This window comes from Lagenorhynchus albirostris, chromosome 3 (genome assembly GCF_949774975.1).
Source record: "Lagenorhynchus albirostris chromosome 3, mLagAlb1.1, whole genome shotgun sequence".
NCBI lineage: Eukaryota > Metazoa > Chordata > Mammalia > Artiodactyla > Delphinidae > Lagenorhynchus > Lagenorhynchus albirostris.
Window position 1 is genome coordinate 44756651 of NC_083097.1, and position 72089 is coordinate 44828739.

Consider the following 72089-nt stretch of genomic DNA (forward strand, 5'->3'; position numbering starts at 1 on the left):
CCAAATGCACACTAGGTGAATTGACAGAACTGGTTCATAAATCCCCAGCCAGACTGCATTTTTTTCGGTCCTGTTGTATTGATTCCATAGGTCTAGCCCAATGTCCAGCCATAGCCTTTCTGGGCTGATCAGCCTCATAGCCTGTTAACTGTTGAACAGGGGCCAATCCCCCTGCAATAGGCCCAGTCAGATATTGTCAAAGCATAAAACAAAGGACATGCCACTGGCATTGGCTCTGGGGCTGGAATTAGATCAGGAAAGGCACTTCCTCTGTGATCTGAGGTAGAATAAAACTTGAGTTTGAGTGTCCAGTTGTGTCCAGAGGTGAGGGTTAACATCAGAGAATGTATCCAAGAGATACGTACGTGTGTGGGGCCAAAATTCTGTAATAAATTCAGGGTCCTCAAGTCAGGTGAATGCAAGACCAGTGTAGGTGTGAGGGTCAAGGTAGAAATGAAGCCAAGGCTCCCAGAACACTGAACATGAATCGACATGTGTTGTCTAGAACTTGTTTTTATTTGGCCACAGAATAAGCTGGCCAGAGGCATAATAAGCCAGAGGCATAAGGTTTGTGTAAATAAATAACAGCTATTACAGTTCTGAGATCCTCTGATCTGCTCCAATTAGTACCTTATCCTTGGTGCTGGGGGACCAACTCCATTATGGTAATAGTCTCCTGCAATGAATTTTCTTTCCTTACTGGAAATATGATTTATTCTGAAAATGTTAAGACTTTGGTGATAGGTGATAAGAATGTCTTATCAGGACTTCAAAGGATCCAGACGGCCATTGTTTAATGGTACGATAAATGTAATGTCAGGTTAAAGAAGAAGACTGCTTTGAAAAGTAGTTAGATGGTCATGAATTGTTTGTGAATGAGGCTGAGTAGGTAGAGAGGTTCTTTCCTTGTCCGTTAGTATAGAAGCAGTTTTTCCCTTTGTGAGCCTTGAACACAGCAAGGAACATCAAGGAATTTCTAGGTTGGTAAAGACTAAGAATTATCTTCCTGACTTACTTCACACTAAAAAACACATCAAAACATAATATATGGCTGTTTCCATAGGGCCATGCCACTGGAATGGTAGGGAATAACAGTGCTATCCAGTCATTTATTGGTGGTGGTAAATACATTTCTACGTATTTCTGATATTACAGATATTCTGTGCTAATTCTAAAAGCCATAAGATAACTCAGTAGTGTGGAAAGACTGGAAGGAAATTGCACTTCTCCTTCTGAAAAGGGCATAGGGAGGCATAAGCACCATCTTTGCTTCACCAATGGATTTGCAAATAAGACATTTTCCCAAAAGTAGATAATCAAAGAGGAAAATATAAGAATTTAATTCCCCAGCTCTTCCAGTGAAGTGCCGTAGCAAAGTCATTGTATAAATGGCAGCCAAATGTTGTGATCAAGAATTCAGGTATATTAGGTGCTTAAAAATAAATAAACTGAGTCCCTTGCTGGTGAAGAAATTGAAGCTCCAAAATGTCAAGTGGTTTGCCCAAAGCTACTGATGGCCTGAAGTGGTCCCCAATACCGTAACACTTAATGGGTTGCCAGGCTGATTGTTTCATAGAACAGAGGTCCTTCTAACCAAGAGGGTTGTGTAGGACAAAGCATCTTCCTCATTCACCACAGGAAAGCTGTTTCCTTCTGAGGCCTATTGCTTATTCTTGATTATTCAGGTGATCAGTTATCTCATGGCTCCTCCCATTCACTGCTGGTTTCTTTCCCTGTTCATAGTCAGTTCTTGGGAGGAGAGAAAAATAAAGGGGGTAAAACACATAGTCATTCTTCTACCTATTAGTGGTTTGGTAGGGAGCTTGTGGGGAGAGAACATTGGTGGAAAGATTAAAATAATTTGTGGGGCTTCCCTGGTGGCACAGTGGTTGAGAGTCCGCCTGCCGATGCAGGGGATACGGGTTTGTGCCCCGGTCCGGGAAGATCCCACATGCCGCGGAGCAGCTGGGCCCGTGAGCCATGGCCACTGAGCCTGCGCATCCGGAGCCTCTGCTCCGCAACGGGAGAGGCCACAACAGTGAGAGGCCCGCATACTGCAAAAAGAAAAAAAAAATAATAATAATAATTTGTGGTGATTACCTGTGGATTTTATTTGTTCTAAAATATTAATGACAGAACAGAAAAATTGAGAGTTCAACTAAAAATACATTGGTACTCATGTTGCAAAACCTCCAGTGTTTCATGACTAAAAATTTAAATGTTGAATCTTATTCAATCACATAAATCACTAAGCTTTAGTCTGAGTTTAGTTCATGATTTATACTCCTGTTGGAAACAGTGTTTTAGACGTTAAGTTTTGCATTTGTAAACGCGTATAGGAGTGTGAGTGAGTGAAAGAAGGTAAGTTCCCAGGCTTTTCTAAGCTGAGAATGTCAACCTATGTGTGAACAAATGCCTTCCTAGCCGATACTGGGTGGAAACCACTTGAAATTTTGGAGGAAGGCCAACATTTCATCATCTTGGCTGATCTTGCTGTATAATGCTCTTGAGTGCCATAGCAGGGCAATAAAATGCCAAAGGCTTGTCCAAAATGCCGATGATAATACACCTATTTTCATCTAGCACAGCCACTGCAGTTCACGAAGTTACTTTCCCAACTGAAAAATGCTGGTGAACCAGCGTGGTGAGGCCCAGATAAGTACCTGCTTCCAGTTACTGGCAAACAGCAAAGACAATGAAACTTCAGTATTGAGTCACTTGTCAGCTGCGCAGGCTGACTTCAACTCCTACCACTGAGTTTTCAAGCTGCTTAGGATTTTGCCATATTGAGCTTAACATATTAACTCTATGTTAATCGAGTTGTGCTGTTAAATTCTAGAAGAACCAAATGCTTTTAATAGAGGCTGAAGGCCTATATTCTGGAGCATGTGCAATACTTATCATTCTAGTTTCTGAACTGAAGTTGGGCTGTCAGTGCCAGGAGGGGAGATGATTACACGCATTGATGCATTGTGAGCAGACAAAATGCAATTCCTCCTTGTTGGTTAAGAACCTTTGCAAATACCAAGTCAGTCTCCCACACACATGATTCTTCTTCATCACTTCAGTGGGAGTTTTATGTGGGAATTAAGAAGAGAAAAATGTCACTCAGGGTGTGTGTCTGATCATGATTTAATATCTAAGCCAAGAAGTCCTCAGAGAGTGAAAGCTCCTACCCACGTAACAGTAAATCATGAACACATGCAGCAACGGGTCTTAGAAGAAGCCTCTGCAGTGTTTGGATGGAATGAGCTATAAGCTTTGTCATTTTATATTTGATAAACCTAAATGGACATTTACAAGAGAGCTTCATATTAGGGTATTTAATTGAGTACAAATGATACAATGGTCAATCCTTTGTTCTCCCTTTGTAGGAGGACCATAAAAGTCCCAGCTGATATTGGCTGAGAGAGAAAAAAAAAAAGCCTAAAATAATTTAAATGCCTTCATGGCCTAAAATAGCAGAGTGGGAGGAAATGAGGGAGACAAGAGGGGCAGAATGTGTGTGAGAACTGAATGCTTCCTTGACTAACCAATTAATTATACCTTTCTGTATGATTAAGATGCATTCATTGAAAATTAGAGTCCATATAATTTTGATTACTGTTAAAACAAATACAAACACTAAATAAGCACAGCCATGTTTTATTAAAATAAATAATGGAGCTTACAGGATCCATTCATGGTATTTAAATGCAGTACCACCTTCATGGGGCTGTTTCCCATGGGGTAATTACATGACTCAGTCCACCAGATACCCAGCTGAGCCGAAGAAGCAGATTTACAGGGAGTGAGGAGAGGTTGGTCTGTGATTCCTTCTGCTTGGCTTTTGAGTTGCTGAGTTAGTGTAGACCTGGGTGTGATCTCCAGCCTGCACCACTAAGCAGTCTCCTCAACAGGAAGGGGACGTTTGTAACTAAAGAGGCACTCATGCTGTGACTCTGGCCCTATTCATGTTTGAAAACTAAAGAAATGAGAGAAACACTAAGAATGAAGCTTTATGTAACTTGTATCCAAGAGACCTGGAGAGGCCATATTGACTCTACAAGGGCTGGCGCCAAGGATGCCCCTCTGTAGGGCATGCTGTGGTCCCACCAGGATGGAATCCACCATTGTTCTTTAATGGAAACACATTCCAGTGCAATTCCAGTCTACCTCCTGAAAGGAGGAGCCCCTGGCTCCTTACACTACGATATGGTAGGTTTCATCACCTGCAAGGAGAGATCTCTTGACTTATAACTTTTAAATATCTTAGCTGTAGCTCCCAGAAGCAGTCCATGCAACATTTTGCAGGTAGAACAGATCACGTTTAAGACTTTACATGAGGGCCTTTAAAATTATATTGGGGTAACTTTTTCAGGCAGATAAATAAAACAGAACATCATGTTTCACATAGGATTTTACCAACACAGCAGCATGCTTGTGCTGATTTTATCTAGCATGGCACTTTTTGGTTTCTTACCATCATAACTGTGGACTGAGTTCTGGCTTTTTTTTTTTTTTTTTTTTTTTTGCTGTACGCGGGCCTCTCACCGTTGTGGCCTCTCCCGTTGCGGAGCACAGGCTCCAGACACGCAAGCTCAGCGGCCATGGCTCATGGCCCCAGCCGCTCCGCGGCATGTGGGATCTTCCCGGACCGGGTCACGAACCCGTGTCCCCCTGCATCGGCAGGCGGACTCCCAAACACTGCGCCACCAGGGAAGCCCGAGTTCTGGCTTTTATATATGCTGCTCTCAACCACAGGATTCTCTAACTTTAAACGGGATAAGTGTGCATGCACATGAGTGTGTGTGATGTGTATGTTTTTAAAGACTTTTGTTTTCTTCAGAACAGTTTTAGGTTCACAGCAAAATTGAGAGGAAGGTACGGAGATTTTCCATGTACTCCATTCCTCCACACGTGCACCGCCTCCCTTATCATCAATATCCCTCACCAGAGCAGTGCATACAAATACAGCAACGTAACTGATGAACCTATGTTGACACATCCTAAGCACCTGAAGTCTGTAGTTTACCTTAGGGTTCAGTATTGGTGGTGTACATTTTAGGGGCTTAAACAGAATGTATATTGACATGTATTCTTCATTATAATAGCATAGAGAGTATTTTTGCTGCCCTAAAGATCCTCTGTGCTCTGCCTAGTCATCCCTCCCTTCGCCCGCAAGCCCTGGAAACCACTGACCTTTTCACTGTCTCCATAGTTATACCTTTTCCAGGATGTCATATGGTTGGAATCATACAGTAGATATCCTTTTAAAATTGGATTCTTCTGTTTAGTAATATGCATTTCAGTTCCCTCTTTTTCACGGCTTTATAGCTTATTTCTTTTTAGCACTGAATAATATTCCTTTGTCTAGAATGAAATGTACCACAGTTAATTTATCCATTTACCTATTGAAGGACATATTAATTGCTTCCAAGTTTTGGCAATTATGAATAAAACTGCTATAAACGTGTGTGTAGGTTTTTGTGTAGATATAAGTTTTCAACTCCTTTGGTAAATACCAAGGAGCCATAATTGCTGGCTTGTCTGGTGAGATATATTTAGTTTTACAAGAAACTGCAAAACTGTCTTCCAAAGTGGCTGTACCATTTTTTATTCCCATGAGCAGTGAATGAGCATTCCTGTTGCTCCACATCCTCACTATCATTTGGTGTTGTCAGTGTTCCGGATTTTGGCTGTCCTAATAAGTGTTAGTGGTATCTCATTGTTTTAATTTGCATTTCCCTGATGACGTATGATGCAGAGGATCTTTTCATATGCTTATTTGTCATCTGTATATTTTCTCTGGTGAGATGTCTGTTGAGGTATTTGGGGCATTTTCAGTTGGGTTCTCTGTTTTCTTATTGTTGAGTTTTAAAAGTTCTTTGTATATTTTGGATAACAGTTTTCAGATGTGTCTATTGCAAATATTTTCTCCCAGTGTGTGGCTTATTTTCTCACTGTTTTTGCAGAGTAGTTTTTAATTTTAATGAATCCAGCTTATTATTTCTTTCATGAATCTTGACTATGATGTAATATCTAAAAAAATCACCACCATACCCAATGTCATCTAGTTTTTCTCCTACAAGTTGTGTTTTTAAATTGGGTCTCTCCACAAGTATAATATTTTTCCTCTGCAGATATAAGCATTGCCATTCTCTCTTCCCTCACCCCAAGATGGAATTATGAGTGGGAAGGAAATCTAACTGGCAGGGACATTGTTACACAAAAACCCAAAGCAATGCCAATTGGCAGAGGGAAGGAAGATTCTTAGTGTTTGACAATTAAGTCTTATCCTTTTGGCCAAGAAAATTTATCCACGGAAACATTGTTTTAAAAGCCGACAGTGCTATACCTTTCCTAGGTTCCTGAATATTGCTGGGAAAATCCAAGTCACATGAAGATACTTTTTACTTATCTCCAGGGAAATCAAGCTATTGGATTATTAACTCTGGGTTATATCATAACTATACTGTTTGATGATGTGTCTGGGCATTAGAGGAAGGATTGTTGCAGACTAGCATGGGTGCTGGTTTATTTTGAAGCTAAGTTTATTTGAAAAGAACTCTTTACAAGCTTCTGTGTGTTGTATTGTTTGGCCCAGAGAGTTGATGCAGGTCTTGAAGCTGGAGGTTGTGAGATAAATAATGCAGGGTAGAAACTTGCCCCACTAATTAATCAGAATCTTGTGAATCCAAGTGGAGTGAGTCACAGACAGCCAACCAGGTAAAATAGGACTGTAAGACTGTTCTAGATCAAAGACAACAACAATTTTGGATCTAGTTGCTAAACAAAGAAAGGAAAAGAAACGAAAAAAGAAGATTCAAAAGTTTGTAACTGATTCCTGGTGAAAGACATTGCCACTCAACACAATTTTATTCACAGGTTTATTCAATAATAAATGCCAATTAAATCATAATTAAATAGAAGGAATTATAAGAGTTATTATTTGCATCAACTTGCAAGTGTGTAAACACATCCTTAATGTGACAATTTCTTAGACCTTATCAAATCCCTCATCAATTAATTTTTTTCTCAAACAAGCGTGATCCTATTAGAGAAGTTTTTCATATACTGTTTTTCTGGTCGGTTTTCAATAAGTTGGCACTTTATGCTTCCCCTCTTTTTTCATCCATTGTCTTTATAGTTTATTTTCTGAGTCTCTACAGGAAACAATTTATAGTATGCCTTTATTAAAAGAAAGAGCAGGGTGGAATGCCTTAAACTTAAAAATATCACATCAGTGAGAAATACTTGCCCAATATGCAGAAATATCATCAAAGTGTTATTAATAAGCAAAGTGATGGATAAGCAAAGTGATGGATCCTAATTACATAAAAGACTTCTGCTAACAACCCCAGTCAAGTTAACATAAAATAAAAACTGATAATGGCATTTTTGACAGTTGAGTGGTCTCAGATATTCTAAGACGCTCAAGTCTAATATCAATGGTATTTCTCCCACATTCTATATCTTGTAAGTTTGGGTGAAAATTGTATTTAGGATGTTTATGAAGCCAAAAATTAGACATATGTGGAAAGAGAGTTTTAAGGTCTGAATTATCTGAGGTGAGTACATAGTGATGCTTCCTGAGACTTAGGCTGGAATCAAACATTTTGAAAATTTCCTGATATGAAATAAATGACGTACTAAACATGTTCTAAAGTTCAGTCACCCTCTGCAGGAGACTAATTTTTCCCCAGTGTCCTGAAGTGCACCTTAAAAAATAAAACTCCTTTGAAATATGCACCATCCCTGATGGAAATAGAAATTGCAGTAATTAAACAGTGGAATAAGAAGTATGCTTTACAAGGTACTGTTAAACTAGGAGAGACCTACTCAACCTCGCTAAGAACCTCTAAGCATTAATGGAGCTTTTATTTAGATATTGTAGAGGATTCTTTTGTAAGATGCCTTTATCCTCAGACTATACCCATTTATTTGAGGAGTGGTAATATCAGACAATTATTAGATACAAAACATCTGATTTCTAGTCTCAGCCCCCATCTCTAGCAAACTCTGACCTGGTCCAGGAAAAGGACAGCCTAAATCCTCCTACTAGCAATGGACTCGGTGACTTTGGGCAAGCCACTTAGTCACTAAGTCTCCATCTATTCATCTTTAAGTTGGACTCCTCTTTGCTGTCTTCCTTATGTGTATTAAGGAGATAATATCGGTAAATTGCTTTGAGTTTCTAAGAAGAAAAACACAACTTCAGATACAAGCACCATTATGTTGTTTTGAAATCAAGCTATATCTTTGTTTCCTTCAAACATCCCTTCTACTATTGTGTTTACTTCAGCTGTCAGGTGTGTCTACTATAACTGGTCAAGCCAATACTTACCTGTTATGCCTTTCTCTATTCCTGTTACTTATCCTATTTTGCATATTATTCCCAATTCAATTTCTTTGGGAATAATCTATGAACGAGCAAGTCATATCGGCCATAAGAGCATGGTTTTCAGAAACAGGCTTGCGCTATAATATTTGTTAAGTGATGGTAAAACAACATCCAATAGCTTCTTGTATTTTTTTTTTTTTTTTGCGATACGCGGGCCTCTCACCACTGCGGCCTCTCCCGTTGCGGAGCACAGGCTCCGGACGCGCAGGCTCAATGGCCATGGCTCACGGGACCAGCCGCTCCGCGGCATGTGGGATCCTCCCGGACCAGGGCACAAACCCGTGTCCCCTGCATCGGCAGGCAGACTCTCAACCACTGCGCCACCAGGGAAGCCCAGCTTCTTGTATTTTGAAATGGTTATGTACAATAAAAATAACAATTAATGTTGTAAATTTCAAGTACACCTTTCATCTGATCATCTCAAAGTATTTTAGAAACACTAATTAAACTCCACAACACCCCTGTACCATACATATTATTATTTCCATTTTGCAAGTGAAGAAACTGAGGTTCAACAAGGTTATGTGACTAGTGCAGGACACAAAATGAGTCAGTGTCAGGAAGGGGATTTAGTGTTTCCAACGCCCAGTCAATGAGCTAATTATTGCTCTGATTTCAAAGATGGAAGGTATGACTGACTCCCAGGATTCAGGAGTGGCATTTCAGTGCTTAGGTTATCTGGTGCCTTCGTTCTCCCATTGATTTCTGTTCTTAACTTTTGGAAGGTTTTCTGGCTTCTCAAACTCATGCATCAGTGAACAAAATAGAGCTTGGCATAGGCTATAAAGCTCAAATTAGTTAATGTTATAATATCTTTAGCCTAGCAAAAATATCTGGTGGGAACGAATGTTGAAAGTTAGTACTAACCTGATGGGGTGAATTACCTGTTGATTTTCTTTTCCTGCTGTGCTCCATGCAACGCTGTAGCAGAAAGGTTTAGTACACTAAGTAGCATTTTATCACTAGAGAAAGAATAATCTGTAGTGTTGATTTAATTTGCTTTAAATCATAAGAATTAGAAATTGACTACCTAGCATTAATAACCTATATCCTATGAACTGACTCAGAGAGTTGGGGTAGACTGCAGTCCTTAACCTTAGCTAGGTCACACCTGTTTCTCAGTTTGGGTGGGTCAGTCTCACCTCAGAACTGCCTCTCTGGGTTACTTTGGGGTTGTTTTGAAGATTCTAACTCAAATGACTTTTTCTTCAAAGTGTAGCAACATTTTTCTTCTCACGAATAAGTTTCTAAAACTTTTCTGGTCTAATTTATGGAATCATTTAATAAAATCCTTATTAGGAGTGAACAGTTTCAGCCCAGACACTTGAATTTATCCCTGTGGTCAGATCGGCACCATAAGTACAGAAAATCCTGGTGATTTCTGTAGGCAAGTGAGGCAAAATAGCTCAGTACTTCAGAGTCCTAGTTTGGATTTAATCCCGGCTAGGTTTCTCACTAGTTGTAGGACATTGGGCAGATTACTAAATCTCTTTGAGCTTGTTTTATCATTTGTAAAATGGAAATACTATTTCTATATCCTGGGTTTATTGTGCAGATAAATTGGGATAGTGTAGGAAAATCCTGAACATGATACCTGGCATATGATAGGCAATCAGTAAATGGTGTTAATATTAATACTAGTCTTTTAATTACTCCCTGAATTTACAAGGAAATGATCCTAACAAAGACTGATGTTATATATGGAGATTTGGAAAGAATAAAAAGACAGAATACGTCCAAAATAAAATAGGTGCTAAGCTGAACCCTCTGGCATTTATGTCTGGAGAAACAAGGTGAAAAGGTGTTGAGTGTGTGACCAGATGGCTCTTAGGGACTGAAGCAGGAACGGATGGCACATTAATTACAGGAGAAGGCAGGGTATATAAATTGGCACAGAATATTATCGTGCTCTTTCTCTCACAAAAATGTTATTGTTACTTTGGGGTATTACAATGGAAAATTGTTCTCAGTAAGTCCAGCTTTTCCTTTGATATTTCCTAGGGAATTGCACTTGGCTCAAGCATTTAACGTTATTTTCAAAGAAGTTTTGAAAATGTTTGTGAAAGTAATAAGACCAAAGTTAAAGCTAATGTAAAGTAAAGAATCATTCCAGGTGGGGCTGGGAGTGAAATACAAATAGCTTTTCGCTTAATAAAAAAAAAAGACTGATTCATTAAATACATATTTGCCATTTAGATATAGAAGTACTTGGGAAGGAGAGGGCAAGATGCTTTCCTTTTGGTCTAAGGACAGCAGATAGGAGACATGAAGCCATTTTCTCTTTTCCTAACCTTGCAGGAAGATCCATACAGTCTGAATTAAGTCCACGAGACAGAAAATCTCATTGAAATTTATAATCCAGGATTCCAGAATAATGCATGAAAATGAAATTTGTGATAGTTACAAGCACTAGAATACTAATTTATCAATCAATACATAGTCTGCAGCTCACATCAAAATCTTTATTTATTTTCAGATGATTATCCCACCTGATTTATCATTCTGTCCCTTAACTATTTACATGCTTACTGCACTTCAGTACCTGCCTTTAGGTGGGTCATTGGAGAATTTTAATTCTTCTCTCACTAATTCTATAGATTATTTATTTCAGGGTTACCTCTTCATTGGTTTTCCTATTTCTAGTTTCTTCCTTATTCAATCTATTCATCACAATTGCTGCCCCAAATGATCAAAGATGAAAATCCCAGAATATGATGATATCATTGCTCAAATTAAAAGCCTTCGGAATCTCCTTAGATCTGCAAAGGAAAAAAAAGTTTGAACTTATTACCATGGCATTCATATCCCTTCAAAATAAGCACCCAACCTAGTTTTCAGATTTGATCACAGATTATCCCCCCACCTAAAAACACTTCCTACTTCGTGCCATTCAAGCAGTCAGCATTAGTGTTGATGTGGCAAAACCAAACCAGTTTGAGAGGTGATGAAGGAGAAAAGTCTGTGTGGCACACCAGGTCCTAGCACATAACAAGAAAGAGACTGAGGACAAAATTCAAACCCAGAGCCCACATGGCTTGATGAAGAGACTAGGCCGAAAGATGAGGAAGAATACATGGCAGGTTAAGAATTTGCATGGACTTATGATTATTGTTATTATTGTTACTGCCACAATTCTAATTGATTTTTTATTCTATTAGCTGGTCTCAGTAGAATACAAGCCTGAAAGCAACTTTACACTTTCGTACCCACTCCTTAATGTAGACTTCGTAAAGCCCTTGTACCCCATGCCTGGATGAGATATCTTTCCCAGTCACTCTTAAATAATAAAAAGACTCCAGTTAGTTTCAAGAATTAAAGAGTTCAGTCCAGTTTTAAAGGAGGTCTTGGCCATGGAGTTATCAGAAAGGGCAGTTAGCAAGTAGAGAGAAGGTAAGCAAGGCTAGTCTAGTCGTCACCTGTGTTTCTACCCTGTGGATGAGGGACTCATGACTGTTGAATTTTTCTTTGGGGGATACATTTGTGGAATCCTTGGAGTTCCTTTGCTCATGATCTCAGGCTGCAGTAAATTTTATGAGTAATGATTATCAGTTGCTGGTCACTTTCAATTGTCTACCGCATCCCTTGGGCTTCTCAAGGGCCACCTCACTACAGGGAACACAATGTCTTTTTGGAGAGGGTCTGTTTTGGATTGAGTCAGAATGTTTTCTTTTTCCCGCCATGGGATTCACATCTAGAAACAGGGAAGTAAACCCCTTTGCCAAGTCATATATGAAGAAACACTGCCATCCCACACAGCTCTCCTTTTCTTTGTTATGAAAGAGCAAAGTCTTTCTTCCCTCTTTTTCACTGTCTAGTCTTTCACCTTTAAATGTTTTCTAAACCCCAAACACCAGTCCCTGTGTCCCCCAGAATCCTGGAGATGAATGTCAAGCTCTCCCTTTAGTCACTTTTCAACCTGTTAAGCTAAGTCTGAAGTGAGGCTGCAGCTCTTCCCTACCTTCATCCAAGGAGAAGTAAAATACTCAGCATCTTTTTCCAAAGAAATTTTCTCTTTTGATTTTTTTCAACCTCAATCTTTTATATAGCTGGAGGAAGTGATCACCTGATCCTGGTAGCACTGGCTTGGGGCCAGTTCTCTTCTAATCTTTTTGAGATAGTTTAGCACCCTACTTTAGACTTTGCAGATAATGTGGTATCTGCTGTTTTGTTCTTGGCCTTTGCATCTCTGCCAAAATTCCAGGGCAACAGAAAGAGTTACATTCAGCATTCAACATCCCATGACTCTCTGGTGGTGGCTGTGGCAGTTTTTGGTATTTTTTCTTATTGAAGTATAGTTGATTCACAATGTTTCAAGTGTACAGCAAAGTGCTTCAGTTATATATGTATATATATATGTATATTCTTTTTCAGTTTCTTTTCCATTATATGTTATTAAAAGATATTGAATATAGTTCCCTGTGCTATACAGTAGGTCCTTGTTATTGATATTTATCTATTTTATATATAGTAGTGTGTATCTGTTAATCCCAAACTCCTAATTTTTCTCTCCTTCCACACACACCCCCTTTCCCCTTTGGTAACCATAAGTTTGTTCTCTATGTTTGTGAATCTGTTTCTGTTTTGTATATAGATTCATTTGTATTATACTTTAGATTGCACATATAAGTGATGTCAGTGATACTTGTCTTTCTCTGTCTGAATTGCTTCACTCAGTATGATAGTCTCTAGGTCCATTCATGTTGTTGCGAGTGGCATTATTTCATTCTCTTTTATGGTCATTTGGCTGTGGCACTTCTTTTGAAGGCCCATGTTCCGCCTCCCGCTGATGGGCCCAGACCTCCACGGCTGGCCCATGCTAAATATGGTCAGGCCTTTGTTAGTTGCTTAGATAGTTCTTTCTGCCTGGGATGCCCTTCCCCACCTTGCAAAGGTCTCCATCCTCTAAGATTCTGCTCAAATACCGTCTCTTTCGTACAACATTTCTGAGCTCCCTTGGTCAGAAGCAATACTAATCCAAGCTGTGTTTACCTACTATTTAGGGACCACATAATGAAAATTCTAGGCTTTAGAGTAAGACAGACCTGGGTTTAAATTTGAGCTCAGCATCTTACTAGCTCTGTGTGACCTCAAACAAGTCCCTTCATCTCTGTGAGTTCATCTGAACACACAAAGGGAAAGTAACCTCTTATTATTTGTGGTTGTATAAATAATCATTTATATAAAGCACAGTGTACAACATCTCAGTATGGTCAGTACTCAATATGATAGGTAAGTACGTAATGTAACAGTTAGACTGTTAATACTATGAATAGTAAGTACTGCTCCTATGACCACTTCTAGTACTGGTACTTCTGCTATCACGTCAGAAGTAAAATAATCTGAACACAGCAAAATGGAAGACTGTTGCTACACATCTAGTTTGACTTTTCATTCACTGCCATCTGCCAGCCACTAGACCAGGTTCTCTATATATGCTGCACAATTTAATTCTCCCAACCTCCCTATGAGGTAAGTGTTATAATTTCTTTTTGATGGTTGAGGAAACTGAGGTTCAAAGAGAAGAAGTAACTTGCCCAAGTTCCCACAGCTAATAAGGGACAGAGTCGAAATGGAAAACCTAGGTCTGCCTCACATCAAAGCTTGCCTCACATCAAAGCTTGTGTGCACCGTGGAGTCCTAAGGCTCTTCTTGTGTATTTGCTCAATGCCCAGGTTATACAAAGCAGCATCACCTACTTCAGTGCTGTCTGGGCCTGTTAATTCCAGCACAGCTCTACCTCTAATGTGATTTCAATTCTGCAAAAATTTCCTGGCATAAAATAACACCTAGAGGGGTGGGATAGGGAGGGTGGGAGGGAGGCTCAAGAGGGAGGGGATGCGGGGATATATGTATGCATAAGGCTGATTCACTTTGTTGTACAACAGAAACTAACACAGTATTGTAAAGCAGTTATACTCCAATAAAGACCTATAAAAAAATAACACTCAAAATTCCCATGAGTGTATGGTGGGGGAATCTTTGTAAGCCTTCCTGGTTTTAGGCTGTGAGTTCCTTAAAAGAACACCTTCCTCCATCTCCCCTCTTCCCAGCAGCCTTTACAGTGGCTACCTGGGTCTCCCTATCAGATGGACTCTTCCCTGCAGTACCTGCAACTTTAAATGAACAGCCTGAGCTCATCCAGGCTGTGCTGTTAAATCGTGTCATGCTTGCTTAATATGGATGGCACATCCTCCCAGGAAACTGGAAGTGCCAAGTGTTATTAATTTCCCCTCAGTGTTCCAGTTTTGTCACTGGCATAGCTTTCCTTTCCAACTGTGAAAGGTACTGCATTTTCAAGTGCAAAGACTGAGCGAGAACGTGTGAGGGTGGAGGCATCAAACGCCCCATCTCCCCGCTTCTTGACCTGTACGGTCTTGCTACCTGATTACCTCCAGAGCCATCCCAGACTCCTTGGTGCTCTATGTGATCTGGCAGATGGGAGACCCTGCTGTTAATCTGAGCCCCCTATTTCTCCACGAACATGCGAGTTGCATTTTTATGTTGTTTCTTTTTTCCTTAACGAGGATGTTGCTTGCTGACAGCTTGAAGTGGCCCTCAAATTCCCAAAGATTGCAGTTCAGTTTAATTTGAGGTAGATCAAAATATTTGGCAAGGACACTTTCCCTCTTCATATGTAGATCAATTTAGGGACTCAGAGAAATGACAAATGGTTCACCTGAGTTCTCAACAAAATGTTTGTTAAGATTTATTGGTAGATTTGAAATAAATGCAGGGGCTGGCTTTTTGGTGGGTAACCCTGAGATGTACCAACTTAAAAGCTACAAGTGCTTTATGGTTCCTGCTAAACATTTTTGGTATAGAATACTCCCATTACTAAGGAGCCTATTAATATTTTATTTTTCTCCTCAACTTGGGGTAGGGGTAGATATGGGGAATAATTAAAAACCTTGAAGAAACTCAACATAGAAGTATCTGTAATTGAAGAGAAGATAGTATTATAAAGAATAATTGGATACATATATATGTGTGTGTGTGTCAGTTGTATTATATATTTTATACATTTATATCATATATATCAATTGCTCTCTATGTGATATATACTACTGATTTTCTGCATAGTATCAAGCTGTTTTCCCTTCTCTCTGTCTCTATAGTAACAGTTCCAGTTATATATATAAAACTGGATATATATATGTAATTGGAGATTATATATAATGTATATATATGAAATTGTATATGTATGTTTTTGATACCCTGTGTAGAAGACTCCATTCCTTTTGCCTATGAAGTTTCTTATCCATTCTTTAAGAAAGACATGGGTGGAAGAGCACGTCTTCTGTACACCTTCTCCATGCTCCCAAACAATCTTGCCCACTTCCTGTTTTCTGTTCCCCTGGCACTTTGCACAAGCAAAAGGCTTCTTCCGCTTGTTACACAGTAATACTCTACTCACTGTTCTGTGTCCTCACCTGACCCATGTCTCCTTAAGGGCAGGGACCGTGTTTACACTTGGACTTCCCAACATGTGGTAGGTGCTCAATAACTATTATATTAACATGTCCCTTCGTAGAGTAATTTGAATTTTAACAGCGATACCATGATAAACATTAAGTTGCAATTATGTATAATATCATTACAGTTTGGTGTATCTCAGTTCCAAAAATGTTTGGCTTCAAAGAGGAATACAATTTCAACATAAAATGTGTTTGGTCAGTCCATTCATTTACTACTGATATTGAAGAGTGAATATAATCATAAATCTATGAAACATCTTTGGCTATTCTGTGTCTCCTTTTTTATCTTGGAAATTTGGAAAAGTAAAAATAATCATACACATTCCTCAGAATTGTGGTGGTGAGGATAATTTTATGAAATTCTTTGACTTCGCATCCTGCACTGAGTTTCTTCCATCTCAGGTCAGGCTCATGCCTGCCATGGAGTTAAAGGTCTAGTGGGTGGGTCCCACATGTGCTAATGCAATGTCATTAACTGTGGGGAAGGCAGAGGCTGTATTGCTTAGTTCAAGGAGATTAAGCAATAGCTCTTTATTCTAGAGAAATAGACTTTGCATGGTGTAACTCCACATATCCTTCCAAGAATTCTGCAAACTTTCTTCCTGAGGATTGGAACATGGAGGCCTACATCACTCAGTCTTCCCTTCAGTTAGTTCGGTCTGTTGTCAGTGCTGTTTAGTTTGCCTTTTCAGATTCCAAATCTTTGGCTTCCCTGCCAAACGTACATACATATACACATACATACACATACACAGATTACATACATACAAACACACATATGCACATACATAAACAAACATGTATACACTCAAATACACTTACCACCACTTATACATACAGATATACACACACAAGCACGGGCACCCATATGTAGATACGTAATTACTCAAACACATGATATATGCAAATGCATACACACAGATGTGAATATGCATGAACACACACACACACACTTATGTAAGCACATGTACACGTGCACACATGCCTACATACCCATACGAATCACCTTAGATGCTTTGCCTCATTACTTAAATTTTTTTCCTACTCTTCTCTTAACATCCCTAAGAAATTCTGGGATATGGGGAAGGAACAGAGTGCTGTTATTTATTCTCTCCCTTATGATTCTAAGAAAGGTTTGCTGGCATTTCCACACCCACTTGGGGTGAGTTACCTGCAATCTCCAGGCTAGTGGCTGTCAGGAAAGGCCTTCCTCTCCAGCACTGTGTGGTCAGTCCTAACGTGTCTCCTCATGGCTTTGCTAGACTGGCATTAATATCGGCTAAGACCCAGGCTCATTCATTTGCAGCTCTTAAAATGAAGCCACTGGGGACCAGGGGTCTCAGTGAACACTAGGCAACCCTGAGGCCCAAACCCATTACCTGTCACTGGCAGGATGTGGACTTTTATTTGTCCCTAGTCTCCCTGCCCAAATAGGTGGAATGGGCTTAGACTGCAATTTTAGTGACATATATATCACTTAATATAAATACCACATTTCTTCACAGCAAAGGCTGTTAACTGTTAGAATTGTTTCCCAAGAGAGTTTGCTGAATCTGTATAAAAGTATTTGAAAGTGGGGGCATTTTTTGTTTATCTGGGAGATTGTTTATCTAAGTGGGTGAATTATTCAGACAGCCTTTTAATGTCCTAAACACGAACATTATCTGAAGCTTCCTGGGAAGTCCTTCTTTAGCACTTGGCAAAATATTTTATGATTTCAAACACCAAACCAATGGACATAAAAATGTAGACTTAAGGTGGTTTTCATCTCGTGCTCTTCAATTAGACATTTTATGTCAGCGGCAGAACTGCTTAGCCCCTGTTGCACCTCAATGTTATTTCAAGAGAGAAGTGTACAGTGGCTTAACAACATTTGAAACCTCAAGTCTAGTGACAGTTGTAGTACTGATGTCTTTGGCAAGTCCCTCTCTCTCTCTTTATGCTCTTTATTTTTGTTTCTCAACAGGCAGACCTAATGTCTTAAAGGTATTCTTTGAAAATTTCATTAAGCCCTGTTGGTGTGGCGCTCCAAAGATTGTTCTGCTTTGTGGGAATGAAGTTACAGAATGCCTTTGAAACCACTAGCTGGAACTCTATCACTGAAAAGTGATTCACTGTTTATTGTTCACTGCTTAGTATTGTGGTCACTCAGTATTGTTTTAAAAATATAATTTGGGAATTCCCGAGAATTTCTGGGGATTTGAATCTCTCATTGCTGAATCTTGAAGCCTAGTATGTGTCAGGAACTTGCGAACACCAGATCTTGTCATATGCTTTTTCCTCTGCCTGAAACACTCTTCCCCATCGCTGTTTCTGGCTAATTCTGATTCATCCTTTCTGTCTTAGTATAAATGTCACTTCATCTGGGGAGGCTTTCCAGATCCTTAGACTATACCGCTCCCCTCACTGGTCTTCTAAATTGTGTATCTTAACTCACTTCACCCTTTTGGTAATTGTTTGAATAATTGTTTCATTGCTTTCCCCTGCTCCAGTCTCTGTGCAATGAGCTCTGTGAAGGGAGACCCTAGGAGTGGCCAGCAGTCTTGTCCATCCATCACTATATCCTCAGTGTCTGGAGAGAGACTGACCTGTACCTGGCCCTTAAGTGGTGAATGAATGAATGAGTGAATGAATGAATTTACTGAGCATGCACTGTTTGCCAGGCACCAAGCAAGGTGCTAGGGGAAGAATTGATAAATGAGACTTGAGGAGCTTGCCTTCTAGTGTAGAAGAACACAGAGGAACTGAGCATTAAGGTGTGCCGGTTGTCACGTGCAGGTATGTACCGAGGCCTGAGGGGGCCAGGCTTGCGCCTCCCCCTAGACGTTAGGACACATTTCGGGAAGCGGGGTGAATAACTTTCTAAAGTTCAAACTTTGAAAGGCTTTGTAGTATTGAGGTAAACTTAGGCATTTAAAAATATATGCATTAAGCAAATGTTTATCGTGCACTTGTTGCAAAGGAAATAATTCCTAGGCGCTAGGAAAATCACTTTTATGTTCCTTACCATTTAAGGAATGACTTAAATGTGAAAAACATGCATTTGTTTTCTTCAAAAATTAGTGTCTAGGCTAGGCCTAAGTATGATTTAGTAGAATTAAGAAAAAGTGTTCTAATAAATAACTGTGTCTCTCCGTTTAAACTATAGCAATTTTCCTTGAAAAACCTTTGGCTTTTTCTTTTTGTTTTTCCAAATAAACGAAAGCTGCTATAAAGAAATCCATTGATAGGAAAATGGCTGATAATTAATATCAAAGTTGTGTCACTCTGGGATCCTGTTATCCACCAGAAGCCCTCGAAAGAGTTGAGCTGGTAACATAGATGGTGAAATGTATGCTTTCAAAGGTAAAAGTGACGTTATGTTTTTGAGACTTGTCTGAAAGAAGAGGCCTCCCTGAGAACATGAGCACATGCTTAGAGTTTTCTTATTCTCGGCAGGCAGTCTGGTCTGTGGTCTTACTCCATCCTTGCCAAGAGAGGCATCCTTCTAACTGCACCAGCCCACTGCTTATCTTCCCTCCTCCAAGAGGGACCGGAAATGTCACGAACGTATCCTACCCTCCTTACCCTGGGGCTTGCAGTGGCCGTTCCTGAGAAGCAGGTGTGGACTGGAAAGAAGCTGTGGGGCTCTCTCTGGCCACATGTGGCATCTGTGAGAAAGAATCCAGCCAGACAGAATAACTGAGCTCTCTGAGAGAGCCTGAGTCTGCTTTGAAGAGAGGAATTGCACAAAGGAAGTTTCTGCAAAGAACACACTTCTCATGCGCTCTCTCATTTGTCCTGGAAGTGTCAGCCTCTGTCTTAAAACCTCCAGGCTCAGAACCTGGGAAGATTGCTGCCTGACTACTGCAACCTGTAGGACAACAATAATATAATTCAGCCTCTATGCCTGCTTCTCTGGACTTTGAGAAGGAAAGATGACAAGTCCCTCTGCATTCCATCTACCTGCTCAGCCAGCATCTCTTAGTACTTGCTATGGGCTGGGCACCGTGTGAGGTACACACCTAATAAAATCGAAACAAGTGCCTGCCCTGATAAGCTTATGCCCCAGTAAGGGAGAGAGACGGTATCAATGTAACTAGTAAACTTCTCACGTTAGGTAGTGATGAGAGCTAAGGAGAAAGCGATAAAGCAGGTGAGAGATTATGACATGTTCCGGTCAGGGAGAGTGAAGCAGCGTGATGTGGGAGCGCATGCAATTTTAGATAGGCTTCCCCAGGAAGGGGCCTCTTGGAAGAGAGGGGTTAGCCAAGTGCATATTTGGATGAAGATGTGATGTATGAGGAAGCTCTAAGAACAGTGGGGAAGCTGGTGTGGCTAAAGCAGATCAAATGTGGAGAAGAGTAGAGGAGACGAGGCAGAGGGGAGCCAGTTCCTGTGAGGCCCTGTAGGTCCTGGCCAGGCCAGGTCTTCTGGTCTGAGAGCTGTAAAGCCTTTGCTTCGTTCCCAGCACATGGGCTCTGACCCAGAGTTATCTGTGGAAGCATCTTCCTGAGAAGGGCAAGTCTGCCTTCAAACAGCACCAGGATATATTTGTAATTCTTTTCACGTTTTAACAGGTTTTTATTCGTTTTGGAATTGCTGATTACTGGGATTTGGTGGAACCATCAATAGGTAGTCTCCTAAATATGGAGGCGGTTTCCCACAGGTTTCCGGGGTATAGCCAGGGAGATCTTGTACTGAAGCAAAAATTTAGGACAGTTGCCTTCTCTTACACATTCCACTCCATGCTTCTCTTTGCTTGGAACTAGGCCTTCTATTCCCTCACTGTTCCATACAACTTTATGCCACACTTCCATCCCCAGCTGTTCCCTGTTAAGAATACAGTTGTCAGATTTAGACTGTCCCCTCCCGCTCCTGAAATGAAGCCTGATGATTGTGTTTGTTATTTGGATTCCAGGGGCTGGATGAAAGCTGCCCTTGCTTCTTCAAAATCCCTTCACCTTTCCTCTTCTGTGAAGTGGGTATAATAATCACCTCCCTCTGAGGGCCTCTGGGATGAACAGATGAGATATGACCGTTAAAAGGGTGAGGGCATTTCCTGGAGCTTTCTTTTTAGTTTCTTTCTCTTTCCATGAAATAGTTTGACTCTAACCCATTTTCCTTTTTTTTCTAGCCTTAGGTTCCACCAGTGTAAAAACAACGTCAATCTAGTATATAGAAAGCTGGTCAGATTTCTTTGGGGCCTATGTATTGTAATGAATGGTATCCTTTTTGAAAACAAATCATTGTGTTACATTCATCTGTTAATTATGAATGTAATTTGCAAATATTTGATAAGTGTTACACTGTACCAGGAATCCCAGACAAAGGGCTGCCATTCCCACACATAACAGAGTATATATTCCAGCAGGAAATATAGACATTCAATAAGCAATGGCAAGATTTCTTAGCAGCAGAAGTAAAGAGCTCCACAGTATTGTAGAGGTGGCTAAGGGGACAGCTTAAAAGAATCTGAACCTTCTGAGGCTTAGAAACGATCCTTAGAGGTATTTGTTGTTGTTGTTACTATAAAAATCTTCCCATTTCACTAATGTTTCCCTTTACCTATTTCAGCATATTGTTTGATTTCCTATTTTAAGCTTTAAAATATGCTGACTTTGTATGCATCATTATGATACACCTCAACCTTGCCAATGGAGGTGATAAAAACCCACGTCCATACTTTCAGAGGCCCACAGCCGTCCACTGTTAGAGGCAGCTGCCTGGAGCAGGTTTTGGATTTGCTGAGCACAGTCGAAACTGGCAAGATCAAACCACCCATTTTCCAAATTACCCCAGCTTTCCTCACTGTGACTTTACCAGAAACCTGTGTGGCGAAAGTTTCCAGCTTACATTTTGTACTACAGTAAATCACATTCTATTCCCAGGGCTGCAAAACAGAAAGTTTCCTAAATTGTTCAATAGCACAGAATGTCTTTCCAAACAGCCTGCCTAGGTTTAAAAGCTACCACTGACTATTTATTAGGAGCACCGTTCTCACTGAAATTAAATTCTTCATACAAACATATAAAAAAATGAAGCCCAGTAATGGTTTTCTCTATCCTTGATTATCTCTTCTCTGTGCAAAGAATCATGTATAGCTCTCCCGTATGTGAAAAAAGGAGAAAGGAAAAGATCTGAAAATGCTGTGGTGCCTGAGAAGGGGACTCTAACACTTGGACATCTTGTGTGTGAGGAACGATTCCCATCCTTATGCTGCTGTCATGGAGCTTGGATATTTACAGACCTCCTGCTCTTGACAAGTTTGTGCTAATTTACATAGTCTCACACCACTCCCAATTTATGGCAGAATACATCTCACATTTGTAACATACTCAGGGCTCTTCGGAATTCTAACCTTGCTAGCTAGAAACACAGTTTCTAGGCAGGCAAGAAGGAGAAAGAAGCAAGGATTGGCTACATCTCTTGTTCCCTTTTCAAAGTCTGATCCCAATCAACTCTCGAAATTCTCAAGAATCCTTGAAGTTGGGGACCTGTGGCTGATGGAACTCGAGCCAACCCATGGATTGTTGCCTTTGGAAAGTGGCTGCTGTGATCAGTTCTCCTTGGCCGTGTGCTGGGTCGGAGCCCTCCCAGCCTGCCCTGCCTGATGGAAGCTGTGCTTGCTCCAGGTTTCCACTAGAGACCTCTAGCTGCTCACAGGACGGCTGGGGAGCGTTCTCAGGAACGGGCGTTCCTCCAGAAGCAGCAGAGGTTAAGAGTTTGTCAGTGGCCCCTGGGAGGAGGGGAAGTTCACCATCAAAGGAAAATCTGTATTATCTCTTTCTTTCCTTCTCATTTTTTTCTTAAACAAATTGAGGCTTATTCAAACAGCTGTGTTGTGACAAAAAAAAACTGAAGAAGAAAGAATTTCTGTGCTTTAAAGCAATGCCATAGAAATGCCAAAAGAGGGATTTTTTTTCTAGGTTGAAAAGCCCCTTCTCCAGTTGGAAGCCAGGTTCAATGCTCAGCCTTTGAGAGCCTCTCCTGTCAGTGTGAGAGAGAAAGAGCTCTGTTCACAGGTAGTGAGCTACTGGATGTTATTATGAAGCTGAACTAAATGCCTTCCATATCCCCGCATGCCCCAACCTTTTACTGCAACCCCTGGGTAGGCTTCTCCTGGGTTCTTGCCACCTTCAATGGGAGTCTGTAGCTATAATCCCATGTAACAGCAACAGATGGGACACATCTGTAAGGAGAGACTAGCAGATGAAGTTTCACCATTTTTCCAAAAAGGCAAAACACATTAATCTCCATTTGCCTTTGAATGGTATGTAATAGAAACAGAGGACCAAAGGGGGAAGTAATCTCCCTTCATTTAACCTGTGCCCCTGTGAAAAATTGCTGTAGCTTATATTTCAGAATCTGAGTGTAACTAATTTTGCTCTCTACCCATGGTCTTTACCATACAGCAGCATTAGAAAGAGAATCAAAACAGGATTAGGTCAATGGGTCTAGAAAGCCTTGCAAGAGTTGATCAAAACTTCTTCAGAGACTCTCTAACATCTGTTTTTCTCTGAGATAATTGTGGATTCTCTGCATCTATTTTTAGGAAAAAATCTTGCCATTCTCTTAGGTAGACTGTTATTTGTTCACTCATTCATTCATTCATTTATCAAGTGCCTACAATGTGCTAGTCACTGTGATTTACAAGGAGAACATAAATAAAGATGCACAAGAACTTGAATGGGAGTTCCTAACACTGGCTCCACAGATTCCTAAGAATGAATGACTCTTTTAAGATGCCTGTTAATCCTCCTAGGGGTTGTGTGTGTGTGTGTGTGTGTACACTTTAACTGGTGAGAAAAAGCCAAGATTTAAAACAATCCGTAAAGAGGTTGATGTAAAAAAAAAAAAAAAGTTAATAACGATTGCAGAGGCTGACAGTTATGTAAGCAGATAATTAGAAGACTACATGAAAATTGCCATATAATAGAGCTGCTTGCAGTATCATATGAGCTCACGGGTGGAGTTATCACAAGTGTCCCTGACGCAGAGGTCAGGGAAGGCTGTAGAGAGAAGGTAGCATTTGTGTTACCTATGGAGGATGGGTAAGAATTTGCCAGGTGGCTGGAAGGGAGAAGAGATGGAAGCCAGTGTGCCCTGAGGGGCAGCTCACCTCCGGAGTCTGAGGCTACCCTACAAGCTGGAGCATGATTGGCATTTTTTTTCACTGTAGCTTGACAAATGGAGCCTGCTTTGCCATTAGTCAACTATTACAGGAATAGGAATTTCACAGGCATGCCCTGGCTGACCACGGATGGCTGAGAGCACATGTCAGTACGGAAACGCCCCAAGGCTGGTGTGGCATGATCCAAGAGATCTCCAGTGCTTGGTGCCGGGCCAGGCTGCAGGGCTGCCTGACCTTAACACAAGGTTGCTGCTCTGCAGCTCTGACCCGCACTGTGAGTGGAGTACCCACTGTGGGGGACAGAGCCCCGCACGGAGGCGGGAGAGCTAGCCCCAGTTCTGCACCTGGCCAGCTGCCTGCTCGCTCACTACCGCCAGCCACTCCATCCTCTTCCACACAGAAGAGTCACCATCTATTGAGAACTTCTAAATTCCAGCTTCTGTGCGAGGTGAATTGCCTTGTTTCACTTAACTCTCCCAACATCCTACAAAGTAAGAGTTAGCTTCCTCCTTTTCTAAAGAGGGAAGCTGTGGTCAGAAAATGTAATTAACTCCTTTGAGGTCTTGCAGCTAAAAAGGTGGTGATACCAGCATCAGAACCATAGTCTTTCTGACTCCAAAGCCCATAACCATTTTGGTTCATCTCATTCGTTCTGGATAAGTCTCCATCTTGATAATTCAACTGTGTTTTAAATGTCATCATCTTGAGGCTATGGACTTATTAGTGAAATAACAGCTGCAAATGTCCTTTGACACTTAGTTCTGCAGAGCCAGAGTAATGTATTAGGTATATAGTGCTTATCTGGGGAGTCACAAAGCTGCATTTTTCTGCAGTTGTGCTAAATTTTGACAGTAATGACAGAATTTGATATGAAATTTACAGGATATATTTGAGGCTAAGATTAAATTGTCCTCTCTTTGATCTGGATAGTATCACTGATATCTGATTATATCTTTAAAAGTAAATGAGTTTCACACTGTACAAGCAAATCCAGATTTTAATGTGAGAATTATTACTTTATCAGGATCTATCTATAAAGTATACCATTTGACATAATACAATAAATTGTAAGTCACAGGTCTTTTTAAGAGAAGGAGGTTGGTTGGCCTAACTGATAAATATTTTAAAATTTATCTAGCACATTGTTGAATGCAATATTTAATATTTTTTCTATATTTAAAGTAGCTTATTCAATATATTTTAATTATGCCTACAGCAAGTGTTATAATCTGAGAAATGAACAGTCAACAAATGCAGTCCTTTGATAACATCTTTGGCAACTTGAGTTATTTCAAATAAAAAAGGCAGTTCTGTATCACTGTTTCCCCCAAATCTTTAAACTGAGCAATTGTTTGTGGGAATTCCACAAATATTAAAGAATTCTGGTTATTGTGTTTTTCCATATTAAAAATTAGACTATAACCATATTAAAAGAGACTTCCTTCTGCTGTATTTCCTAATCTTAAATTTGAACAGTTTGTACATCCATTATAGCACGTTACGGAAATACCTTTCTAGCAAGAATGCCAGTTATAGAATCCAAGTCTAATTTGTGGATGTTGTGATGTAGTAGGTAGCAATGAAGAGCCCTGTTATAGAGTAAGACTGACAGTCATTCAATTAACTTTATAATGGGAAACTCCAAAATCCCAGGTCATACTGTTAGGCACTATGCTTTAAGACAAGGCAGTTGACAAGGTATTTTTCTTTCTTGAGATTTGCAAGTCTCTCTAACTTTCAGAAACAAAACAAGTAGGTGGATATAACTCTTACTCCAGCCTTTTAGTTGAAAAGTAAAAAGGCAATTAGTTACTCAGCCACGCGTCTGGCTCTTCAATAGGATATATATATATATACTTATCTCCTATTGGTTCTGTTTTTCAGAGGACCTTGACTAATCTAGACCCTATTTCATTTTATAAAGGGAAGGCAAGGTGGACTTGGCCATAGATCCCAAGAACAGTATAACTGATGTACCTTTGTTTACATTTGAATTTTTTTCTCAGAAGGGTGTAAGCTGTCCTACACTTTAGGACAGTGTGCAGACATGACCGCAAACAAACCAGATGTTGACCCGTGGAGTGAAGTCTTAGAGATTTTACCGACCCAACAGAGTATATAGAATAGTGCTCAGGGAGCTGTTATTATGTCATCAGCAAGGGATTAAATCCTCCCTAGGTATGCAGTGACAAAGCAAAGAAGAATTGAACCACACCTTAGAGGAGGAATTTGGGCTCGGAAACATTCTCAAGATTTTAGCCAGTTCTCTGTTTGTAATCAGAGCCATTAGAAACACATTTGGAAAAAGTCCTTAACCCTGATGATTCCTTCTTCTTGGCGGAACATATCAGCAAGATTGGGTAAAGTTAGGAAAGAAAGCAAGGGGCTTGGTTAAAATCAGGGAGGATCAAATTATATTTATTAATATGATATCAAATACTGGTTTGGCTTTTTGTGTATGATGAGGTTAACTTTATTTAAATTATGCATGCATTTATTTATATGAAAAATGTATGTAAAGGTACTAAATCTATTAGAGAATGAAACCAAATAATGTCCCTTAATGCTTATTTATATAACCAGTGGAGAACTTTTCTCTGGTATCCTTGAATTTACACTATGCCCACACTGCTATCTTGGAAGCTGTAATGAAATCTGGCATATAGATTCTAGCTGTGTTTATGCAGAATAACTTGAATAGAATTTAATGTCTAAAAAGAGAGTGGGTGTGGAATACTTAAAACACAGAATCAAAGGCCTATTTCCAATAACTTTCAACTCTATTAGGATAATAAGATAGGTTATTTAAATCCATCTTTTATTTCATAGAATATTCTGCCATTGATCTAAAATCAAAATACTCTTTCCATTGGTATGACATCAAAATAAAGTCAAAGATGGAGTATGTTTTAATGATTAATGGAAAAAATTTAAATAGCTGCTAATTAGAATAAATGATACAATAACTTTCTTTTAAGGATGAGAGAAAACTTTTGGAGGTGATGGATATATTTATGGCATACATTGTGGTAATGGTTTCACAGGTGTATGCTTATTTCTAAACTCATGAAATTATATACATTTAATATGTGCAGCTTTTTGTATATCAAGCATACCTCAATAAGGTGGTTTTAAAAAAAGAACTTTCTTTTATAACTTAAAATTAACTTTTTTTTCTGATTATAAAATTAGTAAAGGTTCATTTCAAAGAATTTGGAAAATACAGCAAGTTACATAAATATTTTGTCTTAGAATATTGCTTGTGCTTGTATATTGCATCAAAACTGAAAGGATATCGTATAAATAATTGTTTCCTAATTAAGTAATTTTTAATAAAATTATACTTATGATAAATAACACTCAATTCTATTAAAAGATTAAAAGTAAAATTCATCTCTCACTCCACCCTCTATATTCTTGAGGTAGTTGCTGTTGAGTATTTCTTTATGTTTGTTCCAAATTGACCAAGAAATATAACAACTGTATCATCCCACAGAAAACATTTTCATCATATGCTTGCAGTCATGCTGTCTCATGGAGAATCTTAAAAATCAAAGAGATAAGTGCGCTATATAACATATAATCATGTGCAATGAAGTTCCCCCTTTTTGTAAGACTATCCAAATATGTAATTTTACCTTAAGGTATTAAATCAGTGGTAACAATCTAACACATTTCCAAGTCCATGCACCAAGTCTGTTTCTATTAACACATCCCTGGCAACTCTCCACCTACCAAGTTGAATTAGTCACCTCAAAAGCCACCCTCTTCCATATAGCATTGCTCCCTTAGCTTCTTGACCACTCCTACCACTGAAGAGGTAAGGCACCTTTGTACAGAGGCCATGGTCACTTTGCCTTGGGCTCCCACAGGCTCCAGCCTCTTCTGTTCTCTGTATCTGTGCAGTGAGATGCAACGTCTGACTCTACTCATCTTGCCAGGCTTTAAAAATCTCTTCCATGAATATGTTGATCATCACTAATATTAAATTCCTTAATATTCCATGTTCCAAGTGGTAGAAACTTTCTTCTCCTTAAATTCTTCTGTTCAATTCCTTGCCATAGTCTTAAATACTTAACATCAGAAGAGAGATAACTGCTCATTCTATCCTAATATCTTTGCTTTGGTTGGAATAACTGTCAGGCACTTCCAAAGAACAACATTCCCTATATATGCTGCAATTTTATGGCTGGGAATTCCTCTATGTATTCAGCTTCCTAATAAGAACACTCAGATTCTTCTTACCATTAAATCTTAGTGCAAGTTCATTCAAAGAAAGTTTTGGCTAATTAAAAAAATTATGTCCTTTAATTTAACTCTATACTACCTATACGTCTGTGATGTGGTTGATCATGAACACTTTCCATTGGTACGTATTTTCAACTAGCAACATGCCTATTTTGAGAAGCTGTGTTCCACTCTCTTGAAGTGCCCTGGATTGTGCCGGAAAGATTCTTAGTAAATGCTTGTGATAATACATTGAAATCTTAAGTGGAATGCTACTATGTATAGGAACTTCTGTATTACCAACTTCCTTTGGTGGATGGGAATGGTACTTTATATCGCCTGCCCACTATCATGGATAATTCTTCTGGAAATGCCTAAAATTCCTGACTTTATTCCATCATCTCCATTATATCCCCACGTTCCACCTCTTACCTCTTTTTGTGGTATATATCATATGGGCTACAGATTCTTTATGTAATTTCGTAGCTTTTTGAATCTCAATTACTCCAATCAAGCCTCTCAGCTGATGAAAATGTGTAAGCAGGAGACCTAATGCTCTCTGGTCCAGGATGGTATGCAAGAATAACCTAGTTCTGCAGCTTAAATTTTCCAAAACATACAGAAAATAAAGAATAACTCCAGGAGTAGTGAGAGACGCACAACTTTTATCATGATCCAAAGTGACTTTAATAACTGTGTCCCAGACTACAGGAGCCTTCTACTTATTATTATTTCTGTGAGTATACTTTTAAAAATAATAACTTCAATTAATACATTAAAAATAATAAAATTAAATCACTCAAAGTCAATCCAAGGCTGATAAACTTCATATGAATTTCAATATATCAATCGTGTTTTATGGTTCTGGGAGAAGATAACATAAAAATTCACACTGGGCCACATTATTTTTTTTAAGGTTTCCAAAAGATAAAGCTTGAACTAGATCTGGATTGAGTTCGTGATAAGTAAAAATGGAAACAACCCATGGATTTCCCCTGATGTATTTAGTCAGTTAAAAATAGGTGGCCATTCATTTTGAAAATATTACCCTAATGGGAGCTCTGTGCCCTTCCAAATTCGATGGCATCTTGTCCCCTCTCGACTTCATCCAAGTCTAATTTTTCTCTGCACTCTTTCTTCTTCTCTACCTATCACAAGGATCCAGCCCCAGAGGAAAATATCCTCAAATCTAATCTATCCCACTGAGAACTTGCCTTAGAAGCTGCAATAAAAAAACAAAGCCATAATGTAGAGAATGTATATGAAATTATCTCTATTCACCAACTTGTTTGTTTCAGGTTTACATGTGAGAGCAAAGCATACTTTACCAGCTCACAACCTTGAACTAGTGAAATTTGTTTTCATGATGGGACCTCTTGTCCCTGTTTCCCCCTTGTTAACCTCCTGCTTCTTAATGCTTCCTGCTCTCCTCTCAAGTTGGCAAATTCAATTGAAAACTGCTCTGATGGAAGAATCTGCCATGTACAGCATCACCTCTGCATAAGAGAATGGCAACAGTTTAAAAGTATCAGCTATTCCACAAGCATTTGTGCTTAACCCAGTGCCCCTTCAGAGTTTGCAAATTGTCTTCTATGCATGGATTTTGAGAAATTCTCACAGCCCTTTGACGTAGGTATTCACAACCTCATTATGCAGATGAGTTCACCATAGCATAAACAATTCAGTGCACTGTCCCCAGTCACAGAGCCAATAGGTGGCAGAACCTGGGTTTGAGTATATTTCTTTAATTAATTTTTATTGGAGTGTAGTTGATTTACAATGTTGTGTTAGTTTCTGCTGTACAGCAAAGTGAATCAATTATACATATAGATATATCCACTCTTTTTTAGATTCTGTTCCCATATAGGTCATTACAGAGTATTGAGTAGAGTTCCCTGTGTTATACAGTAGGTTCTTGGGTTTGAGTATATTTCTTAAGGTGCCTTTAACAGTGCTTAAAGCCTTTGTCTAAGTAGAACAGTTCTGATGTGAGAGAATTTCAGGCAGATCAGATTTGGTGAAAAGGGAAAGGCAAACCTTTCTGGAATCTGTCAGACTTGGATACGTTGTATTTAATTTGATTGTTATAAATTGTTATAAATGTATCTTTACAAATATCCAAATATAATTATCTGATACTAAGGTAATGAACAAAGGATTCAGATACTCCATTTGATGGATAAATCAAATTTTATCCACCCCACTCTGTGAGGTGTCTGCCTGAAAGGACTCTTTTTTATTTTTTTTGCGGTACGGTGGCCTCTCACTGTTGTGGCCTCTCCCGTTGCGGAGCACAGGCTCCAGATGCGCAGGCTCAGCGGCCATGGCTCATGGGCCCAGCCGCTCCGCAGCATGTGGGATCTTCCCGGATCGGGGCACGAACCCGCGTCCCCTACATCAGCAGGCGGACTCTCAACCACTGCGCCACCAGGGAAGCTCGAAAAGACTCTTTTAAGTCTGAGCTTTTACCTAGCAAGTCATATTGAAGCCTACTGTGTTTCTTAATGTACAAAAAGTCTCTCTCCTAGCTGTGTTTTTTTCCCCTCTCCCTTTTTCAGCGTTGCTTTTTGTCTCCATATCTACCTTTATTTTATTTGCGTAAACTCCTCATGCTTAGCTTAAGAAAATGATGAACAACTCTTTAGCTTGTTTATTTCACTCTGCTGCTGCCCAGCAGTTGCTACAGAAAAAATTCAGGGAAAATGTACTTTTCAGCAGATGTAGTATGGGCTGAATGTTTGTGCCTCCGAAGTTCCTTCATGTTGAAGCCCTAAACCCTCATGTGATGGTATTTGGAGGTGGGGCCTTTGGGAAGTAATTAGGTTTAAATGTATCATGAGGGCTCTGGCTTCAAGACGGAATTAGTGTTCGCTTAAGAAGAATAGCGACCAGAGCTCACTCACTTTCTGCCATGTGAAGACACAGTGAGAAAGTGGTGCTCTGTAAGTCACCAAGTTCTTGACCCTCACCAAAAACCACATTTGCCAGCACCTTGATCTTGGACCTCCATGAGAAATAAATGTCTGTTGTTTAACCCACTCAATGTACAGTGTGCTGTGATAGCAGCCCAAGGCAGCTAACACAGTGTGGTTTGTAGTTTGGTCTGTGAGGTTGTGCCACAACCCTAGTACCTTTCAGAAACTCCTGTTTTAAGTGACACTTTCTGTCCGTACATCCTTATAGTCTTAACTCACCTTGGCTAAGTTTGCAGCAGCACTTTGAACATTGTAGTACAAATTCATGTACTAAGATGCTATTTATTAAATTATTATTCCAATAATAATTAATAACATTATTAAGGAAGTATGAAGTAATTCCTATGTTTCCTGATGCATGGTAACTCTACCAAATACTCTCTCTATATATCATTTCATTTAAATGCCTTTGATAATCCTAAGGGGTCAGTACTATTAATATCTTGATTTTATAGATGATAAGTCAGATTTGGAAAGAAGTTTCTTACCTATTTCATGTATGATATTCAGCGGATGCAGGATCTGAACCCCGATAGTCAGACTCCACTGTGCAGTTTGTTATAGTTCACTTATGGATAACCATTGGCATGGAACACAGCAACTTACACATAGAAAATGACTTATCCTCAAGAATTAATTTATTACCATAAAAGATCCTAGCATCCAGCCTGAACTGTGCAATATTTCTTTAAGTCTGTGTCACTTTAAAATGCTGCATTGTAATTACATTTTCTACTAAGTTGTCCCCAGCATAATTAGACAGCTGAAGATTTCATTTTGATCCCGTAAGTAAGCTGAGATGAAGCCTAGCAATGCCCTCAGTGACAAGTGTAGGACATTTGCAGTGGAAAATCCAGAACCATCACGCGGCCCTTGAGCGGAGTTTGGCTTGCTCACCTGTGGCTGGCTCTCACGCTAGGAAGGGAAGTCCTGCTTGCTCAGGCATTTGGCAGAAAGCCCAATGAAACTGCTTTTGTTCTGGTGAGAGCAACTGATCTGGGAGGAATGTTTGAATACGGAAGAGATAAATAGGGCATTTTCCAAGGTCCAGGGAGCTGTAGGAGCCCATAAGGACAGCATTTTTGGAATAAGTATGCAGGACCTATGCGGTTGGATGCCTGGGTGGGGATGACTGAAGTTTAATTTATAGGCTCTTTCAGGTTCTAAATGGAATCACTGAATAGTATTTTTTCAAGATTAGAATAAGATTACAAAAATATATTGACCTGAACACTGTTTACCTTTTGTATTATGTCTAATGCTGCAAGGTTAAAATAAAAGAGTAAGAAAAGAAATAATAGCTTCTATGTAATGAACACCTCTAATAGACCAGGCACAGATTTAGGCTTTTCGTATTCTGTCTAATGAACTCCTTACAGAAACCCACAGATTTCTATGCTCATTTTATATATCCAAGAAGAAGTGCTGGCTCAGAGAGGATAACTTCTGAGGATCACATAGCTGTAAATTGTAGATTTGAGATTTGGACCTGTATTTGTTTACTCCAAAATCAATCCAAGGACAGAAACATTTGGTGGTAACTAATGTATTGTATTCCCTTTCCCACATAGAATTCAACCCCTGTAGGCATAATGGTTTTCTCAATAGACCAATTAACTTTTTTTCATTGGTGTCACCTTTCTGATTTGTTTTAGTCCTAGGAGTAATCTAGGGGTCATTTTTATCACCTATTGTAATCATAGTGCTTCAACTCACCACCACTTTTGCCATAAGTCTGGGAGATCATACACCTCCCTTATTCAAACTAGAACTGGTTACACTGTTCTCATTTGTAAGGCAGATTTTATGTTCATTATCAATCAAAATGTCTGTTAGATTGCACGTATGCACATGAACAGTTTTAGAAATGTGTTTATATTCCATTGTGTTCTTTTGGGCTAGGTTCGTATATGGTGGTTGAGTGATAATTACATATTGTTCAGGACATCTCAGAGATTGAACTGAATGTCAAATTTCTCTTCATTGCATGAACTCTTTAAATCATATTTGATCAAAATGTTCCTATTTCAGGTTTTGGTACCTGGTTTCATTTACATACAGTTTGACACTGTTTCAAACTCACATGAAGCTATATACATTGAAGCGAAACCGCTGGTATTTGTGAAAATTGCTTTGTTGGATTAACCTATTCAAAACCCCTCAGCCCTGAGAGATAGAATTTCAGTCTAAGTAGGTTAGCTCCACTGGATTTATGAGTCCCAAATCCTAGTCTTTGGCAAAATTCCCTTGGATAGGAACTCAATATTGAGCCTTGCCCATAAGCCAGACAAATGAGCCTTGTGTTTGGAATATAGTATATATCTAAAGTAATGCTTCTTAAACATTTTCATCTTTTGGGTTGTGGTCCAGGTTTTGTGGTTACTACTAAAAACACTGCCATTAAACCTTCTTGAGCAGCAAACACAAGAATGTGTCCTTCCATCTTTTTATGGACAAAAAGCAATTTTACCCGGTATTTAAAGAAACAGCAATGTTCCAATCAAATAAAGGGGAACATAGAGTAATATCTACTGTTTACTTGATGAATCCTGGGATCTAATCTTATGTTTGCCTTCATATCCACCAAGTTAAGGATACTAGGAGTGATGCAAAATGCAAAAGAATATTTAAGAGAAAACTGATATGCTCTAGTTTGTAGTAATCCATTTTTACCACTTTTTCTTGATAATCAGTATCTGAAGAAGGAGAAATAACTGCTTATTTGAGATGGAAGGTCTTGGCCAGACCTGCCCATAACAGAGTCCTTTGGTAAACGTAAATAAAGCATTCTTGAGCCCTGAGGTATAAGTAAGGGGAGATTGGCTGGTGCTGGCATGGCAAACATTTCAAGCCTTGGAGCCTGGGTATGCAGCCTGGGTAGCATGCTAAGTAGTAGATCTAATACCTTTTAAGTTATGTCTGGATGTTGAAATGCCCAGGATATAAAGGAGAGCAGTGCTGTACTCATCTGACCTTGAGGACAGCCTCCCTCTAAGATGTCAAGACCACTAGCATCGGACATGCTCCCATGAGAAAACAAAGGAAGCAATGGGGCTCATACCTACTCACATCTTTGCATTCTTTATTAGCTACTTTTGGAGTAAACAAGAGTAAAACAACATTGAATTGAGTTCAAGTCATCATTCTTATCCGTCACCAAAATCATGAGCAGATTTTGAAATGTGACCACCCTTACTTGTAATGTATAGATTGTTGTATGAGCTAACTAATGGCTTGAAGCCCAACTGATTTAACTTTTAAGAAAAAGATAAATTTACAAATATGATGCTACAAAAAGAAATAAACAGGTATTCCTTAGGAAAGAAACACAATGTTTGCTTCCTGACTCTGAAATCCAGATTTTCTAAGCTATACACTACTTCAATTTTTCCAACTTTAGGATGCATATAATGTGGACAAGTAGTAGGAAAAAGATTTTAAAGCATGATTTTTAAAAATATAAAACACATTACACAGGGCTTCCCTGGTGGCGCAGTGGTTGAGAGTCCGCCTGCCGATGCAGGGGACACGGGTTCGTGCCCTGGTCCGTGAGGATCCCACATGCCGCAGAGCGGCTAGGCCCGTGAGCCATGGCCACTGAGCCTGTGTGTCCGGAGCCTGTGCTCCGCAACGGGAGAGGCCACAACAGTGAGAGGCCCACATACCACAAAAAATAAAAAAATAAAAAAAAAACACATTACACAAATAAGAACAATAAAGGTAAAAGCTATGAGTAAATGCAATTCAAATTTAGGAGCATATTATTTCATGCCCATGGATAATTACTTGAGAAATATACAAGTAACTCTTAAAAGGTGGAAAGTGTATAGTAAAATATTATTTTTCACAATAACAAAAATCTATGTTTTTTTGAGGCTTTGAGGTTGCCAAGGTGCTGAAAATAAGAATTTCCAAAACTATCTTGGCTATTCTCTTGTCCCAGCTGCTTTCCAATCTGCAATGCACCTATAAAACCATTATCCTTTATAGCAGGCTGCTTCGACTGTCTTATTATGGGTATATTTTTTATTTACCTGATGCTTCAGTATCATGATTTCATTATTGTATTAATCAGGATCCTCATGGTTGCAAGAGATAGCAACCCAATTCATATTGTCTTAAGCCAAAAGGTATATGTATTTGAGGCCAAATATGTATTTGAAGAGTCAGTAGCTCCAGCTTCTCAAAACACTATCATGTTTTTGGAATACTTGCTGGAATGAGGAAAGTGATATGTTTGTTACTAGCTATTATTTTTGTTGTAGAATGGGGTTTAGAGTCAAGCAGACATGGGTTCAAGTCCCAGTTCTCACTTAGTACCTTTGGGATCTTGGTACATAACTAAACTCTGAGCTTCTGTTTTCTCATGGACAAAACTGGTTTCACAGGACAATTTCATGAGAGGAGAGAAGAAACACTACCACCTACCTTCTCTTTTGTGGTTGTCATAAACCTCTGGAAAAGGCCAGGGCAGATATAAGAGCTTGTGTGGAAACCATCTGAGCAATATACCAGGTAAGGCACAGAGGTATTCCAGAGCATCTTGCTCTGTGGGTTGGGGTGTCTTTAGACAATCTGATGCCAAAGATATAGCTGGAATGAAAAAAATGGAGAAATGGTGACCAAGGACATAAGCAAAAATACTTCTACTCCCATCTACTGAAATGAAGAGTAACATAAGTTCTACTTAGTGACAGCACAATGAGTTCTGCTGTCTCTAAATCCATAAATAGTCAATGGTAAAATAATGCGTATATCACAAGTGCTAGGAGTATATACTAATATAAATGTTTAGAGACACTTTTAGATTTCAATTGATTTTTTAAAATTTTGACATGTATTTTCAAGTTTCTGAATTACTGAAAGAGGATGCTGAATTTAAAGTTAAAAAAATATACACATGAGTTAAATTATACAGTGAACATGGGCCACAGATTTAGATCTGTGTTACTGAAATTAGATACATAGAATTTATTTAGGAACTCTCAAAGCCTGAAGCAGAGTCATGTACAAGGCCCAGATCTACAGGAAGAAAAGGAGCACAGAGGATTCTTGAGTCTGATCATATACCAAGGAAAGTTCCTAAGCTCAACCTTTTAGTACGTGATCTAACGCAGAGTCACTCAAGAAGAAAATTGCATGTATACATGGTGCTTTTTCCCTCTAGTGAATATCTAAAAGCAGTTCACCTTTCACAGTATGCAAAAGCAATAGAGTATATTTTTGAAGAAAAAGTTATGTTGCTTCAGGGAGGTGCAGCTCTTGAGATATCGCCAAAATATGTTTTAATTTTATTTTCTAATTTATAGCTATTTTGTTTCCTAGTAGTCCAGTGGATTAAAAGCTATTAAAAAATTTTAACCTGAGGGGGTACCTTCAAGATGGCAGAGGAGTAAGACGTGGAGATCACCTTCCTCCCCACAAATACATCAGAAATACAACTACAGGTGGAACAACTCTTACAGAACACCTACTGAATGCTGGCAGAAGACATCAGACTTCCCAAAAGGCAAGAAACTCCCCCACAGACCTGCGTAGGGGAAAAGGAGAAAGAAAAAACAGGCACAAATGAATAGGGATGGGACCTGCACCTCTGGGAGGGAGCTGTGAAGGAGGAAAACTTTCCACACACTAGGAAGCTCCTTCAGTGGTGGAGACAGGGGGTGGCTGAAGGGAAGCTTAGGAGCCACAGAGGAGAGCGCAGCAACAGGGATGTGGAGGGCAAAGCAGAGAGATTCCCGCACAGAGGATCGGTGCCGACCAGCACTCACCAGCCTGAGAGGCTTGTCTGCTCACCTGCCGGGATGGGCGGGGGCTGGGAGCTGAGGCTCGGGCTTCATTTGGAACGTAGGGAGAGGAATGGGGTTGGCGGCGTGAACACAGCCTGAAGGGATCTAGTGAGCCACAGCCCGTAGGGAGTCCGGGAAAAAGTCTGGAGCTGCCAAAGAGGCAAGAGACCATTGTTTCCTGGTGCGTGAGGAGAGGGGATACAGAGCACCACCTGAATTAGTTCCAGAGACGGGCGTGAGCCATGGCTATCAGCGCGGACACCAGAGACGGGCATGAAACGCTAAGCCTGCTACTGCAGCCACCAAGAAGCCTATCTTGGAGCACAGGTCACTGTCCACACCTCCCCTCCCAGGAGCCTGTGCAGACCTCCATGGCCAGGGTCCCATGATCCAGGGACAACTTCCCCGGGAGAACACACGGCACACCTCTGGCTGTTGCAACATCATGCTGCCCCCTGCCACCGCAGGCTCACCCCACTTTCGTTACCCCTTCCTCCCCCTGGCCTGAGTGAGCCAGAGCCCCCTAATCAGCTGCTACTTTAACCCCGTCCTGTCTGAGTGAAGAACAGATGCCTTCAGATGACCTACACGCAGAGGCGGGGACAAATCCAAAGCTGAGCCCCTGGGAGCTGTGAGAACAAAGAAGAGAAAGGGAAATCTCTCCCAGCAGCCTCAGAAGCAGCGGATTAAAGCTCCACAATCAACTTGATGTACCCTGCATCTGTGGAGTACCTGAATAGACAATGAATCATCCCAAAATCGAGGTGGTGGACTTTGGAAGCAACTGTAGACTTGGGGTTTGCTGTTTGCAGCTGATTTGTTTCTGATTTTTATGTTTATCATAGTATAGTTTTAGTGCCTGTTTTCACTGGTGAATTTGTTTATTGGTTTGGTTGCTCTCCTCTTTTTTTTATTATTTTAAAAATTTTATTTAGTTTTCTTTCTTTTTGTCTCCCTTTTCTTCTGAGCCATGTGGTTGACAGGGTCTTGGTGCTCTGGCCTGGTGTCAGGCCTGAGCATCTGAGGTCGGAGAGGTGAGTTCAGGACATTGGACCACCAGAGACCTTACAGTCCCACATAATACCAATTGGTGAGACCTCTCCGAGAGATCTCAGTCTCAACGCTAAGGTCCAGCTCCACCCAACGGTCAGCAGACTCCAGTGCTGGATGCCCCATGCCAAACAACTAGCAAGACAGGAACACGACCCCACCCATTCACAAAGAGGCTGCCTACAATGATAGTAAGTTCACAGACACCCTAAAACACACCACTGGATGTGGCCCTGCCCAACAGAAAGACAAGATCCAGCCCCACCCACCAGAAGACAGGCACCAGTCCCCTCCACCAGGAAGCCTACACAAGCCACTGAACCAACCACACCCACTGGGGGCAGACAGCATAAACAACTGGAACTATGAACCTGCAGCCTGGGAAAAGAAGACCCCAAACACAGTAAGTTAAACAAAACGGGAAGACAGAGAAATATGCAGCAGATGAAGGAGCAAGGTAAAATCCCACCAAACAAATGAAGATGAAATAGGCAGTCTACCTGAAAAAGAATTCAGAGTAATGATAGTAAAGATGAGCCCAAATCTGGGAAATAGAATGGAGAAAATACAAGAAACGTTTAACAAGGACCTAGAAGAACTAAAGAGTAAACAATGAATGATGAATACACAATAAATGAAATTAAAAATTCTCTAGAAGTAATCAATAGCAGAATAACTGAGGCAGAAGAACGGATAAGTGACCAGGAAGATAAAATGGTGGAAATAACTGCCAGAGAGCAGACTAAAGAAAAAAGAATGAAAAGCATTGAGGACAGTCTCAGAGACCTCTGGGACAACATTAAATGCACTAATTTTTGAATTACAGGGGTCCCATAGAAGAAGAGGAAAAGAAAGGGTCTGAGGAAATATTTGAAGAGATTATAGTTGAAAACTTCCCTAACATGGGAAAGGAAATAGTCAATCAAGTCCAGGAAGCTCGGAGAGTCCCATACAGGATAAATCCAAGGAGAAACATGCCAAGACACATATTAATCAAACTATCAAATATTAAATACAAAGAAAAAGTATTAAAAGCAGCAAGGGAAAAACAACAAATAACACACAAGGGAATCCCCATAAGGTTAACAGCTGATCTTTCAGCAGAAACTCTGCAAGCCAGAAGGGAGTGGCAGGACATATTTAAAGTGATGAGAGGGAAAAACCTACAACCAAGATTACCCAGCAAGGATCTCATTCAGATTTGACGGAGAAATTAAAACCTTTACAGACAAACAAAAGTTAAGATTATTCAGCACCACCAAACCAGCTTTACAACAAATGCTAAAGGAGCTTCTCTAGGCAGGAAACATAAAGGAAGGAAAGACCTACAAAAAGAAACGCAAAACAATTAAGAAAAATGGTAATAGGAACATACATATTGATAATTATCTTAAAGGTAAATGGATTAAATGCTCCAATCAAAAGACATAGACTGGCTGAATGGGTACAAAAACAAGACCCGTATATATGCTGTCTACAGGAGACCCACTTCAGACCTAGAGACACATACAGACTGAAAGTGAGGAGATGGAAAAAGATATTCCATGCAAACGGAGATCAAAAGAAAGCTGGAGTAGCAATTCTCATATCAGACCAAATAGACTTTAAAATAAAGACTATTACAAGAGACAAAGAAGGGCACTACATAATGATCAAGGGATCGATCCAAGAAGAAGATATAACCATTGTAAAAACTTATACACCCAACATAGGAGCACCTCAATACATAAGGCAAATGCTAAGAGCCATAAAAGGGGATATTGACAGTAACACAATCATAGTAGGGGACGATAACACCCCACTTTTACCAATGGACAGATCATGCAAATGAAAATAAATAAGGAAACACGAGCTTTAAATGATACATTAAACAAGATGGACTTAATTGATATTTATAGGACATTCCATCCACAAACAACAGAATACACTTTCTTCTCAAGTACTCATGGAACATTTTCCAGGATAGATCATATCTTGAGTCACAAAACAAGCCTTGGTATTTTTAGGAAAATTGAAACTGTATCAAGTATCTTTTCCGAGCACAATGCTATGAGACTAGATATCAATTACAGAAAAAAACTGTAAAAAATACAAACACATGGAGGCGAAACAATACATTACTAAATAGCCAAGAGATCACTGAAGAAATCAAACAGGAAATCAAAAAACACCTAGAAACAAATGAAGATGAAAACACGACAACCCAAAACCTATGGGGGTTCCCTAAGAGGGAAGTTTATAGCAATACAATTCTACCTGAAGAAACAGGAAAAATCTCAAATAAACAACCTAACTTTACACCTAAAGCAACTAGAGAAAGAAGAACAAAGAAACCCCAAAGTTAGCAGAAGGAAAGAAATCGTAAAGATCAGATCAGAAATAACTGAAAAAGAAATGAAGGAAACAATAGCAAAGATCAATAAAACTAAAAGCTGGCTCTTTGAGAAAATAAACAAAATTGATAAACCATTAGGCAGACTCATCAAGAAGAAAGGGAGAAGACTCAAATCAATAGAATTAGAAATGAAAAAGGAGAAGTAACAACTGACACTGAAAAAATACAAAGGATCTTGAGAGATTACTACAAGCAACTCTATGCCAATAAAATGGACAACCTGGAAGAAATGGACAAATTCTTAGAAATGCACAACCTGCTGTGACTGAACCACGAAGAAATAGAAAATATAAACAGACCAATCACAAGCACTGAAATTGAGACAGTGATTAAAAGTCTTCCAACAAACAAAAGCCCAGGACCAGATGGCTTCACAGGCGAATTCTATCAGACTTTTAGGGAAGAGCTAACACCTATCCTTCTCAAACTCTTCCAAAATATAGCAGAGGTAGGACACTCCCAAAGTCATTCTACGAGGCCACCGTCAACCTGAAACTGAAACAAAAGATGACACAAAAAAAGAAAACTACAGGCCCATATCACTTATGAACACAGATGCAAAAATCCTCAACAAAATACTAGCAAACAGAATCCAACAGCACATTAGAGGAACACACACCATGATCAAGAGGGGTTTATCCCAGGAATGCAAGGATTCTTCAATATACTCAAATCAATCAATGTGAAACACCATATTAACAAATTGAAGGATTAAAACCATATGGTAATCTCAGTAGATGCAGAAAAAGCTTTCAACAAAATTCAACACCCATTTATGATAAAAACTCTCCAGAAAGTAGGCATAGAGGGAAACTATCTCAACATAATAAAGGCCATATATCACAAACCCACAGCCAACATCGTTCTCAATGGTGAAAAGCTGAAACCATTTCCACTAAGATCAGGAACAAGACAAGGTTGCCCACTCTCACCACTATTATTCAACATAGTTTTGGAAGTTTCAACCACAGTGATCAGAGAAGAAAAAAGAAATAAAAGGAATACAAATCGGAAAAGAAGAAGTAAAACTGTCACTGTTTGCAGATGACATGATACTCTACATAGAGAATCCTAAAAATGCTACCAGAAAACTACTAGAGCTAATCATTGAATTTGGTAAAGTTGCAGGATACAAAATTAATGCACAGAAATCTCTTTCATTCCTACACACTAATGATGAAAAATCTGAAAGAGAAATTAAGGAAACACTTCCATTTACCACTGCAACAAAAAAGAATAAAATACCTAGGAATAAACCCACCTAAGGAGAGAAAAGACCTGTATGCAGAAAACTATAAGCATTGATGAAAGAAATTAAAGATGATACAAACAGATGGAGAGATATACCATGTTCTAGGATTGGAAGAATCAACATTGTGAAAATGGCTATAGTACCCAAAGCAGTCTACAGATTCAATGCAATCCCTATCAAACTACCTATGGCATTTTTCACAGAATTAGAACAAAAAATTTCACAATTTGTATGGAAACACAAAAGACCCCGAATACCAAAGCAATCTTGAGAACGAAAAATGGAGCTGGAGGAATCAGGCTCCCTGACTTCAGACTATACTACAAAGGTACAGTAATCAAAATAGTATGATACCAGCACAACAACAGAAATATAGTTCAGTGGAACAGGATAGAAAGCCCAGAGATAAACCCATGCACATATGGTCACCTTATCTTTGATAAAGAAGGCAAGAGTATACAATGGAGAAAAGAAAGTATCTTCAATAGGTGATGCTGGGGAAACTGGACAGCTACATGTAAAAGAATGAAATTACAACACTCCCTAACACCGTACACAAAAATAAACTCAAAATGGATTAAAGACCTGAATGTCGGCCAGAAACTATAAAACTCTTAGAGGAAAACATAGGCAGAACACTCTATGACATAAAGCACAGCAAGATCCTTTTTGACCCACCTCCTAGAGAAATGGAAATAAAAACAAAAATAAACAAATGGGACCTAATGAAACTTAAAACTTTTGCACAGCAAAGGAAATCATAAACAAGACAAAAAGACAATGCTCAGAATGGGAGAAAATATTTGCAAATGAAGCAACTGACAAAGGATTAATCTCCAAAATGTACAAGCAGCTCATGCAGCTCAATATCAAAAAAACAAACAACCCAATCCAAAAATGGGCAGAAGACCTAAATAGACATTTCTCCAAGGAAGATATACAGACAGCCAACAAACACATGAAAGGATGCTCAACATCACTAATCATTAGAGAAATTCAAATCAAAACTACAATGAGGTATCACCTCACACCAGTCAGAATGGCCATCATCAAAAAATCTACAAACAATAAATGCTGGAGAGAGTGTGTAGAAAAGAGAACCCTCTTGCACTATTGGTGGGAATGTAAATTGATACAGTCACTATGGAGAACAGTATGGAGGTTCCTTAAAAAACTAAAAATAGAACTACCATACAACCCAGCAAACCCACTGCTGGGCATATACCCCTGAGAAAACCATAATTGAAAACGAGTCATGTACCAAAATGTTCATTGCCGCTCTATTTATAATAGCCAGGACATGGAAGCAACCTAAGTGACCAACAGATCAACAGATGAATGGATAAAGAAGATGTGGCACATATATACAATGGAATATTACTCAGCCATAAAAAGAAAGGAAATTGAGTTATTTGTAGTGAGGTGGATGGACCTAGAGTCTGTCATACAGATTGAAGTAAGTCAGAAAGAGAAAAACAAATACCATATGCTAACACATATATATGGAATCTGAAAAAAATAATGGTTCTGAAGAACCTAGGGTCAGGACAGGAATAAAGATGCAGATGTATAGAATGGACTTGAGGACACGGTGAGGGGGAAGGGTAAGCTGGGTTGAAGTGAGATAGTGGCATGCACATATATACACTACCAAATATAAAACAGCTAGTGGGAAGCAGCTGCAGAGCACAGGGAGATCAGCTTGGTCCTTTGTGACCACCTAGAGGGGTGGGTTAGAAACTAACTCACCATTGTAAAGCAATGATACTCCAAAAAAGATGTTAAAAAAAAATAGTCATGTGCCACAATGTTCATTGCAGTACTATTTACAATAGCCAGGACATGGAAGTAACCTAAGTGTCCATCGCCAGATGAATGGTTAAAGAAGATGTGGCACATATATACAATGGAATATTACTCAGCCATATAAAGAAGCAAAATTGCATTATTTGTAGTGAGGTGGATGGCCATAGAGTCTGTTATACAGAGTGAAGTAAGTCAGAAAAAGAAAAGCAAACACCGTATGCTAACACCTATATATGGAATCAAAAAAAAAAAATGGTTCTGACGAACCTAGGGGCAGGCCAGGAATAAAGATGCAGATGTAGAGAATGGACTTGAGGACACGGTGAGCAGGAAGGGTAAGCTGGGATGAAGTAAGACAGTGGCATGGACATATATACACTACCAAATATAAAATAGATAGCTAGTGGGAAGCAGCCGCATAGCACAGGGAGATCAGCTTGGTGCTTTGTGACCACCTAGAGGGGTGGGATAGGGAGGGTGGGATGGAGATGCAGGAAGGAGGGGATATAGGGATATATGTATACATATAGCTGATTCACTTCGTTATACAGCAGAAACTAACACAACGTTGTAAATTATACTCCAATAAAGATGTTTAAAAAGTAAATAAAATGGTTTCTTATGACAAAAAATAAAATTATATTAAATATTATGATAATTGAACTTATAAATTATTATTTGAAGAAAAGTTGAAAGAAAGAGAACAAATATTATTAGTTGTCAATAATAAAAAAATATTTTAGCCCAAAATTGTCCTTTTGCAAACTCAGGTCAAGATTAATAAACAAAATATAATGTAAGAAGAATAATCAACAACAAAAGGGGTTACTGGTGAGACATTCAGGTTCTTCAAACTCTGAGGAAATATTGGACCCATGACTTATTTGTCTTTGTCTTTGTCATTTATTATGTTGAACAGTTCATTTTAATGATTTCAGTAGTATGTCCATGCAAGGGAAGAAAGATGTTTTTCAGAGATGCTACTTCTCTATTTCAGTTATCTTTTGCTCTGTAAAAAGCCATCCCCAAACTCTGTTGCGTAAAACAATGAGAGCCTTTTTTTTCTGCTGGTCTTGTTTGGAGCTGCTCATGTTGCTGCAGTAAGATGGCAAGTAAGCCTGGAATGCCTAAATGGCTCGCTCCCAAGTCTGCTGAATGGCAGGGACATCTGGGTGATGATGACATCTCTTTCTGCACATGGGCTCTCCATGTGACGAGATTGGGCTTCTGTGAATGATGGCCAGATTTGTCACAAACTACCCAGATTCAAGAGGAGGGGGAATAAATTCCATCTCTCAATGCGAGGGGTGTCAGGAATTTGTGGCCAACACACCTAGCCTTGAATGTTGTTATTCAAAACCATGTCTTTTTCCTCTTTTTTTTTTCTTTCTTTTCTTCAAATCATGTCATTTGTAGTCTGTCTTCAGTGAATACAGAGATTCATAGAGAGTTGCCTCTTTCCTTGAAGTGTGCTAGAACTTTGGCATTTCTAGAGGGCCCATTGGAGGCCAGAAGCATGATTTCAACCCCGAGCAGACATTCAGCAAATGAGGGTGAGCTCAGTGAGGACGGTCCAACCTGTGAGATTGCTTGAAAGCTGTCAGGGCAAGTTGGTCCAAAAGATTCCCCAAATTTGGGCAGGATCCAGCCTGAGTCCTGCATTTGTCACTAGGTGCCTGGGCCCTGCCAGGTCCACAATGAAGATGTCCAGTAAACAGGCACACTACTTACTGCTGACTCTGCTTGCCAGGACAAAGCAGTAGGCAATTCTGCTCTTCCCTCCCCACACCCACAGTGCAGCAGATCCCTGGATAATGATAGGTTTCATCTTTATTAAGTAAATCACATCGGCATTACAGCACTTCCATAAACTCCTTGACCTTACCAAATGGGCAAAAACCAAGCATTATGAGCACTTATCTATGAAGTTTAAACCAATTGTTTAGGGTGTTTATTAAATGATGTCTATAGGTACACCCTGATCTTAACTATTGCATAATAAATAACATGAATTTTCATCAAAGAGCAGCATTGATTTTTTTTTTTCCTTTGAGATAGGTATGTGGTAATGCTTTCCTCTTTTGTTTTGAGAAGTCAAATAGAGATCCTGGAAATTATGGGTCCAACTATAGATATAAAGCCCACATTTTTTTGTAAAACATTGGACCTCAACACTTACAAATTCAGTAATAAGATTCTAGATCTGGGGAGGCCTTGTGACTATAAAATGCATATGGAGCATTTTAGTCTTTTTTTTAAAACAGTTTTTAGCCCTATCAGCATAAATAAAACCAGTTGCTATAGAAATTATGTAGTAAAAAGTAACGCAGTGGTTAAGAGGGTCTTTCCATATTCACTTGTTTAAGTGAATGACCACAGTTTAGGGATTTTTACTGATTCTCCAAAGAAGAGAGAAATGAGGTGGGAGGAATAAACAGATTTCTTTCCTTGCAATGGAGACAATAAGTTCCAACAGAACCAGCCTAAACAAAATCACATCCAAGTCCATATCCAATGGTGAAATTAAGGGCAGAATTTTGGTTACATAATGTTGTCGACTCTTCTTTGGTACTGGAATTACAACAATGGAGAATGATAAGTACCAAAATGAGTGGTAAGTTTTGATAGGAGCCTCTTAACAAAAGGTGAGTGCAGGGTAAGGGGGATAGAGAGGCATATTAACAAAAAAAACCTCCCATTCTTTTCTTTCTTCATCTCATCAGAATGTCTTTGTGATTTCATGATGAAAAGCTTTTGTATTTAGAGATTCAGGAATAAGCACCAAGGCTTCATGCAGAAGCTGAAAGAATTAAAGCAGGAATCAAGAGGAAATAAAGGCTATTTTATTTTAGTTTTTAAAAATTTTACTGAGGGCTTCCCTGGTGGCGCAGTGGTTGAGAGTCTGCCTGCCGATGCAGGGGATACAGGTTTGTGCCCCGGTCCGGGAAGATCCCACATGCCGCGGAGCGGCTGGGCCCGTGAGCCATGGCCGTTGAGCCTGTGCGTCCGGAGCCTGTGCTCCACAACAGGAGAGGCCACAGCAGTGAGAGGCCCGTGTACCACAAAAAAAAAAAAAAAAAAAAAAAAAATTATTGAAGTATAGTTGATTTACAATGTGTTACTTTCCTTTGTACAGAAAAGTGACTCATTATACATATATATATTCTTTTTCATAATCTGTTCCCTTATGGTTTGTCACAGGATATTGAATATAATTCCCTGTGTTGTTTTTCCATCCTATAAATAATAGTTTGCCTCTGCTAATCCCAAACTCCCAATCCTCACCACCCGCCCTGCTCCCGGCAACCACAAGTCTGTTCTCTAAATCTGTGAGTCTGTTTTTGTTTTGTAGATATGTTGATTTTTATTGTATTTAGATTCCATATATAAGTGATATCATATGGTATTTGTCTTTCTCTTCCTGACTTACTTCGCTTAGTATGATAATCTCTAGGTCCATCCATGTTGCTGCAAATGGCATTATTTCATTCTTTTTGATGGCTGAGTAATATTCCATTGTATATATATATATATATATATATATATATATATATATATATATACCACCTATTCTTTATCCATTCATCGTTAAAGGCTGTTTTATAAAGAAGAGCTTTATTGGTCTTCCTTGATTTTAGTCCCCCTGATGATTCTGGTATCTTCTTTCTTTATTCTTCTTAGTGTCTTGGTATTTTTATCATCATTTTCCTGTTTCTCTCACTGGTAATTAAATGCATGTATTTTTATGCTGGTCCTTACTTCTTTTTCTGACTGTATTGTGAGAACTTAAAAAACAGCAAATCCCATCTTCTATTCCCACTGTAATTTTTTCCTGCCTAACACAGTGCTCTGGGTTCCTTGGGACTTAGTTCATACTCTTGGTTGATAAGGGGAAATTGCCATATTCTAAATTAACACCAAGGGTGTGAGCTTGTTCACTATTTCACAGTGACCACCAAAGGGAACATAATTACTGATAACTTGTGTGCCACAATTTGTATGTGTGATGGCTACGCAAGGAAATAGATCTGCTTTTGAGTGCAGGTTTCAGTGGAAACTAACTAACTATGGGCAACCTACGTATTCACTTTAGGCCCAGGGGTCATCACCAATACCACAGGGGTAGTAATAGTATATATCTCATTAGAAGGTTCAGAATTAATTGAGATAATGAATGTAAGGCATTTAAAGTATCTGGCATATAGTTAGATTCAATAAGTGTTGTCTGGGGCTTCCCTGGTGGCGCAGTGTTTGAGAGTCCGCCTGCCGATGCAGGTGACACGGGTTCGTGCCCCGGTCCGGGAAGATCCCACATGCCGCGGAGCGGCTGGGCCGGTGAGCCATGGCGCTGAGCCTGCGCGTCCAGAGCCTGTGCTCCGCAGCGGGGGAGGCCACAACAGTGAGAGGCCCGCGTACCAAAAAAAAAAAAAAAAAAAGTGTTGTCTGTGTCATCATCATCATCATCATGATTGTACTGTGCTCATATGTTTTTAAGTGCTTCAGTTCTTGAAATTTACAACACTGACTGATGTTGGCCTGTTTTTTTTTATAAATGTATTTATTATTTATTTTTGGCTGCATTGGGTGTTTGTTGCTGCACGTGGCTTTCTCTAGTTGCAGCGAGCAGGGGCTACTCTTTGTTGCGGTGCGCGGGATTCTCACTGTGGTGGCTTCTCTTGTTGCGGATCTTGGGCTCTAGGCGTGCGGGCTTCAGTAGTTGCGGCTCGTGGGCTCTAGAGCGCAGGCTTAGTAGTTGTGGCACACAGGCTTAGTTGCTCCACGACATGTGGGATCTTCCCAGACCAGGGCTTGAACCCATGTCCCCTACATTGGCAGGCGGATTCTTAACCACTGTGCCACCAGGGAAGCCCAGCCCAGCCTTTTTTTTGTTTTTTTTTTGTAAAAGTTCCTGCTAGCATGATCCTGGACCAAGTAAATACGTATTTCAAAGTATTTACCTATTTTGAAGAATTGGGTCATTTTACTTAGAGTCATTGCTATGAAGGCGCTTAGGAAGCTTAAATTGTGTGCCTGCTCAGTCTTTCACATTGAACATATCACCATCTGAAGACACCAACTTTCACGGATTTCAGTCTGTAAATAACTGTTTTACTCTCCCTATTGCACTTTCGTCACAGTACCTGATTGGAATTTTATCAGACTGGATGACATATTTACTGCCTATTGTCCTTTTTTAGGCTTGTTCTTAACCATGCCCAAGCCCCAGGGTCATTTGGTGGTGACATGTTATAAATAACATTATTACCATAATTAAAGGATTGATCAGAGTAGCTTGGGAGGAAAATCTACTCACCTTTGGCTTGCAATCAAGCCTGAGTCACTGGGGTCATTAACACAATTTACTGTAGCTGACCAAATACTCTTCTTTGGGTAGGTGATGTTTTTCACAGTAGACATACCTAACACTTGACTGGTGTGATGTGACCTAATTCCAAGTAAACTGTAAAATCAAAAATATTCGTTGATGGCCTACTGTGTCCTTTTATTGTGCTTTTATGCAGATTCTTCAAACTTTATAAGACTCTATTAAGCTATGTAGGTCTTCCAAACCTAACCTTGTCAATATGTAAAGTAAAATGTTGACTTACTGAAGAAATAACAAAATATGATCATAATGAAATTATTGTTTAATTACTTGGGAACATATTGTCTTGTGCCATCAGTGGGTAAGATGACGACCATTAATCTGAATTTCTTTCCAGCATCTCTCTCTCTTGCCTCAGTAGCAGCTAATTTGCCATAGTTCAGGATAGAACAGTCAGAGCTGGAGTGTTCTGGGGGTTGGGTATGTGTGCTGGTCTCTGTAATTTTCCAAAGTTCTCCAGGGAAATCTGGTACTCTACCACCTTCCTTCCCTGGTGCCTCTGGGAACTACAGAGGAGCTCTCTTTTTCTCCCTGCTTCTTCTCCTTCTCCTTTTTGGTAGTCAGGTATCTTCTCCATAGGAATAGAGATCATTGCATTAAAAAAAAACAGGAAGATTAAAATAAAAAGGGCTCTTATACTCTTATAAAACCTAATTGTAAAATTTTCATTCACTTTACGTTTTATTTCTTCTTTCTTTTATTTTCCTATTGATTGAAAGTTAAAAAGAATAGAATCCTGTAATGAGCACTGGTTTGCATACAGAATGAATAAAAGATTGTTTTCGCATTCTCCGAGTAAAATATTTTAAATGGCCAAGAACAGGAATATTTGCCAGGCTCTGAAACAATTTCAGTGGTACAGTGCACGTTCACAGTGGTAACATAATCAAGGGCCTGTCTGAGGCCCTCCTGGGAATTAACATCTTCATATCTGCTTTTGGCAACCTGACCTCACTGACTGCATTTAACCATCTTTAAATAAGGGTGTTTGAGATTTAATTTGTACAAGTAGAGAAATATTCTGAAGATAAAAGTATATGCACACGTATATAGAACCTAGCATGTATTTATTCAGTCAGTTTTAGTTGAGCTGGTATATTTGTATTTTCTCATAATAGTTAATATTCCCTCACTGGCAGTTTATAATGCAATATAATATTATACTTTGTGGATATTATAAATAGAATAAACTTGAACCACTAATAATAAAACATCTATGGCACTCATTTATTCTTGACTTCTTCACTTAGATCATCACCATTTATTAGAACTGCACACAATACTTCTCTAATAGGTTTAAGGCAGAACTGTAATGATTTCAAGCAGAATTGTAATGATTTCAATAGTTACTTATCAAAGGAGTTGAAGATTTCCATGTAATTTCTTCCTAGTCAGGTCTGGATACGAATGAAAGGAACAAGAAAAGATATAATCTCAGAGCTATGAAAATAATTTGGGAAAACTATTAAAGCCAAGTATTATAATTTTTAACTTGTACACCAATTTTAGTTTAATTGCATAACTATTTAGCAGTCATATCAATTAAAATGCTCTAAAATGAAATAAAGAAAATGAAGTTAAAAATAGAGCGAATTACTTTAATGCCTTATTTAAATTTTAATTTGCCTTTAAGACAATTTATTTCAGGTCCGGGGAATATTCTATTTTTTGGCTCTGTCAATTAAGATCAGTCCCCCAGAAGTACTTGTTTGTAAAGACCAACATTTCCAATGTGGCATCTAGACCAGCATGCAAACTATTAATAAAGTAATACAGTGCAAATGAGCCAACAAAAGCATATTTTCAATTCATATTTCAATTCATGCAGGCTATTTGATGACACATTAACAAATTATAATAAATTTCTCTCATGAGAATTTGGCCCAATGTCAATCTGACTTTGAAAAAAAGATCAAAGCTGCCCTGTCAAATTAATTCTGATATACTTGTCAGAATTAAATAAATTAAATAAATAAAACTTGACATACTTGTCTTTGGCTATTGAAATTTGACTTCTTAACACTTCGTATATTTATTGCTTTTCATTGCTCCTCAGATTGTACACCAATGGATTTTACTGAGGAAAAACTCATCGTATCTATACCAGCTGAATATTTAGAAATGTGACAGAAATTTGGTATTTCTACATGGCCCTCTAGTACACTGTTCTCTTTATGTCTCATACATTCTTTTGTTCTGGCAAAGAACAGGACAGTGAAAGAAGGGAAAAAGAAGGCATTCTGGTATGTCTTTTGCTGACTCCTCAATAGTTGGGATTTGTAAGAGATCACAGATCAGAAAGGATTTTAAACTCTAGTGCATTTGAGCTTCCAACTGCTGCTTGAGCAATGTGACAACAGTTTGAGATGCCCTTCCAAATGTGCCTGGCTTAAGTTACAAAAAATGTTAATAGCTTTGACCTCTTCAACTATTACATGAAGAAAAGGCTCAACTCACTTAAGGGCCACCCTATTGTAATCTCTATCTTTGAAGTGAGTCACGTACTAATTTCCTCTCAGGAAAGTTTAAACCAAAATATGTTTAGTCAGAAGGATTACTTTTTACTTTAAGAACCCCAAACAGCTGAGATTTGGGCAATATGATTAAAAGATAGCAAATTAATGCATTAATTTGAAAAATGTGTGCAAAGTACTGAACTAAATTACAACCCACAGAGCCTTCATTTACTTTCCTATGTTTATGTAAATGGACATTCTGTTAGTAAATTGAATGCAAATGAATAAAATTTAGTATCTGTCATAGCTACATGAGACAGTAACTTATACAGTCATAAAAATAAGAGATCTCTACTACAGTTAAACAGGCTTATGTAGATCCCAGATACTATGTGACCGATGAAAGCCTTGTTTATTATACTCACCACTGGTGCATTAAGACTTAGGAATATTTGAAATGAGGACATCTCAGGATTGTTCACTGTGATACCAGGATTTACAGTATTTTAGAAGTGCCCCGGAGTTCTAGCTATTCTTTGATAAACGGAACCTAGTCCTAAATCATGCTTCTGATTGTCTTGTAGTCCCTTTTCACTAAATATTAAGTGATGATTATAATGAAACCTTTATTAAATTTTTACTCCATTAAGGAGTTTTGGTGAGCCTGTAAGATTTAGCCACAGCTGTTGTTCTCTGAGAAAGCTTAAAAACTGACAGAATCATCTCTAAGGTTATTCTAGAGCCTAGGTATTCCTTTATGATCTGTGGCAATGTATGTTGGGTGGGTGATAGATTAAAAATAAGGACAGATGGAAATGTATGTTTATTCTTCTTCTACTGTATTTAAATCTCTAAAATCAGAATGTAACTTACGTGGTGTTACATAGTTAAATTGCAGTGTTTTTCTTCTTTGTTTATACACACTATAATGGTACATCTTGCAATTGATGGAGTGGTGGATATAATGAAATGTGGTAGCTCCTATTTTCTGATTCACACAAAAGGCTAAAAGGTAATATTTTATAATTTTTCTATCAGTGAAGATCCATGACTTCATATCAGTCTCTGTGTATAGCTAAGAAATCCTTCCTACATTTCTCCATTTTCAGGTTCTGGGCTGGTAACATTGCCTGTAATCATTTTTATTAATGTGTGTGTGTGTGTGTGTGTGTGTGTGTGTGTGTGTGTGTGTATGTGTGTGTGTGTGTGTGTGTGTGTGTGTGTGTGTGTGTGTGTGTGTATGTTTAGTGTCTGAAAAAACTCTTCAGGGATTGTTCTCAGTGAGGATAGTGGAATAGCAATCAGTTTTTTTTTATTACCGGAAGTTAGTGAGCCTAACCAAGAAGATATTTATTTAGACAGATTGATCCAATTGATTCTCTCAATATTGAATTAAAATCAATGGAAAGGCAGGTTTACCAGAGAAGCTGAGAAACATCTTGGGCAAAATACTAAGACCCTGAATTTCAGAGCTTGAGCTATACAGTTAATGGAAGTGAGTTTAACTAACTGATTGTTTTTCTCCCCATATGAATACCTGGATGCATGCTAGCATAGATCTAGTCCTTAGCAGTTGACATATCCTGTTTTCCTCACACACAGTGTTTAATTCTACGGGCTGACATGCTCAAGCAGATAGGACTAGGATTCCCTAGAAAAGTGGATTTAAACATTTTTGACCACAGTGCTAAATACAGTCTGTTCTACCTCCTGACATAATACATATGCACACACATAACTGAAAGTCCCACACAACTGAAGTGAGAACATTACAAACAATAATTACTACTAAGACTTTTTGCTTATGATTTACTCTAATATGTTCTATTCTGTTCTATTCTCTTCTTTCCCCATGTCATTTTTACTGCTAACTTCTATTTTTTTCCTTTTATGTATGAAAAAGCTTATGTATCACTTGAAAGATTCAAAAGAATACATATAATATAAACACATTGTGAAGCATAGTAATGAAACAAACTCCATTGCTCCCATCTAGAATATTATGAACATAATGAAAGCCCTCCGTGTACTTCTTGGTATCAACCCCTGCCTTGTACACAGAGATTACTACTTTCCTGAACTTCTTTTAATTGTACCCTTGCTTTTCTTTTTAGATTTACCACATAAATTTGTATTCTCAAAAAACATATTTAGTTTTGTTTGATTATGATTATTTGATATTCTTCCTTGACTTGCTCTTTTATTCTTTTTGCTAAATGTTACATTTCAAAGATCAACCCATATTCATACATTCATTCATTCAACAAATATTTATTGAGTGCAGACTATATGCCAGGTCCTCTGCCATGTGCCTGGTGTGCATCACACAAACCAAATAAGGATTCCTCCTCTCCTAGAGCTTACATTCTACTGGGAGGAGACAGGTGATAAACAATAGATGTAATAAATAAGTAAATGAAATCAAATGTTAGAAGCTTATCTTATCTGTATCACTTTGTGTTTCCATGATTATTCTGCTTGCATCTCCCTTGTTAAAACTTTGATTTGGGGAAGAGTGCCATTACTGGAAATGAGTTTAGAGAATTATTCTCAAAAACAGAAGGAAATGGTTCTCACCTAAATATTAAGAAATAATCTCTATTTCTGATAAGGAAACATAGAGCAGGATTAGAAGAATCCAGAGTGCTAAGGTAGAGGTAGATGGCAGTCTTAGAAGGATTGTTCCTGAAGGGCCTTGTAAAGAAGGTAGCAGTTGAGCAAAACAACCAACCAACCAACCCATGGATGAGTGTAGATGTAGTATCTGTAGTTGTGTATTTACTTTCACTGCTGTGTAGTATTCAGTGGTGTAGATATACCATTGAATCCTTTCTCTTCTTTATTATGATATTACAAACATTCTTGCCTTATCTCCTGGGACATGTGCAAGAGTTTCTCTAGAAGTAGAATTTCTAGAAGCTTATGAAGAATTTCTAGAAGCGCATGCAATATCTAACTTAAGATACAGACAACATAAAAAAATTATTATTATTATTTTGGCTGCACCACGTGGCATGTGGAATCTCAGTTTTCCCACCAGGGATCAAACCCACGCCCCCTGTAATGGAAACGCAGAGTCTTAAGCACTGGACCAGCAGGCAAGTCCCAAGATACAGCCAAATTATTTTCCAGTGGTTAACCAATTTATACTCCCACCAACAGAGTATAAGATTTTCTATGGTCCACATTGGCTAATGTTCAAAATTATGAGACTTTAAAATTGTGCCATATTTAATTTTGCCATATAATTATCTTTGCATTTATCTCATTTCTATTGATGTGATTACTTTTTAATATAACTATTGGCCTTTCTTGTATCTCTTGTGTTTATGAGTGTTGCCTATTTTTCTGCCAGGTTATTTCTATTTTTTCTCATTGGTTTGTATAATCCAGATGATCTCATCTCAAGATTTTTAACTTAATTACATCTTTTTCAAATAAGGTAATACAGGTTCTGAGAATTAGGACATGGACGTATCTTTTTGAAGGCCACCATTCAACCCAGTAGAGGAGGTTTGGGTATAGTCCTCATACCCCAGCTTTGCTTTCAAGCCAGTGTGTTCCTTTAGTTCTGTACAAAACCTCTACTAATTTGAAACTGATACCATCTTGTTATGTGATTTTTATGCCCCTCCTCTTTGCTTTAATTTGCAGTATTCCTTCTCTTCCAAACTTGTATCTAAGTGGATAACTCAATCAATATACAGTTTCTCAGTCTCTTCCTGACATCACTACTATCTCACCTCCTCCTCATTTTAGCCAACCCACACCTGTGACTATCCTGGGGGCTTTTTATGGCTCCAGGTTTGTTTTTTAACTTCTTTACCTTTAACTGTCATCTTTAAATTCAACGCATCAGGATGTCCTTCCAGATCTCGTGTTCACTCACCTTTCCCCACATGTGTTCTTCAGCAACACTGAGACCTAGAGTCTCTCAACCCCTCATTTTTATCCTGTTTATAAGCCCTCTAAAGTGCTCAGTAATTGCTATCTGGTAGTGGTAGCAGAAGGATTCGTATTCAGAGTCCATCAGCTTAACCATTTCCTTGCCAATATTCTCAATTCTCTTTTTTTTCCCATGCCAAACTGTATCCAGCTTTTTAAATGATACTTTTCATAAACAATCGTGGTATTTCAGGCAGGACATGGGCAGGCAATCATCAACCATATACAACAACTTTCAAACTCCCCTTTTCAATGGACTACCAAAATCAGAAAACCACTATAAAACCCAATGAAGTCTTCATGTGATGCTCTGAACAGGGAAAGTGTAGAGTGAGGGTTGACATTTCACAGTTAGCATGTTATTTAACAACTTTTTACAAGCCAACCCTAACTTTCAGGAAATGTAAATGTAAAAGGCAGAATTATCAATTTGAAAATCCACAATCTAAAAAAGGAACCGCTGCTTTTTCATTCTCTTAACTGCCCAACCCCAAACCTAAATAATTTACAACAAAATAAATGTAGTTCTTACCCTCATGGATCTCCAGGCTGATTGCAGAGAGAGACTTGAAGAGATAATGAAAAGTGTCAGTAGTGTTCTAAAAGTGAAAGTACAAGAAGCTAGTTTAGGAGAATAATTATCCCCTGAAAAAATGACATTTAAACTGGGTCAATGAAGAGTGAAGAGAAGAGAGTGCTGGCAGTTGGAGAAACATGCGCAAAGGCCAGATTATCAGGTGATTCTGGTCTCAATTTAGATTGTTTTCTCTGTGAAGCCTTCCCTGGTTTCCCGTGTCTAAGTCAGATCTCCCTTCTTTACACCTCCCCAGGAATCATCAGTTCTCCTTAGTTAGCACTTAGAATCAGTAGTTTCTCCTTTCTCAAATATGTTGTATTTGCCTGTTTTTTTTTTGTCTTTTGTTTGTTTGTTTTTTTTGCTGTATGCGGGCCTCTCACTGTTGTGGCCTCTCCCGTTGCGGAGCACAGGCTCCGGATGTGCAGGCTCAGCAGCCATGGCTCACGGGCCCAGCCGCTCCGCGGCTTGTGGGATCTTCCCGGACCGGGGCACAAACCCGTGTCCCCTGCATGCCTGTTTTCTTGACTTTCTTTCTCAGTGGCTCTGGAAAGAGTTTGGTATTTGACTCATTCCCCATAATATCTCCATGCCAGGCAGTATCTGACATATAATACAGGCTTAATAAAATTTGTCAATTAATTTAATAGATCAATGAGAGTAAAGTACTCCAAGGGCAATAACTCTATGGGTACAAATGGAGGCCAAGTGATTTGCTTTGCCTTTGTGGTGATCATATTGATGGGACCTATTCAAATCAATTGAATTCAAGGCAATGTATATTTATCGTAGAGTATGGATATTACTGTAGGCATGTTGAAATGTCACGTATTCTTCACTCACATGGTACAGTGATATTGATCTTACCTTTCTGAGGAAATCCCATACAAAATAAATAATGTACAGAGTATGTTTTGGCAGACTGAGTACTCAGTCCAGTAAAGCAAGAGTATTGTTTCTATATATGTGTATCAAAGCACATTTTTTTTTTTTTTTGTAGGACTCACTGAGTCACTACATAGGTTTCAGGCTCTGTAGCCATGAGAGATTTGGAAATCCATTCCCAGGACCACAGTTCTCAACAATACCTCAGTGTGTCACAGTCAGCTCTGAGGTAATGTCACCAAAAAATGGTGCTAATGTGTTCACAGCTCTTAGAGGTTTATCATGATTTTGTAAGAAAAGATGAGTAGAATGGGAATTTGAATTAAGACAAACCATTAACGCTTTACCTCTGGGACTGATGATAGGTCAAGGGTGTTACCCCTTTCAGACAGATTAATGCAGTTGTAGGCTTAAACAAGAGCCCTTTAGAGGAAAGAGGTTGGGAGAGGTGTGCTGGCAGACAGTTTTCTTGTTTAGATTGTATCTGATGAAAATCTTTACTTTAAAGTCACGGCATTAGTAGGAATTTCACTTCCAAGAGTTAACATCCTAAGTATTATCAAAGCAAATCTCATAATTTTGCTATAAAGGCATCAAATTTCTAGTCACCTTAGGGGACAAAAAGGTAGACCAACCCACTTCCTGCACTAAAAAAAGGAAATGCCCATCTCTGAAAGGTGCTGACCTTTAGACGTTATGTCATATCAGTGGAGAAAGAAGATTGGATGTAGGCCTCTTGACATATTTCTTCTGAAAGGTAAGTTAGTACAGGCTACTCTCAGCATTGGTGTTTTCGTGTCAGCATTTGTAACTGATGCCAAAATATTGGCTCTCTGTGCACCAATGCTGAACAGAAATATGCAGACAGTTTTGGAGGAAAGAGAAAGAGTAGCTTTATTTCTTTGCCAGGCGAAGAGGGAATACAGCAGGCTAGCACCTCCAAAAACTGTGCCCCTTGTAGAGGGCAGTGAGAAGTTTTTATAGTAATGGTTCAAAGAGATTGTGATCAGCTCATGGACACTTTTCTGACTGGCTGGTGGTGAGGTAAGTGGGAGTCAGCATCATCAAGCTTCTAATTCCAACTGGTCTGGGCTCTACGTGCTTGTGGGCAGAATACTGTAGTTAATCGTTAACTTTTTCTACCTGGAGAGGGTTTCAGTATCTGCAAAACAGCTCAAAGATATTGCTGTGTGTGCCCATTGATGGGGAACCAGGACCTTTCCCCAAGGCTGCACTACTGTTTCTCTTGACTGTTTGTTTCTCCTTTGTCTCACATCCCCTCCCTTCTCTAATTAACAACTGCTTGAATTTGCCTTTTGGAACTTAGGGAAGGTCAGTGAGGCTGAATGAAGTCTATTTCCTATAATCAAAGAAATGGGGGACAGAGAAAGGCTTTGTGCTCAGGAGCCCCACTGGGCTCTGCTCAGTAACGTAACTTTGGCTTTAGTTATCTTCATTTATAATAATATTATTTATAGTAAAACTGAGACTGTAATAGTAATAAATTTCTGTAATAATTAAGGGGCAATGGAGTAGAATGAACACTAGACTGAGAGTTTGAAAATCTGAATTCTTAGGTAGGGAGTAGCCACTAAATAACTAGAGGTTTTAGATGAGCAACCACTACATAACTAGAGATTTTAGATGAGCTACTGTAGGTCTTAAGGATTATAACTCAAAAATGAGAAGAATGGACTAGATCAGCTGATCTAAACTGTGTCCCTCAGAAACATTAGGGATCCCTGGTAACCCTCAAAGACCACTCAGTAGGGAACGAGAAACTATTTAGGTGGGGTCTATATTTCTACTTCTACTTTAACTAGAATCTCCACTTTGATCTCCTTTATATATTGGACTTTCTTAGAACATTTGCATAAAATGGTTCTTCTCTTCATTTCTTTTTAAGCAGTGGACTAGGTGACTTCCAAGTGTCCTTGCTGCACTAATATGCAGCTACTCTGTCCTAATAGAGGTGTCATAAATTCACATATTAAATACCTTAGAAATTTAGCTTAAGATGTTTCCAGAATAAGACTTAAACATTTTGTCCAGAAAGAGCATTTTAAATTATGTCATAGATGCCCCAATCTGGAGTTTATCTCAAGAATAAAAGTGTTTTGCTTATTTTAGAGCATATCATGAATATTCATCTGAAAATACATGTTATCCTCAGAATAGAGTACCAAAAAGCACAAGAAGTACCTTCTCCTTATTCTGAGAATAATTTCCTGAAGGTTAATTAAAAACATTTATTTTTCAACCATCATTGTTTGAATATCTAGTATATACTAGCCAGGTACAGTTACGCTTTAAAAATAAAAGAACCAAAAATGTCCCTCCTGACCTTAAGAATGTAGTCTAGCGGGGAAGACAGACACATGGACAATTAACCGCAAAGTGATGAGGTATATGTAGGGATAGACATATATAGTGTAGATTTTAAAAGAGTTAAGCATGGCGATTAGAAGCATAGGGCTTGTTTGTGTTCAAATTCTAGTTCCCTTGTTTAGTAATATTATGGCTTCTAGTTTCATGACTTACTTGAGTTATGGCTTCATTTTCTTCATTTGAAAAATGAGGATAGGAGAAGTAGCTGCCTCTTAGGAATTTTTTGTGCCAATTAAACGTTCTAACAGTGTCAGACACCTGACACAATGTCTGCAGTGAGCGCTAGCTTAAATGGAAGCTGCTGTTGCTATACTGCTTAGTAGATTTTTTAATCTTTATTTTGTATATACGAAGGATTTGGAGACAGTATGTTCCTGCGTGGCTTGCAAGCAGAGGTCTTTGCTTCAGACTAGCTCTTCAACTGTGTTGCAGAGCAAATAGCCTTGGTAGATAGGGATGGTGTCTCCTGCTGGAGCAAAGCTCAGGTATGTTCACAGCCCATTGAAACGAAGACCTTGCCTCCCTCTGGGGCAAAAGTCAGGTGGGCTTACTGCCTGCTAGAAGAGAGTCAGGTTTCCGAGCTCGGGCTTCCTCTGCTGTAGCACAGCCTGCAGCCTGGGCAGGCATCACCTGGCCCTCTTTGTGTCATCCTGTGGTCAGTGGGGCTTGGGGAGCTGGTACACCTGCTGGTACCCTGTGGGTGATAAAGTCTTTAGTCTCTGAGTCAGGAGTCATGTCTTCTTACAGCATCCAGGGGACGTGAGCACCTGCTCTGTTAGCTTGCAGGAAAGTAAAACCTCAGAACCTTCATAGTTCTTGATACTAGAGATACTTCGCGGTAAAGATCTTACCCCAGCCAGAGGATCACAGCTTTTTAAACCATATTTTCTCTCTTTCCCAACAGCATATTATGAAAAATTTTAGGCATATGCGAAGGTGAACACCCCTATTCCCATGACCTATATTATCCCAGTAACAACTTATTATATTGTAAAACTTTTTATGAAAATAAAGATTAACATTTTTATTTTTGTGACAACTGTAACTGGCATCTGTACTTCACAGACCTTTGAGCCTCATAATTAGAAGTCAGAATGCTTAGGCTCAGAAAGTTGAAGGATCTTGCCTGAAGCCCTGTTGCTAGGAATCCTCGCAGCTGCTCAGTCCTCTGACTCCATATTTCTGGCTTTCAGTAAAAGGGTACGTGTTCATTTCGCAAGGTCAGGGAAGAATTACATTCTCCCCACCTTTCTTGTGTTGAGGCAAAGAGTGTTTATACCTGGGATGGGCCTGAACATAGAATCCGGCTCATGGTCCAGTTTAATCTGGATTGTCTCGCACTGAAAATATATACACCCCATTTAGGAACATCCTGAACTTGGTAGTAGATGCCCCTTTGGGATGTCTCTACATCTGCTTTAACTGACACCTCCAGCCTGCACAAGAAACGCTGTTGTTACTCTGATAAGCATCAATGTGGATCCCTAGAGCTTCTCCAAGATGTTCACAAGCAACTGGGAGGCGTTTGGCCATCACCACTAGGAGGAGGTTATGAGGGGACTGCAGATGCTCTGGGATAGTGAGGACGGAGAAGCTGACCTGTGTCAGAGGGGTCTATTGTGGTGTGAAATGAAACTAGAGCATGAATGATAATTTACCTAGTTGTGAATTAAATGGCATTTATGACCTGGCCTGAGCCCCATCCCAAAGTTGTCATATTGTTTTATAGGAAACACATTAATTTATAAGTAAACTTTTGGCTGATAATATGTAAGTTGGAGATAAATGATAAGTACATATGAACCTTAGGCTTTAACACTGACATTTATAACCTGAAAAATATGTTATTCTTATTACATGCAAGTGTATCATGACACACCAGCCAGAAACATGCTTTATTGAGTTACTTGCATAATGTGTTCATTTTGAACCCCAGGATCTTTTTCACAGTTGTCAGGGGGTCCACTCAATGAGATTCTTCTCTCAAGCTTCATAAAAACAACCATACTATTGACCAATAATATAAAATTGGCACTTTGCACAGGTACCTGGCACGTTGGAAGTACTAAAAATATTCATTGACTAAGTGAATGAATGAATGAACTAACTTATACTATACAAGAATGGTTACAGATGAATGCAGTGATATATACCATGTTTCATCACTTCTAAGATATAATTTTCCACACTGTAATTAATATATCTGATATTAGATGTTTTAAATTGATACAGCTAGCAGTATTTTTTCATATAAAAGTAATGATACATCTTAAAATAATTTTTTTTTTTCTTTTTGCGGTATGTGGGCCTCTCACTGTTGTGGCCTCTCCCGTTGCAGAGCACAGGCTCCGGACGCGCAGGCTGAGCGGCCATGGCTCAAGGGCCCAGCCGCTCCGCGGCATGTGGGATCTTCCCGGACTGGGGCACAAACCCGTGTCCCCTGCATCGGCAGGCGGACTCTCAACCACTGCGCCACCAGGGAAGCCCTTAAAATAATTTTTTTATGTTCAACGAAATGTACTTTATATCTCTAATTTACCTGTATATTGTGTGCTCCTGGTAGGTAGGCCTGTCCCTTCATTACATTAAGAGGTACTATATTCATTTCTAATAATTTTACAATTTAAAATAGAACATTTTTTGTTAGCTTTTCTTTTAATAGCTTGGAATATGTGTTCTACCTACCTACTACTATTCATTTACATGATGGGTAGGGCCTAAAACTTTCTGTCTCCTTTGATAAGCACTCTGCAAAATTGTCAACTGTGACTGCTTGCTGACATAGGAATGACAATTTAGTCTTCACTAGCCTAGGGTAGAGTGTAGGCATTCATGAACCATCTGGATTTTAGCAGACTGAGCTCTACCTCAGGAAAATTTCCCATTACACAGTGGTCACTTCCTATGTCACTCTACTAAGGGTTCCATCACCTCTACAGTATCTGCAGTTTAACTTCTTAGCTTTTGACACCCACTTCTGTGTGGGCTCCACTATCTGTCTTTATGTTCATTATTTAAGTGTTGCTGTCAGAGTGGGTGGTAGTACGCTCTCTGAATTGTCATGGCAACCAGAAAATCATTTTTCTAATCTTGTCGTTGGCTATTAATTGTTACTTTACAAAATCTATTATATAAAACGTCTCCACATGCCAGAGTGAATCAATCTTGTATGGATTACTTTTTTTTTCAAATATTTTACGATCAGATTCCAAACTAATTTCTTTGTTGATTAGTGTGTCAATAGTCTAAAGGCAATGACTGTTTAGTGAGGTTGGGTACAGTGACATGTCAATTCAAAACCCAGATTCCCTGACTATTTGTCTGTTCCCCCCCCCTTTTACTTTTCTGTGATAATTAAACATAATTCCAGAGAATTAGTAAAAGTAGAGTACTTATATCCTAGATGCAATACTTTAATATGTCAGCCTGGGGAAATTCGCTGGCTTATTCTTTGTAGATTGAAATGAGTTCTTTTAATTTTGTGCAGAATTGTATAGCTTTCCCTGCCGATGGTGTTAACGGTACCTTAAAAGAGGTACTAAGTGCTATCTCTTCTTTAATTCCTGGAATAGAGAGCAGCTGAGGAGATGGAAGACTATGGCTAAGTACCTTACTAGAATCTAAGTGGAAAGTAGAAAGTGTTTGTGCTTTAATAAAGGATTTAGGGCTTCACTGGTGGCGCAGTGGTTGAGAGTCTGCCTGCCGATGCAGGGGACGCAGGTTCGTGCCCCGGTGCGGGAAGATCCCACATGCCATGGAGCGGCTGGGCCCGTGAGCCATGGCCGCTGAGCCTGCGCGTCCAGCGCCTGTGCGCCGCAACGGGAGAGGCCACAACAGTGAGAGGCCCGCGTAACGCAAAATAAAATAAAATAAAAGGATAAAGGATTTAACTTACAATGGTTCAAACTACAGAAATATTTGTGTTTAAATTATTGCCTTTGCGTTTGATTATTTACTTTGATCTGATTCATGATAACCTCACTGGATGTCAGATTGATGGTGCGCATATTTGTCTGAGATTTCCGTTGCATGTCAGCAGACTCAGCATGGGGGGAACAAGATTAGGATTTTTGCACTTGTAACTCAGTGGATGGGACAGTACAGAGATACTTTGTGCCATGTGCTATGTACTTCGGAATGTGCATTCTATAAATATTTTATGAGCCATCAACTTACTGAGCAATATCCTAGTGATTTTTTTTTTTGATGGAGAACATAGCATCTTCTTTAGTTGTTTATTATTTTTTATGCCATATGTTTTCATTTGAAGCTCTCTGGATAATTCAGGCAAAAAAAGAAGTGAGTGTGGCTTAAAAATACCTGAATTAGCTGCTAGGCTTAAATTCTCTGAGCTTGTGATGCTCAAACAGAGGTGCACATCAAAGAAAATCCAAGGACCTTTATACATAAGAATGTTAAGACTCTCAGACCTCCTGATTCAGAAGCCTCCAGAGGTAAGACCCTGAATCTGTCTGTTTAAATAGATTTCAGGTGCCCCTGGCTCTTCATTCTGGCTAAGAACCACAGACCTGCTAAATGCTCTGTTCCTGATATATATGGTGCATACCTTATAATTTGTGTCTCTTGATTTAGAATTTTTGAGGAATCCTCATGCATGGAATCTTTCTAAATTTCTGGTTTGAAAGGCAACTTTTGATTACATTTAAGCCTATGCATTCGCTTACATTTATGGAGCACTTTACATTTAGCAAAGTACCTTCATTTCATCCTCACCATCATCTTGTGAGATAGGCCATGGACAAGGTGCATGAATGTGCAAGTTGGCTTGCAGCACATGAGCCCTGGTTGAGGGGACATATGGGGCCTCCAACCTGGTCCATACAATGAACACTAAATTGTGAGCCTGCAGCAGGCTGGATTAGCTCAGAGGGGACATCTTCTTCTAACTCTCACAGAGGCGTGCCATGGGCCAGAGGCCCCCCTGAGGTAAACAAACCAGGGCTTATTATCCCCTTGAAGAGCTTGAGAGGCTCTGACAGGATCAATAGCTCTTCCAAGGTGTCACAGGTAATGAGTGGCCAGCTGAGACGATGTTACTTGGCTTTATCCAGTGCTTTCCTGTCATACTAGAAATTATTCTTGTATATTCTTTGAGATACCCATGTAATTCCACCAGAGTAATTTACAAATGCTCTGGTTGTTCATTAAAACTGGTTCCTGGCCATATAACTATGTAGAATGAGTTTCTTTTTCTTTTTGATCAGGAGCAATTTAGTCAACGTTGGTTGTGACTTGTATTTGAAAACAAACACTCATACAAACAAAACAAAACAACGGCTTGATAACCTTTGAAATTCTCGGCTATGCTGAACATCTAGATTAAAATGGAAAATCAATACAACTTCTGGGAGTTTTCATAAAGATGATAATGTATGTAAGATCATCCTTCAGGACATGATTGTCTTGTGATGTACTGGAAACAGTAGGAGCCTAGAGGTGGGGAAACTCAACGTCTAGTCCTGATATTTTCCCTGATTTCATGCATGCCTAACCCAATTCATGATGAAATGATAAACCTCTGGCTTTTTTTTTTTTTTGCTGGAAATTAGTGTTGCACAAATACGTTCCTTGGCTAGTCTGCATGGTTCCAAGGGTGGACCTTTGTATTCTTCTAGCCATGTCCCTGTGTCTTCACCAGCTGCCACTGTGCTCACCAGGTCACTCTCAGTGGGACATGGCTCTTCTCTCCTGACCCTTGCTGCTGCCAGCATCACTCTTGCCTCTTATTTCCCAACCCTGAATGTAAAACCTTCCTCTCAACTCCTCATGTAAGACAGAGATCAGGCTGTAAGTATTGGTGTGTCTTTATTAAAGGCTTGCAGTAGTGGAAAGGAAGTTCAACACCAAGAATAACTCATAATGCTCTCTTTCTGGATTGGTGCGCTATCTCACTACCAGCCTGTCTCTGTGTTCCAGGCACAGCTCACTCAGAAAGACTGGCAGAGCCCCAGGCCTCTCCAGACGTGGGAGTCCAAGCATAATGATTCTCATCTACAAAAAGAGGAGGAGCGTTTTTCTCCCCACCTCATCTCAGGACCTGCCTCCCTAGTTTTTAATTTCTGCCCTACGTTTTAAATTTTCCTAGGATTATTAAGAGTGGCAGCATCTGCTTACTTTAGGAGAAACCTCATTTCTGCCCAGAAGGATGTGGTATCTCCCTAGAGTCCCTATAAGACAGTTCAAAGTCATTAGTCAAGTCAGACTCCAGTAAATTAATCAAAGTCTAAATTATTCCACCTTTAATGCTAGTCCCTGTGGGACATGGATGCTCTATCAGTATGTATCTGTGCTTCGACTGGTTGAGTTCTATCTTATTCTCTCCTCTGAGGATTTCAAGTAATCTGGATTCCAGGATCGAGGATCTCTTTTTATACCTCTCTGTTCTTCTCATTTTCCAATATGTCAAATGGAGATGAAAAATCCTTTATAGGGTTTTTAAAGGATCATATGTAAAGCATGAAATCATGCTATTTATGTGGTAGATTTTGTACAAATACTTTGTACAAAATATTTGTACAAATATTTTGTACAAATAAGTTTTACATTTTGTATATATGTATTAATTTTAATTTAACAAATACTAAATAATAATTGCCAGGTACCATGCACTTCTATAAATGCATTTAAGAATAAGACATTTTATAACATCCCTTGGAAGTACTATGATTATCTTCATTTTATCTTTACTCTGAGACTCAGAGAAGTTAAGCAATTTGCCCAAGGTCACGCAGGTAGCAGTAGTCAGTCTGGTTCTAGAATCTATGTTCTTAGCCATTTTGCATAGGCTTAGAATTTTGGTATCTGAAGACATGACCAGAGTAAGCAAAAAAATAAATGTTTACTTGCAATATGAAGGAAGCCTTAAATTAGGATTTTAGTGGAAACAATTATCCAAGTATATAAATCACCAAGAAAATAAGGATCTGTGTTCTTCCAGATGCCAGTTTTTGTGTGGCTTGTTATTGAATTTTTATGTGTAACAGGTGTTGATAGAAAACAACAACTAAGGGCCCTATCCTTAATCTGGGGCCTTGCTACTTAAAGTGTGGTCCCAGGACTAGCAATATCAGCATCACTTGAGAGTTTGTTGGAGATGAGGATACTCAGGTCCACCCAGACCTGTTGAACCAGAATCCGGATTTTACCAAGAACCTCAAATGATTTCTGGACACATTAAAGTTTGGGAAGGTCTGGTCCAGAGCAGCGTATGTTCCAGCATTGACATAAAATAAAATGACACAGGTGTAAGCAGCTGTTTACCAGATGTGCCCAGGGAGGACATCAATATGTTGGTATTCCTAGAATGAACTTGTAACACGTCACTCTTCAGCAGCGGGAGAGCTCTGTGTTAGTAAATCGTGATTACCACTAGGAAACATCCCTCTTTAAAGTTTCTTCTATTTGATGCAGACCTCCCAGAGCACCATTGCCAAGCTCCATTTGAAGGCTCTAAGGTGGTGAGGGTCCATGTCAACCACTCCATCCTAACTGGTGGATCTGTTTGAACAGGCACACAAGTTGATCAGTGTTGTCGGGGTGACAGAGGCTATTCTGTGACGTCATTCATGTCTTTGAGATTCTCAGTGGTGATTTCTGCTCTCCTGGTTTATGCTTTGACCCTTCTCCTCCAGCACAGGGGCTTTCTGACTCCTGCCTCTTCACATGGCTCCTCCTGTCTGGCCCAGAGCTCAGTGTGCTGGGATCTGGTCTGAATACTCTTATCCTGTTTCTCTCATGCCTTCCTGTCCTGCTTGGACATCTTGATATCCATCTGAGCGCCCCTCTCCAGATTCTGAAAATTGTTGGTATCCCCTAGCTGTACCCAGTGGTGGATTCTCCTCCATGCTGGAGTGACTGCATGTGTGTTGTATGTGGGACTAATCAGACACTTCTGATCTTTCTCTTCCAGGCTTGCTCTGCCTTGTGTCCCTTCACAACTCTGCAGCATCCCTTGCCCTGCAGAGAGGTCTAAGGCCCGTAGGCACTATTTCTTGTGGATGAGCGTGAGAGTGCAAATGCACTATAAAAAAGGTAAGGCTGTGAATGCATTCAGTCATGGGGGAACTGAATTCTGTTTCAATTTCTGCTGTCAGAACAGCCTATTCTTCTAAATAAAAACATGAGCCAAACACAGTCTAATTTAGTTAATAGAATATCATGATCAAATCAGATTGGATATTTTATAACCTAAATCAGTTGTGGAAATGAAATAACGTGCCTTGAGCTCCTTCTTCTATGGCAGGTGTGTTAATAACTGCTAGTTCTCTTTTTCCTGGCAATCAGTTCAAATAAAATAGAAAAGGTCTGTTTTGATGTGGTGGGTAAACCTGGCTTTGATGTCTGTATTCTAAGTCTGTCTTCCTAAAGGCATGTATTAAGCATCGTAAGAAGCGTCTGAGGCCATTAAATTCTACTAGACAGTCCAACCATTACGGTCAGAAGCACATCATCAAGAAAAGCCGTTATTTTTTGACAGTGTTTTTTCCATAATTGATAAAAGCTACAGAATAGTCTTTGCACAACCCAGGGTCTCTGTAGGAGTGTGAGGCTGGCTTGGGAATGAACAGTGTGTGTTTTGTTCAACTTGGTTCAAATCATGGAGCATCTGGTTTATGCAGATAATAGAGAGCATTTGTCCAGACACCTGGCATGTGCAAATTGCTTCTCATTTTTATACTTGCAAATTAGGAATCCAAGACCCCTGCAAGGTTATGAATAAATAACAGGGCTAAGGGCTTACAGACCAAAGTCATTGTTAAAATAAACAAGCTTTAGCTCAAGATTTAACAAGCCAGTCACCCTGCAAGTAGTGCATTCCCAGCTCTGCATTGTCATCTTTGTGGCTTATATTCACCAGTCATTTCTTTTTCTTTTCCTTTTTTTTTTAAAGAGATTATCTCCATTTCCTCATTTTGATGGCCTTTGACAGATGGTACACAAAGGAAATATGATTTTATGTAGTGAGCTTGGTTGGTATGAGGATGAGGTTAGAGGTCTTTGCTTTTCTACCCTTGGTAAAGTCTTAGCAAAGAGTTGGCTCTGGACAGAATTGTGAGGAAGTGCGTCCTTCCATTCCATGACGTTCCTCTTTCTCTACCCTGACTTTGCCCTATGATGGATTGCCTCCCCTGAGTGTTCTTTTCCTTCTTACCGCATCTGAAAACTTGTTTTCAGGAGATATATGCAGAAAAACTCATACTCATGAGCAGACAGCTGTTAAAGTTGTAATATATTCCTTTTACAAAGAATATTGGTATTTTAAACTGGAGACAAGAAACCACATGTCAGAGGAAAAAAATAGGAACCTGTTAATTGCAAAATGTTAGGCATTAGTGAACAGATGGAGAAAATATTTCAGTGGGGGAAGGAGATCCTGAGTTTCATTAATCCACACAGGCTATTTGCCCTGCCTACGCATACGATAGGCTGTTCTTCAGAGTTGGAAAGTCAGGACTGAAGTGGAAGGGTGGGGGAGAGGAGGGGATATATATGAGGATCAGTGGAGGAGAAGAGCAAGAAGAAATATGTATGTGATGCTAAGGGGTTGGAGTTATCTTTTTATTAAGAAACTGAGGCTTTGGACTAAGAGATGGAAAACAAGGGTGCTTACAATTCCTACTTAATACTGTGGAGTGGAGGCTATCCTGACAATCTGGTGTGCTTTCAATGTAAAAACATACTTTTGAAGAGTGATAAGTCCTTATGTAAAAGCTTGAAGTCATTATTCATTTTGTTAACATTTTCACTTGTTTCGTGTTTGATTTGCTTAAAGTAATGCACTTTTGCACAGAAAATAAACCCTAGGCAGTAAAATTTAATCAGATATGGTGTGGTGGCCCCCAGGACGGCCCCCAGGAACTCTTGCTTCCTGGTATCCATGCCCTTGTGTAGTCTTTTCCCATACTGGGTATTATTGATCTATGAGACAAGTAGGATATTATGGAAGTGACACTGACTTCTGTAAGGTTAGATCACAAACGTGTGGTAGCTTCTGTCTTTTACTATCTGCATCACTTGCTCTGGAGGAATCCAGATGCCGTGTGATAAGAACATACAAGTAGCCCCACGGAAATCTCATGAGGGAGGAAGTAAGGTCTTCTGCCATTAACCAGCTCCAACTTGCCAGCCAAATGAATGCCTCCTGTTGGAAGCAGATTCTCCAACCTCAGTCAAGCCTTCAGATGAAAATCCAGCCAACATTTTGATTGTATCCTCATGAAAGACCCTGAGCCAGAACCATGTAGCTAAGCTGCTCCCAACTTCCTGACTCACAGAAGCTATGAGAGATAACCAGTGTTTATTGTTATTTTAAGCCAATATTTTTGAGGTAATTTTGTATGCAGTAGTAGATAACTAATACATATGGATAAGGCAGGGATCTAGGCTGGAAGTATGCACAGAGAAAGAGTGCCTGTGTTTTGCAGATATTATACGTTGTAGAAAGGAGAAGGGCAGTGTAGGGTAGAACAAACAGTTAATGACTTGTGGAGGAAGTGGCACAGTAGATGTCCCACAAAAGACCTAGGACCACCTGAATGAATGGTCCCAAGAGAAATTTTTCTGGTGGGAAGAATGTGATTAGAAGGCAGAGTGATATGGGGAGGGGGAAGGGTAAGCTGGGATGAAGTGAGAGACTGGCATGGACATATATACACTACCAAATGTAAAATAGATAGCTAGTGGGAAGCAGCCGCATAGCACAAGGGAATCAGCTGGGTGCTTTGTGAACACCTAGAGGGGTGGGATAGGGAGGGTGGGAGGGAGATACAAGAGGGAGGAGATATGGTGATATATGTATATGTATAGCTGATTCACTTTGTTATACAGCAGAAACTAACACACCATTGTAAACAGTTATACTCCAATAAAGATGTAAAAAAAAAAGAAGGCAGAATGATAGAAATGAGCAAGCTCTTTGGGGGAGGTCTAGTGTGTGTGTGTGTACATTCATGTAGAAGGGTCTTAAATGCTAGTTTCTGATTTTTTGATCTTGGAATATTATCTAAGAAGTAGAAAAAATATTTAAAATTCTTAAGCATTAGAAATCATCTTGGAATCATATTTTAAGAAACCTAATCTGGTTTTAGACTACAGGATGAGTTAGGAGGGAGTAAAGATCACTGAGAGGATCCCACGGTGATATAGGTTTGTGAGAGATTTAGTTGAGGGCAATGAGAGTGGAGAGGAAGGGCAAATCTATGAGAAGACAAAAAGGCCAAGTGACAGCCTCTCTTCTCTTGGACTGCAAACACCATGGTGTCAGGAACTATTCTCGTTGCCAAGCACATAACCGGCATTGGTAAATGCTCAATATGTACTTATTGAATGAATGAATGAAAAAGGGCCAGTCCTTGGCAGAGATGTCAATAAATAAATAGTTAATCAACAGTTGGCAAAATTAAGACCTCAGGCAGTGTGAACAACTCCCTTCCAAGTCCATCCTCCTGTTTACTCTTCTTTTGTTCACTGGCCTTCTTTCAGGTGTAGAATAGGACCATATTACTTGCCACCCCCAGGTCTTTCGTCATGATGCTGTCTGTTCTTCCTGGGCAGACTACTCCTGGGTCAGTAAGGTAATGAGAGATGTGAGGATCATATGATTAGTATCTGGCTATCCTATTAAAATGCAAAGAAGCTCCACAAGGAGAGGGAGCTGTCTGCTGGAATCACTCTTATATCTCCAGGTCATTTTATTGTACCTATTTAAGTTAAGGATGAGATACCAAGTAAATCTCTTCTTCTCCATCACATCTCTCACTGCCTAGAATACCCCCATGCTCTCCATTTCTCTTCCTGAACAGCTCTTTATCTCACATCTCATATTCTACCTGTGCATAGAAGAATTAACGTAGCCTTCCTGTGACTGCTATCCTTCAAAGGGTAGCTTTCATGGTTAGCCGTTGGCTGGTGTCAGTAACATAAATTTCTGGAGGTTTTCCACCATTCCCTAACCAATAAGGGTGGTTCGTTGTACCTAAATTATTTGTACAAATAGTATTCATATTGGACACTTGCTTTTCTCTGGGAGTCTGGAATTTTTGTACAGTTAGTCAGATGGTACCTATGTGGCCAGACCCCAGTAACAACTTTGAGTACTGAGTCTCTAATGAACTTCCTGGTAGACAGTATTTCACACACATTGTCACAATTCAATGCTGGAAGAATTAAACACCTTCCATGTGAGTCCACGGGGAAAGGACTCTGGAAGCTTGCGCCAGGTTTCCTCCATTCTTCTCATGTGCCTTTTTCCTTTGCTGATTTTGTTTTGTATCCTTTTGCTGTAATAACTCACAGCTGCAAGTACAACTATCTGCTGAGTTCTATGAGTCCTAGCAAATCATAGAAACTGGAGGTGGTCTTGAGGAACCCTGACCCCACCATCCATTGGCAAATTCTGTCAGCATTGCTTTCAAAATCTATCCTGAATATGACCATTGCTCATTTCCTCTACTGCTTCCACCCTTGTCAGAACCATTACTATATCTCTTCTAGTTGGTACTCTTAACCACTCTCCCTATTTCCACTCCTCTTTGTTTTTGAGCAGAGCAAACTGATTAAAACAAAAACATGACCTGTCACTCCTCTGCTAAAACCCTCCAGTGACCAGACCTCCCACTCAAAGAAAAAGCAAAGTACTTACATGACCACTGTAGCCTGGCTGCCCATTGCCCCCTAGCTTGCGTACGCTCCTGCTTCCACCTCATTCCCATTCCTCCACAAGCCCGTTCTCCCCTTAGAGCCTTTACACACACAGTCCTTTTGACCTGGAATGTTCTGCCCGGATGGATTTGTGTGGCTCAATCCTTCACTTCCTTTAGACTTTTTATCAAATGTGGCCTTAATATGAGGCCTTCCCTGGACACCCTGCCTGAAATGTCAACCTCTCCATATTCCTCACAGTCCCCATCCTTCTTTACTTTTCCCCCTTAACAATTATTATCAACCTATTATACGTGTGTTGCTTATTTA